Genomic DNA, 72089 nt, shown 5'->3' with positions numbered 1-72089 from the left:
AGGCACTGACTCTCCAAGTGGGGAGAGTGTTAGTAAAGCGTCTGGAATGTTGCACCTGAGTACCACGGGACGAAACCTGAGACACATTTGAACACATTTCCCGATCACACGGTGGATCATACTCTGGGTGCCACATGCATGTTTTAGCTGAAGGAAGAATCCCTTAAAGCTGGAGAGTTGAGACCCATGGAATGGGTACCATGCAATATGACTTCAAAGGGTCTGCATTTGCTCACCGATCCTCACCAATCCTATCACTGCTACGTTTATGCTGCTGTACACACACTTGATTCTCTTTCGGAGACATAGAAATCCATATGTTTTAAGATTCTTACTAGTCAGGTATATTCTTAGGCGTTTAATATGTGATGTTGAGTCCACTTCGTTGAGCAAGGAGTAGCTCTTGTCTATTACATATTTGGCTTATGGAACGGTATCTGTGCTAATTTCAATCTCTGGTTTTATGCAGCACCCCAACTCACCTTTCCCCTTAAGCAAGCATAAGTTGGTTTTCTACATTTGAGACCCTGTTCTGTTTTGTAATTCAGTTCCTGTGTAGCCAAGTTTACATTCCGTGTATTAGTGATATCTTATGATGTTTCTTTTTCTGTGTGACTTATTTCACTTAAATCATCATACCTGAATCCACTCATTAATCTGCTACGGGCCTGATGACATAGATTTCATTGCTGAGAGATATTGCATTGTACGTAAGTACCACAACTTCTTTATCCATTTTTCGCTTTATGCAAAATTGAACTTGTACCGTAACCGAGGTTCTTGTAAACAGAGCCGTCCCAAACTTGGGCATGGCTGTGTCTTTTTGATTTTAATTTCCCTAAGCTATAAGACCATAAGTGGAATTGCCCTAGGCTCTGTTGCTTTGTTTTTTAGATGTTTCAGGAAACACCATACACTTCTCCAGAGTGGCTGTTGGCAATTTACATCCCGCCCATCACCATAACAAGGCTCCCATTTCTCCATGGCCTGTCCTGCTTTTCTGGATTTTACACTTTTTTCAGATGGCCCTTTTGACAGAGGGGCAGTGAGACTTCATTTTAGTGCAGATTCCATTTGCAAGCTTGCTTGGTTGGCCAAAAAGTGCGTATGCGTTTTTTCCTGAATATATTCAGGAAAAAAAAAATACGCCCTTTTTGGCCAAGTGCATCATTGTGGACGTTCTGCCTCTTTTCCTATGCTTTACATGCCATTCCAGTCTACCTCCTGAAATCAGTTTCCTGCAATTCTGCCCCACTTTCAAGTCCTCTTGGCAGCCTTACTTCAATATATTTTTGGACGATAGCTGTCATTTATAACTCTGCAGGTTTGTGAATTACAGTGCCCCTGAGCTCCTTTCTTCAACTCGCTTTCTTGTGAGCTGGCTGCAACACCGCAGGATTGCTTCAGGCCCTAGTGTTGTTCCGGCATGGCACTCTGAGCCTTTGGTATATTCCTCTTCCTGGTGGGAAATGAGAGTTAAATTTGCCGGTCCAGACACCTCCAGCTAGTCTCTCATGGGTTCTCCCTATTCCTGTTCATTTTCCGCAGAAATTACAAACTGGGCCAAACAGGAGGTTAAAGGCACTGACTCTCCAAGTGGAGAGAGTGGTAGTAAAGCGTCTGGAATTTTGCACCCAAGTACCAGGGGACAAAAACTGAGACACATTTCAAAACGTTTCCCGATCACACGGTGGATCATACTCTGGGTTCCACATGCATGTTTTAGCTGAAGGAAGAATCCCTTAAACCTGGAGAGTTGAGACCCATGGAATGTGTAATATGCAATATGACTTCAAAGGGTCTGCATTTGCTCACCGAACCTCACCAATCCTATCACTGCTGCGTTTATGCCACTGTACACACGCTTGATTCTCTTTTGGAGACATATGAATCCATAGGGTTTATGACTCTTACTAGTCAGGTATATTCTTAGGCGTTTAATATGGGGTGTTGAGTCCACTTCGTTGAGCAAGGAGTATCTCTTGTCTATTATATATTTGGCTTATGGAACGGTATCTGTGCTAATTTCAATCTCTGGTTTTATGCAGCACCCCAACTCACCTTTCCCCTTAAGCAAGCATAAGTTGGTTTTCTACGTTTGAGACCCTGTTCTGTTTTGTAATTCAGTTCCTTTGTAGCCATGTTTACATTCCGTGTAGTAGTGATATCTTATGATGTTTCTTTTACTGTGTGAATTATTTCACTTAGAAAAATCGTACCTGAATCCACTCATTATGCTGCTACGGGCCTGATGACATAGATTTCATTGCTGAGTGATATTGCATTGTACGTAAGTACCACAACTTCTTTATCCATTTTTCGCTTTCTGCGATATTGAACTTGTACCGTAAACGAGGTTCTTGTAAACAGAGCCGTCCTAAACTTTGGTGTGGCTGTGTCTTTTTGATTTTAATTTCCCTAAGCTATAGGCCATAATTGGTAGTGCCCTAGGCTCTTTTGCTTTGTTTCTTGGATGTTTCAGGAAACACCACACACTTGTCCAGAGTGGCTGTTGGCAATTTACATCCCGCCCATCAGCATAACAAGGATCCCAGTTCTCCATGGCCTGTCCTGCCTTTCTGGATTTTACACTTTTTTCAGATGTCCCTTTTGACCGGGGGGCAGTGAGACTTCATTGTAGTGCAGATTTCCTTTGCAAGCTTGCTTGGTTGGCCAAAAAGGGCGTATGCGTTTTTTCCTGAATATATTCAGGAAAAAACGCATACGCCCTTTTTGGCCAAGTGCATCATTGTGGACGTTCTGCCTCTTTTCCTATGATTTACATGCAATTCCAGTCTACCTCCTGAAATCGGTTTCCTGCAATTCTGCCCCGCTTTGAAGTCCTCTTGGCAGCCTTACTTCAATATATTTTTGGACGATAGCTGTCATTTATAACTCTGCAAGTTTGTGAATTACAGTGCCCATGAGCTCCTTTCTTCACCTCGCTTTCTTGTGAGCTGGCCGCAACACTGCAGGATTGCTTCAGGCCCTAGTGTGGTTCTGGCATGGCGCACTGAGCCTTTGGTTAATTCCTCTTTCTGCTGGGAAATTAGAGTTAAATTTGCCTGTCCAGACACCTCCAGCTAGTCTCTCATTAGTTCTCCCTATTCCTGTTCATCTTACACAGAAATTGCAAACTGGGCCAAACAGGAGGTTAAAGGCACTGACTCTCCAAGTTGGGAGAGTGTTAATAAACCGTCTGGAATATTGCGCCCGAGTACCAGGGGACGAGAACTGAGACATATTGGAACACGTCTCCCGATCACACGGTTGATCATACTCTGCGTTACACATGCATGTTTTAGCTGAAGGAAGAATCCCTTAAACCTGGAGAGTTGAGACCCTTGGAATGGGTACCATGCAATATGACTTCAAAGGGTCTTCATTTGCTCACCGAACCTCTCCAATACTATCACTGCTGCGTTTATGCCCCTGTACACACGTTTGATTGTCTTTCGGAGACTAAGCAATCCATAGCTTTTAAGATACTTACTAGTCAGGTACATTCTTAGGCGTTTAATATGGGGTGTTGAGTCCATTTTGTTGAGCAAGGAGTAGCTCTTGTCTATTCCATATTTGGCTTAAGGAACTTTATCTGTGCTCATTTCAACCTCTGGTTTTATGCAGTACCCCAACTCACCTTTCCCCTTAAGCAAGCATAAGTTGGTTTTCTACATTTGAGACCCTGTTCTGTTTTGTAATTCAGTTCCTGTGTAGCCAAGTTTACATTCCGTGTATTAGTGATATCTTACGATGTTTCTTTTTCTGTGTGACTTATTTCACTTAAATCATCGTACCTGAATCCACTCATTAATCTGCTACGGGCCTGATGACATAGATTTCATTGCTGAGAGATATTGCATTGTACGTAAGTACCACAACTTCTTTATCCATTTTTCACTTTATGCAAAATTGAACTTGTACTGTAACCGAGGTTCTTGTAAACAGAGCCGTCCCAAACTTGGGCGTGGCTGTGTCTTTTTGATTTTAATTTCCCTAAGCTATAGGACCATAAGTGGAAGTGCCCTAGGCTGTGTTGTTTTGTTTTTTAGATGTTTCAGGAAACACCATACACTTCTCCAGAGTGGCTGTTGGCAATTTACATCCCGCCCATCACCATAACAAGGCTCCCATTTCTCCATGGCCTGTCCTGCTTTTCTGGATTTTACACTTTTTTCAGATGGCCCTTTTGACAGAGGGGCAGTGAGACTTCATTTTAGTGCAGATTCCATTTGCAAGCTTGCTTGGTTGGCCAAAAAGTGCGTATGCGTTTTTTCCTGAATATATTCAGGAAGAAACGCATATGCCCTTTTTGGCCAAGTGCATCATTGTGGACGTTCTGCCTCTTTTCCTATGCTTTACATGCCATTCCAGTCTACCTCCTGAAATCGGTTTCCTGCAATTCTGCCCCGCTTTCAAGTCCTCTTGGCAGCCTTACTTCAATATATTTTTGGACGATAGCTGTCATTTATAACTCTGCAGGTTTGTGAATTACAGTGCCCCTGAGCTCCTTTCTTCAACTCGCTTTCTTGTGAGCTGGCTGCAACACCGCAGGATTGCTTCAGGCCCTAGTGTTGTTCCGGCATGGCACTCTGAGCCTTTGGTATATTCCTCTTCCTGGTGGGAAATGAGAGTTAAATTTGCCGGTCCAGACACCTCCAGCTAGTCTCTCATGGGTTCTCCCTATTCCTGTTCATTTTCCGCAGAAATTACAAACTGGGCCAAACAGGAGGTTAAAGGCACTGACTCTCCAAGTGGAGAGAGTGTTAGTAAAGCGTCTGGAATTTTGCACCCAAGTACCAGGGGACAAAAACTGAGACACATTTCAAAACGTTTCCCGATCACACGGTGGATCATACTCTGGGTTCCACATGCATGTTTTAGCTGAAGGAAGAATCCCTTAAACCTGGAGAGTTGAGACCCATGGAATGTGTAATATGCAATATGACTTCAAAGGGTCTGCATTTGCTCACCGAACCTCACCAATCCTATCACTGCTGCGTTTATGCCACTGTACACACGCTTGATTCTCTTTTGGAGACATATGAATCCATAGGGTTTATGACTCTTACTAGTCAGGTATATTCTTAGGCGTTTAATATGGGGTGTTGAGTCCACTTCGTTGAGCAAGGAGGATCTCTTGTCTATTATATATTTGGCTTATGGAACGGTATCTGTGCTAATTTCAATCTCTGGTTTTATGCAGCACCCCAACTCACCTTTCCCCTTAAGCAAGCATAAGTTGGTTTTCTACTTTTGAGACCCTGTTCTGTTTTGTAATTCAGTTCCTTTGTAGCCATGTTTACATTCCGTGTAGTAGTGATATCTTATGATGTTTCTTTTACTGTGTGAATTATTTCACTTAGAAAAATCGTACCTGAATCCACTCATTATGCTGCTACGGGCCTGATGACATAGATTTCATTGCTGAGTGATATTGCATTGTACGTAAGTACCACAACTTCTTTATCCATTTTTCGCTTTCTGCGATATTGAACTTGTACCGTAAACGAGGTTCTTGTAAACAGAGCCGTCCCAAACTTTGGTGTGGCTGTGTCTTTTTGATTTTAATTTCCCTAAGCTATAGGCCATAATTGGTAGTGCCCTAGGCTCTTTTGCTTTGTTTCTTGGATGTTTCAGGAAACACCACACACTTGTCCAGAGTGGCTGTTGGCAATTTACATCCCGCCCATCAGCATAACAAGGATCCCAGTTCTCCATGGCCTGTCCTGCCTTTCTGGATTTTACACTTTTTTCAGATGTCCCTTTTGACCGGGGGGCAGTGAGACTTCATTGTAGTGCAGATTTCCTTTGCAAGCTTGCTTGGTTGGCCAAAAAGGGCGTATGCGTTTTTTCCTGAATATATTCAGGAAAAAACGCATACGCCCTTTTTGGCCAAGTGCATCATTGTGGACGTTCTGCCTCTTTTCCTATGCTTTACATGCAATTCCAGTCTACCTCCTGAAATCGGTTTCCTGCAATTCTGCCCCGCTTTGAAGTCCTCTTGGCAGCCTTACTTCAATATATTTTTGGACGATAGCTGTCATTTATAACTCTGCAAGTTTGTGAATTACAGTGCCCATGAGCTCCTTTCTTCACCTCGCTTTCTTGTGAGCTGGCCGCAACACTGCAGGATTGCTTCAGGCCCTAGTGTGGTTCTGGCACGGCGCGCTGAGCCTTTGGTTAATTCCTCTTTCTGCTGGGAAATTAGAGTTAAATTTGCCTGTCCAGACACCTCCAGCTAGTCTCTCATTAGTTCTCCCTATTCCTGTTCATCTTACACAGAAATTGCAAACTGGGCCAAACAGGAGGTTAAAGGCACTGACTCTCCAAGTTGGGAGAGTGTTAATAAACCGTCTGGAATATTGCGCCCGAGTACCAGGGGACAAGAACTGAGACATATTGGAACACGTCTCCCGATCACACGGTTGATCATACTCTGCGTTACACATGCATGTTTTAGCTGAAGGAAGAATCCCTTAAACCTGGAGAGTTGAGACCCTTGGAATGGGTACCATGCAATATGACTTCAAAGGGTCTTCATTTGCTCACCGAACCTCTCCAATACTATCACTGCTGCGTTTATGCCCCTGTACACACGTTTGATTCTCTTTCGGAGACTTAGCAATCCATAGCTTTTAAGATACTTACTAGTCAGGTTCATTCTTAGGCGTTTAATATGGGGTGTTGAGTCCATTTTGTTGAGCAAGGAGTAGCTCTTGTCTATTCCATATTTGGCTTAAGGAACTTTATCTGTGCTCATTTCAATCTCTGGTTTTATGCAGTACCCCAACTCACCTTTCCCCTTAAGCAAGCATAAGTTGGTTTTCTACATTTGAGACCCTGTTCTGTTTTGTAATTCAGTTCCTGTGTAGCCAAGTTTACATTCCGTGTATTAGTGATATCTTATGATGTTTCTTTTTCTGTGTGACTTATTTCACTTAGAATCATCGTACCTGAATCCACTCATTATGCTGCTACGGGCCTGATGACATAGATTTCATTGCTGAGTGATATTGCATTGTACGTAAGTACCACAACTTCTTTATCCATTTTTCGCTTTCTGCGATATTGAACTTGTACTGTAAACGAGGTTCTTGTAAACAGAGCCGTCCCAAACTTTGGGGTGGCTGTGTCTTTTTGATTTTAATTTCCCTAAGCTATAGGACCATAAGTGGAAGTGCCCTAGGCTCTGTTGCTTTGTTTTTTGGATTTTTCAGGAAACACCATGCACTTCTCCAGAGTGGCTGTTGGCAATTTACATCCCGCCCATCAGCATAACAAGGCTTCCAGTTCTCCATGGCCTGTCCTGCCTTTCTGGATTTTACACTTTTTTCAGATGGCCCTTTTGACCGGGGGGCAGTGAGACTTCATTGTAGTGCAGATTTCCTTTGCAAGCTTGCTTGGTTGTCCAAAAAGGGCGTATGCGTTTTTTTTCCTGAATATATTCAGGAAAAAACGCATACGCCCTTTTTGGCCAAGTGCATCATTGTGGGCGTTCTGCCTCTTTTCCTATGCTTTACATGCAATTCCAGTCTACCTCCTGAAATCGGTTTCCTGCAATTCTGCCCCGCTTTCAAGTCCTCTTGGCAGCCTTACTTCAATATATTTTTGGACGATAGCTGTCATTTATAACTCTGCAGGTTTGTGAATTACAGTGCCCCTGAGCTCCGTTCTTCAACTCGCTTTCTTGTGAGCTGGCCGCAACACCGCAGGATTGCTTCAGGCCCTAGTGTGGTTCCGGCATGGCACGCTGAGCCTTTGGTTAATTCCTCTTCCTTGTGGGAAATGAGAGTTAAATTTGCCCGTCCAGACACCTCCAGCTAGTCTCTCATTGGTTCTCCGTATTCCTGTTCATCTTACGCAGAAATTGCAAACTGGGCCAAACAGGAGGTTAAAGGCACTGACTCTCCAAGTGGGGAGAGTGTTAGTAAAGCGTCTGGAATGTTGCACCGAAGTACCAGGGGATGAAAACTGAGACACATTTGAATACGTTTCCCGATCACATGGTGGATCATACTCTGGGTTCCACATGCGTGTTTTAGCTGAAGGAAGAATCCCTTAAACCTGGAGAGTTGAGACCCATGAAATGGGTACCATGCAATATGACTTCAAAGGGTCTGCATTTGCTCACCGATCCTCACCAATCCTATCACTGCTACGTTTATGCTGCTGTACACACACTTGATTCTCTTTCGGAGACATAGAAATCCATATGTTTTAAGATTCTTACTAGTCAGGTATATTCTTAGGCGTTTAATATGTGATGTTGAGTCCACTTCGTTGAGCAAGGAGTAGCTCTTGTCTATTACATATTTGGCTTATGGAACGGTATCTGTGCTAATTTCAATCTCTGGTTTTATGCAGCACCCCAACTCACCTTTCCCCTTAAGCAAGCATAAGTTGGTTTTCTACATTTGAGACCCTGTTCTGTTTTGTAATTCAGTTCCTGTGTAGCCAAGTTTACATTCCGTGTATTAGTGATATCTTATGATGTTTCTTTTTCTGTGTGACTTATTTCACTTAAATCATCGTACCTGAATCCACTCATTAATCTGCTACGGGCCTGATGACATAGATTTCATTGCTGAGAGATATTGCATTGTACGTAAGTTCCACAACTTCTTTATCCATTTTTCGCTTTATGCAAAATTGAACTTGTACCGTAACCGAGGTTCTTGTAAACAGAGCCGTCCCAAACTTGGGCGTGGCTGTGTCTTTTTGATTTTAATTTCCCTAAGCTATAGGACCATAAGTGGAAGTGCCCTAGGCTCTGTTGCTTTGTTTTTTAGATGTTTCAGGAAACACCATACACTTCTCCAGAGTGGCTGTTGGCAATTTACATCCCGCCCATCACCATAACAAGGCTCCCATTTCTCCATGGCCTGTCCTGCTTTTCTGGATTTTACACTTTTTTCAGATGGCCCTTTTGACAGAGGGGCAGTGAGACTTCATTTTAGTGCAGATTCCATTTGCAAGCTTGCTTGGTTGGCCAAAAAGTGCGTATGCGTTTTTTCCTGAATATATTCAGGAATAAACTCATACACACTTTTTGGCCAAGTGCATCATTGTGGACGTTCTGCCTCTTTTCCTATGCTTTACATGCCATTCCAGTCTACCTCCTGAAATCGGTTTCCTGCAATTCTGCCCCGCTTTCAAGTCCTCTTGGCAGCCTTACTTCAATATATTTTTGGACGATAGCTGTCATTTATAACTCTGCAGGTTTGTGAATTACAGTGCCCCTGAGCTCCTTTCTTCAACTCGCTTTCTTGTGAGCTGGCTGCAACACCGCAGGATTGCTTCAGGCCCTAGTGTTGTTCCGGCATGGCACTCTGAGCCTTTGGTATATTCCTCTTCCTGGTGGGAAATGAGAGTTAAATTTGCCGGTCCAGACACCTCCAGCTAGTCTCTCATGGGTTCTCCCTATTCCTGTTCATTTTCCGCAGAAATTACAAACTGGGCCAAACAGGAGGTTAAAGGCACTGACTCTCCAAGTGGAGAGAGTGTTAGTAAAGCGTCTGGAATTTTGCACCCAAGTACCAGGGGACAAAAACTGAGACACATTTCAAAACGTTTCCCGATCACACGGTGGATCATACTCTGGGTTCCACATGCATGTTTTAGCTGAAGGAAGAATCCCTTAAACCTGGAGAGTTGAGACCCATGGAATGTGTAATATGCAATATGACTTCAAAGGGTCTGCATTTGCTCACCGAACCTCACCAATCCTATCACTGCTGCGTTTATGCCACTGTACACACGCTTGATTCTCTTTTGGAGACATATGAATCCATAGGGTTTATGACTCTTACTAGTCAGGTATATTCTTAGGCGTTTAATATGGGGTGTTGAGTCCACTTCGTTGAGCAAGGAGTATCTCTTGTCTATTATATATTTGGCTTATGGAACGGTATCTGTGCTAATTTCAATCTCTGGTTTTATGCAGCACCCCAACTCACCTTTCCCCTTAAGCAAGCATAAGTTGGTTTTCTACGTTTGAGACCCTGTTCTGTTTTGTAATTCAGTTCCTGTGTAGCCATGTTTACATTCCGTGTAGTAGTGATATCTTATGATGTTTCTTTTACTGTGTGAATTATTTCACTTAGAAAAATCGTACCTGAATCCACTCATTATGCTGCTACGGGCCTGATGACATAGATTTCATTGCTGAGTGATATTGCATTGTACGTAAGTACCACAACTTCTTTATCCATTTTTCGCTTTCTGCGATATTGAACTTGTACCGTAAACGAGGTTCTTGTAAACAGAGCCGTCCCAGACTTTGGTGTGGCTGTGTCTTTTTGATTTTAATTTCCCTAAGCTATAGGCCATAATTGGTAGTGCCCTAGCCTCTTTTGCTTTGTTTCTTGGATGTTTCAGGAAACACCACACACTTGTCCAGAGTGGCTGTTGGCAATTTACATCCCGCCCATCAGCATAACAAGGCTCCCAGTTCTCCATGGCCTGTCCTGCCTTTCTGGATTTTACACTTTTTTCAGATGTCCCTTTTGACCGGGGGGCAGTGAGACTTCATTGTAGTGCAGATTTCCTTTGCAAGCTTGCTTGGTTGGCCAAAAAGGGCGTATGCGTTTTTTCCTGAATATATTCAGGAAAAAACGCATACGCCCTTTTTGGCCAAGTGCATCATTGTGGACGTTCTGCCTCTTTTCCTATGCTTTACATGCAATTCCAGTCTACCTCCTGAAATCGGTTTCCTGCAATTCTGCCCCGCTTTCAAGTCCTCTTGGCAGCCTTACTTCAATATATTTTTGGACGATAGCTGTCATTTATAACTCTGCAGGTTTGTGAATGACAGTGCCCCTGAGCTTCTTTCTTCACCTCGCTTTCTTGTGAGCTGGCCGCAACACTGCAGGATTGCTTCAGGCCCTAGTGTGGTTCTGGCACGGCGCGCTGAGCCTTTGGTTAATTCCTCTTTCTGCTGGGAAATGAGAGTTAAATTTGCCTGTCCAGACACCTCCAGCTAGTCTCTCATTAGTTCTCCCTATTCCTGTTCATCTTACACAGAAATTGCAAACTGGGCCAAACAGGAGGTTAAAGGCACTGACTCTCCAAGTTGGGAGAGTGTTAATAAACCGTCTGGAATGTTGCGCCCGAGTACCAGGGGACGAGAACTGAGACATATTGGAACACGTCTCCCGATCACACGGTTGATCATACTCTGCGTTACACATGCATGTTTTAGCTGAAGGAAGAATCCCTTAAACCTGGAGAGTTGAGACCCTTGGAATGGGTACCATGCAATATGACTTCAAAGGGTCTTCATTTGCTCACCGAACCTCTCCAATACTATCACTGCTGCGTTTATGCCCCTGTACACACGTTTGATTCTCTTTCGGAGACTTAGCAATCCATAGCTTTTAAGATACTTACTAGTCAGGTACATTCTTAGGCGTTTAATATGGGGTGTTGAGTCCATTTTGTTGAGCAAGGAGTAGCTCTTGTCTATTCCATATTTGGCTTAAGGAACTTTATCTGTGCTCATTTCAATCTCTGGTTTTATGCAGTACCCCAACTCACCTTTCCCCTTAAGCAAGCATAAGTTGGTTTTCTACAATTGAGGCCCTGTTCTGTTTTGTAATTCAGTTCCTGTGTAGCCAAGTTTACATTCCGTGTATTAGTGATATCTTATGATGTTTCTTTTTCTGTGTGACTTATTTCACTTAGAATCATCGTACCTGAATCCACTCATTATGCTGCTACGGGCCTGATGACATAGATTTCATTGCTGAGTGATATTGCATTGTACGTAAGTACCACAACTTCTTTATCCATTTTTCGCTTTCTGCGATATTGAACTTGTACTGTAAACGAGGTTCTTGTAAACAGAGCCGTCCCAAACTTTGGGGTGGCTGTGTCTTTTTGATTTTAATTTCCCTAAGCTATAGGACCATAAGTGGAAGTGCCCTAGGCTCTGTTGCTTTGTTTTTTGGATTTTTCAGGAAACACCATGCACTTCTCCAGAGTGGGTGTTGGCAATTTACATCCCGCCCATCAGCATAACAAGGCTTCCAGTTCTCCATGGCCTGTCCTGCCTTTCTGGATTTTACACTTTTTTCAGATGGCCCTTTTGACCGGGGGGCAGTGAGACTTCATTGTAGTGCAGATTTCCTTTGCAAGCTTGCTTGGTTGTCCAAAAAGGGCGTATGCGTTTTTTTTCCTGAATATATTCAGGAAAAAACGCATACGCCCTTTTTGGCCAAGTGCATCATTGTGGGCGTTCTGCCTCTTTTCCTATGCTTTACATGCAATTCCAGTCTACCTCCTGAAATCGGTTTCCTGCAATTCTGCCCCGCTTTCAAGTCCTCTTGGCAGCCTTACTTCAATATATTTTTGGACGATAGCTGTCATTTATAACTCTGCAGGTTTGTGAATTACAGTGCCCCTGAGCTCCGTTCTTCAACTCGCTTTCTTGTGAGCTGGCCGCAACACCGCAGGATTCCTTCAGGCCCTAGTGTGGTTCCGGCATGGCACGCTGAGACTTTGGTTAATTCCTCTTCCTTGTGGGAAATGAGAGTTAAATTTGCCCGTCCAGACACCTCCAGCTAGTCTCTCATTGGTTCTCCGTGTTCCTGTTCATCTTACGCAGAAATTGCAAACTGGGCCAAACAGGAGGTTAAAGGCACTGACTCTCCAAGTGGGGAGAGTGTTAGTAAAGCGTCTGGAATGTTGCACCGAAGTACCAGGGGATGAAAACTGAGACACATTTGAACACGTTTCCCGATCACATGGTGGATCATACTCTGGGTTCCACATGCGTGTTTTAGCTGAAGGAAGAATCCCTTAAACCTGGAGAGTTGAGACCCATGAAATGGGTACCATGCAATATGACTTCAAAGGGTCTGCATTTGCTCACCGAACCTCACCAATCCTGTCACTGTTGCGTTTATGCCACTGTACACATGCTTGATTCTCTTTCGGAGACATATAAATACATAGGTTTTAAGATTCTTTCTAGTCAGGTATATTCTTAGGCGTTTAATATGGGGTGTTGAGTCCACTTTGTTGAGCAAGGAGTAGCTCTTGTCTATTACATATTTGGCTTATGGAACGGTATCTGTGCTAATTTCAATCTCTGATTTTATGCAGCACCCCAACTCACCTTTCCCCTTAAGCAAGCATAAGTTGGTTTTCTACATTTGAGACCCTGTTCTGTTTTGTAATTCAGTTCCTGTGTAGCCAAGTTTACATTCCGTGTATTAGTGATATCTTATGATGTTTCTTTTTTTGTGTGACTTATTTCACTTAGAATCATCGTACCTGAATCCACTCATTATGCTGCTACGGGCCTGATGACATTGATTTCATTGCTTAGTGATATTGCATTGTACGTAAGTCCCACAACTTCTTTATCCATTTTTCACTTTGTGCAATATTGAACTTGTACCGTAAATGAGGTTCTTGTTAACAGAGCCGTCCCAAACTTTGGGGTGGCTGTGTCTTTTTGATTTTAATTTCCCTAAGCTATAGGACCATAAGTAGAAGTGCCCTAGGCTCTGTTGCTTTGTTTTATAGATGTTTCAGGAAACACCATACACTTCTCCAGAGTGGCTGTTGGCAGTTTACATCCCACCGATCAGCATAACAAGGCTCCCAGTTCTCCATGGCCTGTCCTGCCTTTCTGGATTTTACAATATTTTCAGATGACCCTTTTGACCAGGGGGCAGTGAGACTTCATTGTACTGCAGATTTCCTTTGCAAGCTTGCTTGGTTGGCCAAAAAGGGCGTATGCGTTTTTTCCTGAATATATTCAGGAAAAAACGCATACGCCCTTTCTGGCCAAATGCATCATTGTGGACGTTCTGCCTCTTTTCCTATGCTTTACATGCAATTCCAGTCTACCTCCTGAAATCGGTTTCTTGCAATTCTGCCCCGCTTTCAAGTCCTCTTTGCAGCCTTACTTCAATATGTTTTTGGACGATAGCTGTCATTTATAACTCTACAGGTTTGTGAATTACAGTGCCCCTGAGCTCCTTTCTTCAACTCGTTTTCTTGTGAGCTGGCCGCAACACTGCAGGATTGCTTCAGGCCCTAGTGTGGTTCCGGCATGGCACGCTGAGCCTTTGGTTAATTCCTCTTCCTGGTGGGAAATGAGAGTTAAATTTTCCCGTCCAGGCACCTCCAGATAGTCTCTCAGGGGTTCTCCGTTTTCCTGTTCATTTTCCGCAGAAATTGCAAACTGGGCCAAACAGGAGGTTAAAGGCACTGACTCTCCAAGTGGGGAGAGTGTTAGTAAAGCGTCTGGAATGTTGCGCCCGAGTACCAGGGGACGAAAACTGAGACACATTTGAACACGTTTCCCGATCACACGGTGGATCATACTCTGGGTTCCACATGCATGTTTTAGTTGAAGGAAGAATCCCTTAAACCTGGAGAGTTGAGACCCATGGAATGGGTGCCATGCAATATGACTTCAAAGGGTCTGCATTTTCTCACCGAACCTCACCAATCCTATCACTGCTGCGTTTATGCCGCTGTACACATGCTTGATTCTCCTTCGGAGACATATCAATCCATAGGTTTTAAGATTCTTACTAGTCAGGTATATTCTTAGGCGTTTAATATGGGGTGTTGAGTCCACTTCTTTGAGCAAGGAGTAGCTCTTGTTATTACATATTTGGCTTATGGAACGGTATCTGTGCTAATTTCAATCTCTGGTTTCATGCAGCACCCCAACTCACCTTTCCCCTTAAGCAAGCATAAGTTGGTTTTCTACATTTGAGACCCTGTTCTGTTTTGTAATTCAGTTCCTGTGTAGCCAAGTTTACATTCCGTGTAGTAGTGATATCTTATGATGTTTCTTTTTCTGTGTGACTTATTTCACTTAGAATCATCGTACCTGAATCCACTCATTAATCTGCTACGGGCCTGATGACATAGATTTCATTGCTGAGAGATATTGCATTGTACGTAAGTACCACAACTTCTTTATCCATTTTTCGCTTTATGCAAAATTGAACTTGTACCGTAACCGAGGTTCTTGTAAACAGAGCCGTCCCAAACTTGGGCGTGGCTGTGTCTTTTTGATTTTAATTTCCCTAAGCTATAGGACCATAAGTGGAAGTGCCCTAGGCTCTGTTGCTTTGTTTTTTAGATGTTTCAGGAAACACCATACACTTCTCCAGAGTGGCTGTTGGCAATTTACATCCCGCCCATCACCATAACAAGGCTCCCATTTCTCCATGGCCTGTCCTGCTTTTCTGGATTTTACACTTTTTTCAGATGGCCCTTTTGACAGAGGGGCAGTGAGACTTCATTTTAGTGCAGATTCCATTTGCAAGCTTGCTTGGTTGGCCAAAAAGTGCGTATGCGTTTTTTCCTGAATATATTCAGGAAAAAACGCATACGCCCTTTTTGGCCAAGTGCATCATTGTGGACGTTCTGCCTCTTTTCCTATGCTTTACATGCCATTCCAGTCTACCTCCTGAAATCGGTTTCCTGCAATTCTGCCCCGCTTTCAAGTCCTCTTGGCAGCCTTACTTCAATATATTTTTGGACGATAGCTGTCATTTATAACTCTGCAGGTTTGTGAATTACAGTGCCCCTGAGCTCCTTTCTTCAACTCGCTTTCTTGTGAGCTGGCTGCAACACCGCAGGATTGCTTCAGGCCCTAGTGTTGTTCCGGCATGGCACTCTGAGCCTTTGGTATATTCCTCTTCCTGGTGGGAAATGAGAGTTAAATTTGCCGGTCCAGACACCTCCAGCTAGTCTCTCATGGGTTCTCCCTATTCCTGTTCATTTTCCGCAGAAATTACAAACTGGGCCAAACAGGAGGTTAAAGGCACTGACTCTCCAAGTGGAGAGAGTGTTAGTAAAGCGTCTGGAATTTTGCACCCAAGTACCAGGGGACAAAAACTGAGACACATTTCAAAACGTTTCCCGATCACACGGTGGATCATACTCTGGGTTCCACATGCATGTTTTAGCTGAAGGAAGAATCCCTTAAACCTGGAGAGTTGAGACCCATGGAATGTGTAATATGCAATATGACTTCAAAGGGTCTGCATTTGCTCACCGAACCTCACCAATCCTATCACTGCTGCGTTTATGCCACTGTACACACGCTTGATTCTCTTTTGGAGACATATGAATCCATAGGGTTTATGACTCTTACTAGTCAGGTATATTCTTAGGCGTTTAATATGGGGTGTTGAGTCCACTTCGTTGAGCAAGGAGTATCTCTTGTCTATTATATATTTGGCTTATGGAACGGTATCTGTGCTAATTTCAATCTCTGGTTTTATGCAGCACCCCAACTCACCTTTCCCCTTAAGCAAGCATAAGTTGGTTTTCTACGTTTGAGACCCTGTTCTGTTTTGTAATTCAGTTCCTGTGTAGCCATGTTTACATTCCGTGTAGTAGTGATATCTTATGATGTTTCTTTTACTGTGTGAATTATTTCACTTAGAATAATCGTACCTGAATCCACTCATTATGCTGCTACGGGCCTGATGACATAGATTTCATTGCTGAGTGATATTGCATTGTACGTAAGTACCACAACTTCTTTATCCATTTTTCGCTTTCTGCAATATTGAACTTGTACCGTAAACGAGGTTCTTGTAAACAGAGCCGTCCCAAACTTTGGTGTGGCTGTGTCTTTTTGATTTTAATTTCCCTAAGCTATAGGCCATAATTGGTAGTGCCCTAGCCTCTTTTGCTTTGTTTCTTGGATGTTTCAGGAAACACCACACACTTGTCCAGAGTGGCTGTTGGCAATTTACATCCCGCCCATCAGCATAACAAGGCTCCCAGTTCTCCATGGCCTGTCCTGCCTTTCTGGATTTTACACTTTTTTCAGATGTCCCTTTTGACCGGGGGGCAGTGAGACTTCATTGTAGTGCAGATTTCCTTTGCAAGCTTGCTTGGTTGGCCAAAAAGGGCGTATGCGTTTTTTTCTGAATATATTCAGGAAAAAACGCATACGCCCTTTTTGGCCAAGTGCATCATTGTGGACGTTCTGCCTCTTTTCCTATGCTTTACATGCAATTCCAGTCTACCTCCTGAAATCGGTTTCCTGCATTTCTGCCCCGCTTTCAAGTCCTCTTGGCAGCCTTACTTCAATATATTTTTGGACGATAGCTGTCATTTATAACTCTGCAAGTTTGTGAATTACAGTGACCATGAGCTCCTTTCTTCACCTCGCTTTCTTGTGAGCTGGCCGCAACACTGCAGGATTGCTTCAGGCCCTAGTGTGGTTCTGGCACGGCGCGCTGAGCCTTTGGTTAATTCCTCTTTCTGCTGGGAAATGAGAGTTAAATTTGCCTGTCCAGACACCTCCAGCTAGTCTCTCATTAGTTCTCCCTATTCCTGTTCATCTTACACAGAAATTGCAAACTGGGCCAAACAGGAGGTTAAAGGCACTGACTCTCCAAGTTGGGAGAGTGTTAATAAACCGTCTGGAATGTTGCGCCCGAGTACCAGGGGACGAGAACTGAGACATATTGGAACACGTCTCCCGATCACACGGTTGATCATACTCTGCGTTACACATGCATGTTTTAGCTGAAGGAAGAATCCCTTAAACCTGGAGAGTTGAGACCCTTGGAATGGGTACCATGCAATATGACTTCAAAGGGTCTTCATTTGCTCACTGAACCTCTCCAATACTATCACTGCTGCGTTTATGCCCCTGTACACACGTTTGATTCTCTTTCGGAGACTTAGCAATCCATAGCTTTTAAGATACTTACTAGTCAGGTACATTCTTAGGCGTTTAATATGGGGTGTTGAGTCCATTTTGTTGAGCAAGGAGTAGCTCTTGTCTATTCCATATTTGGCTTAAGGAACTTTATCTGTGCTCATTTCAATCTCTGGTTTTATGCAGTACCCCAACTCACCTTTCCCCTTAAGCAAGCATAAGTTGGTTTTCTACAATTGAGGCCCTGTTCTGTTTTGTAATTCAGTTCCTGTGTAGCCAAGTTTACATTCCGTGTATTAGTGATATCTTATGATGTTTCTTTTTCTGTGTGACTTATTTCACTTAGAATCATCGTACCTGAATCCACTCATTATGCTGCTACGGGCCTGATGACATAGATTTCATTGCTGAGTGATATTGCATTGTACGTAAGTACCACAACTTCTTTATCCATTTTTCGCTTTCTGCGATATTGAACTTGTACTGTAAACGAGGTTCTTGTAAACAGAGCCGTCCCAAACTTTGGGGTGGCTGTGTCTTTTTGATTTTAATTTCCCTAAGCTATAGGACCATAAGTGGAAGTGCCCTAGGCTCTGTTGCTTTGTTTTTTGGATTTTTCAGGAAACACCATGCACTTCTCCAGAGTGGGTGTTGGCAATTTACATCCCGCCCATCAGCATAACAAGGCTCCCAGTTCTCCATGGCCTGTCCTGCCTTTCTGGATTTTACACTTTTTTCAGATGGCCCTTTTGACCGGGGGGCAGTGAGACTTCATTGTAGTGCAAATTTCCTTTGCAAGCTTGCTTGGTTGTCCAAAAAGGGCGTATGCGTTTTTTTTCCTGAATATATTCAGGAAAAAACGCATATGCCCTTTTTGGCCAAGTGCATCATTGTGGGCGTTCTGCCTCTTTTCCTATGCTTTACATGCAATTCCAGTCTACCTCCTGAAATCGGTTTCCTGCAATTCTGCCCCGCTTTCAAGTCCTCTTGGCAGCCTTACTTCAATATATTTTTGGACGATAGCTGTCATTTATAACTCTGCAGGTTTGTGAATTACAGTGCCCCTGAGCTCCGTTCTTCAACTCGCTTTCTTGTGAGCTGGCCACAACACCGCAGGATTGCTTCAGGCCCTAGTGTGGTTCCGGCATGGCACGCTGAGCCTTTGGTTAATTCCTCTTCCTTGTGGGAAATGAGAGTTAAATTTGCCCGTCCAGACACCTCCAGCTAGTCTCTCATTGGTTCTCCGTATTCCTGTTCATCTTACGCAGAAATTGCAAACTGGGCCAAACAGGAGGTTAAAGGCACTGACTCTCCAAGTGGGGAGAGTGTTAGTAAAGCGTCTGGAATGTTGCACCGAAGTACCAGGGGATGAAAACTGAGACACATTTGAACACGTTTCCCGATCACATGGTGGATCATACTCTGGGTTCCACATGCGTGTTTTAGCTGAAGGAAGAATCCCTTAAACCTGGAGAGTTGAGACCCATGAAATGGGTACCATGCAATATGACTTCAAAGGGTCTGCATTTGCTCACCGAACCTCACCAATCCTGTCACTGCTGCGTTTATGCCACTGTACACATGCTTGATTCTCTTTCAGAGACATATAAATACATAGGTTTTAAGATTCTTACTAGTCAGGTATATTCTTAGGCGTTTAATATGGGGTGTTGAGTCCACTTTGTTGAGCAAGGAGTAGCTCTTGTCTATTACATATTTGGCTTATGGAACGGTATCTGTGCTAATTTCAATCTCTGATTTTATGCAGCACCCCAACTCACCTTTCCCCTTAAGCAAGCATAAGTTGGTTTTCTACATTTGAGACCCTGTTCTGTTTTGTAATTCAGTTCCTGTGTAGCCTAGTTTACATTCCGTGTATTAGTGATATCTTATGATGTTTCTTTTTTTGTGTGACTTATTTCACTTAGAATCATCGTACCTGAATCCACTCATGATGCTGCTACGGGCCTGATGACATTGATTTCATTGCTTAGTGATATTGCATTGTACGTAAGTCCCACAACTTCTTTATCCATTTTTCACTTTGTGCAATATTGAACTTGTACCGTAAATGAGGTTCTTGTTAACAGAGCCGTTCCAAACTTTGGGGTGGCTGTGTCTTTTTGATTTTAATTTCCCTAAGCTATAGGACCATAAGTAGAAGTGCCCTAGGCTCTGTTGCTTTGTTTTTTAGATGTTTAAGGAAACACCATACACTTCTCCAGAGTGGTTGTTGGCAGTTTACATCCCACCGATCAGCATAACAAGGCTCCCAGTTCTCCATGGCCTGTCCTGCCTTTCTGGATTTTACAATTTTTTCAGATGGCCCTTTTGACCAGGGGGCAGTGAGACTTCATTGTACTGCAGATTTCCTTTGCAAGCTTGCTTGGTTGGCCAAAAAGTGCGTATGCGTTTTTTCCTGAATATATTCAGGAAAAAACGCATACGCCCTATCTGGCCAAATGCATCATTGTGGACGTTCTACCTCTTTTCCTATGCTTTACATGCAATTCCAGTCTACCACCTGAAATCGGTTTCTTGCAATTCTGCCCCGCTTTCAAGTCCTCTTTGCAGCCTTACTTCAATATATTTTTGGACGATAGCTGTCATTTATAACTCTACAGGTTTGTGAATTACAGTGCCCCTGAGCTCCTTTCTTCAACTCGTTTTCTTGTGAGCTGGCCGCAACACTGCATGATTGCTTCAGGCCCTAGTGTGGTTCCGGCATGGCACGCTGAGCCTTTGGTTAATTCCTCTTCCTGGTGGGAAATGAGAGTTAAATTTTCCCGTCCAGGCACCTTCAGATAGTCTCTCAGGGGTTCTCCGTTTTCCTGTTCATTTTCCGCAGAAATTGCAAACTGGGCCAAACAGGAGGTTAAAGGCACTGACTCTCCAAGTGGGGAGAGTGTTAGTAAAGCGTCTGGAATGTTGCGCCCGAGTACCAGGGGACGAAAACTGAGACACATTTGAACACGTTTCCCGATCACACGGTGGATCATACTCTGGGTTCCACATGCATGTTTTAGTTGAAGGAAGAATCCCTTAAACCTGGAGAGTTGAGACCCATGGAATGGGTGCCATGCAATAAGACTTCAAAGGGTCTGCATTTTCTCACCGAACCTCACCAATCCTATCACTGCTGCGTTTATGCCGCTGTACACATGCTTGATTCTCTTTCGGAGACATATCAATCCATAGGTTTTAAGATTCTTACTAGTCAGGTATATTCTTAGGCGTTTAATATGGGGTGTTGAGTCCACTTCTTTGAGCAAGGAGTAGCTCTTGTTATTACATATTTGGCTTATGGAACGGTATCTGTGCTAATTTCAATCTCTGGTTTCATGCAGCACCCCAACTCACCTTTCCCCTTAAGCAAGCATAAGTTGGTTTTCTACATTTGAGACCCTGTTCTGTTTTGTAATTCAGTTCCTGTGTAGCCAAGTTTACATTCCGTGTAGTAGTGATATCTTATGATGTTTCTTTTTCTGTGTGACTTATTTCACTTAGAATCATCGTACCTGAATCCACTCATTATGCTGCTACGGGCCTGATGACATAGATTTCATTGCTGAGTGATATTGCATGGTACGTAAGTACCACAACTTCTTTATCCATTTTTCGCTTTCTGTGATATTGAACTTGTACCGTAAATGAGGTTCTTGTAAACAGAGCCATCCCAAACTTTGGCATGGCTGTGTCTTTTTGATTTTAATTTCCCTAAGCTATAGGACCATAAGTGGAACTGCCAGAGGCTCTGTTGCGTTGTTTTTTAGATGTTTCAGGAAACACCATACACTTCTCCAGAGTGATAGTTGGCAATTTACATCCCGCCCTTCAGCATAACAAGGCTCCCAGTTCTCCATGGCCTGTCCTGCCTTTCTGGATTTTATACATTTTTCAGACGGCCCTTTTGACCGGGGAGCAGTGAGACTTCATTTTAGTGCAGATTCCCTTTGCAAGCTTGCTTGGTTGGCCAAAAAGGGCGTATTCGTTTTTTCCTGAATATAATCAGGAAAAAATGCATACGCGCTTTTTGGCCAAGTGCATCATTGTGGACGTTCTGTCTCTTTTCCTATGCTTTACATGCAATTCCAGTCTACCTCCTGAAATCGGTTTCCTGCAATTCTGCCCCGCTTTCAAGTCCTCTTGGCAGCCTTACTTCAATATATTTTTGGACGATAGCTGTCATTTATAACTCTGCAGGTTTGTGAATTACAGTGCCCCTGAGCTCCTTTCTTCAACTCGCTTTCTTGTGAGCTGGCTGCAACACCGCAGGATTGCTTCAGGCCCTAGTGTTGTTCCGGCATGGCACTCTGAGCCTTTGGTATATTCCTCTTCCTGGTGGGAAATGAGAGTTAAATTTGCCGGTCCAGACACCTCCAGCTAGTCTCTCATGGGTTCTCCCTATTCCTGTTCATTTTCCGCAGAAATTACAAACTGGGCCAAACAGGAGGTTAAAGGCACTGACTCTCCAAGTGGAGAGAGTATTAGTAAAGCGTCTGAAATTTTGCACCCAAGTACCAGGGGACAAAAACTGAGACACATTTCAAAACGTTTCCCGATCACACGGTGGATCATACTCTGGGTTCCACATGCATGTTTTAGCTGAAGGAAGAATCCCTTAAACCTGGAGAGTTGAGACCCATGGAATGTGTAATATGCAATATGACTTCAAAGGGTCTGCATTTGCTCACCGAACCTCACCAATCCTATCACTGCTGCGTTTATGCCACTGTACACACGCTTGATTCTCTTTTGGAGACATATGAATCCATAGGGTTTATGACTCTTACTAGTCAGGTATATTCTTAGGCGTTTAATATGGGGTGTTGAGTCCACTTCGTTGAGCAAGGAGTATCTCTTGTCTATTATATATTTGGCTTATGGAACGGTATCTGTGCTAATTTCAATCTCTGGTTTTATGCAGCACCCCAACTCACCTTTCCCCTTAAGCAAGCATAAGTTGGTTTTCTACGTTTGAGACCCTGTTCTGTTTTGTAATTCAGTTCCTGTGTAGCCATGTTTACATTCCGTGTAGTAGTGATATCTTATGATGTTTCTTTTACTGTGTGAATTATTTCACTAAGAAAAATCGTACCTGAATCCACTCATTATGCTGCTACGGGCCTGATGACATAGATTTCATTGCTGAGTGATATTGCATTGTACGTAAGTACCACAACTTCTTTATCCATTTTTCGCTTTCTGCAATATTGAACTTGTACCGTAAACGAGGTTCTTGTAAACAGAGCCGTCCCAAACTTTGGTGTGGCTGTGTCTTTTTGATTTTAATTTCCCTAAGCTATAGGCCATAATTGGTAGTGCCCTAGGCTCTTTTGCTTTGTTTCTTGGATGTTTCAGGAAACACCACACACTTGTCCAGAGTGGCTGTTGGCAATTTACATCCCGCCCATCAGCATAACAAGGCTCCCAGTTCTCCATGGCCTGTCCTGCCTTTCTGGATTTTACACTTTTTTCAGATGTCCCTTTTGACCGGGGGGCAGTGAGACTTCATTGTAGTGCAGATTTCCTTTGCAAGCTTGCTTGGTTGGCCAAAAAGGGCGTATGCGTTTTTTCCTGAATATATTCAGGAAAAAACGCATACGCCCTTTTTGGCCAAGTGCATCATTGTGGACGTTCTGCCTCTTTTCCTATGCTTTACATGCAATTCCAGTCTACCTCCTGAAATCGGTTTCCTGCAATTCTGCCCCGCTTTCAAGTCCTCTTGGCAGCCTTACTTCAATATATTTTTGGACGATAGCTGTCATTTATAACTCTGCAAGTTTGTGAATTACAGTGCCCATGAGCTCCTTTCTTCACCTCGCTTTCTTGTGAGCTGGCCGCAACACTGCAGGATTGCTTCAGGACCTAGTGTGGTTCTGGCACGGCACGCTGAGCCTTTGGTTAATTCCTCTTTCTGCTGGGAAATGAGAGTTAAATTTGCCTGTCCAGACACCTCCAGCTAGTCTCTCATTAGTTCTCCCTATTCCTGTTCATCTTACACAGAAATTGCAAACTGGGCCAAACAGGAGGTTAAAGGCACTGACTCTCCAAGTTGGGAGAGTGTTAATAAACCGTCTGGAATGTTGCGCCCGAGTACCAGGGGACGAGAACTGAGACATATTGGAACACGTCTCCCGATCACACGGTTGATCATACTCTGCGTTACACATGCATGTTTTAGCTGAAGGAAGAATCCCTTAAACCTGGAGAGTTGAGACCCTTGGAATGGGTACCATGCAATATGACTTCAAAGGGTCTTCATTTGCTCACCGAACCTCTCCAATACTATCACTGCTGCGTTTATGCCCCTGTACACACGTTTGATTCTCTTTCGGAGACTTAGCAATCCATAGCTTTTAAGATACTTACTAGTCAGGTACATTCTTAGGCGTTTAATATGGGGTGTTGAGTCCATTTTGTTGAGCAAGGAGTAGCTCTTGTCTATTCCATATTTGGCTTAAGGAACTTTATCTGTGCTCATTTCAATCTCTGGTTTTATGCAGTACCCCAACTCACCTTTCCCCTTAAGCAAGCATAAGTTGGTTTTCTACATTTGAGACCCTGTTCTGTTTTGTAATTCAGTTCCTGTGTAGCCAAGTTTACATTCCGTGTATTAGTGATATCTTATGATGTTTCTTTTTCTGTGTGACTTATTTCACTTAGAATCATCGTACCTGAATCCACTCATTATGCTGCTACGGGCCTGATGACATAGATTTCATTGCTGAGTGATATTGCATTGTACGTAAGTACCACAACTTCTTTATCCATTTTTCGCTTTCTGCGATATTGAACTTGTACTGTAAACGAGGTTCTTGTAAACAGAGCCGTCCCAAACTTTGGGGTGGCTGTGTCTTTTTGATTTTAATTTCCCTAAGCTATAGGACCATAAGTGGAAGTGCCCTAGGCTCTGTTGCTTTGTTTTTTGGATTTTTCAGGAAACACCATACACTTCTCCAGAGTGGGTGTTGGCAATTTACATCCCGCCCATCAGCATAACAAGGCTTCCAGTTCTCCATGGCCTGTCCTGCCTTTCTGGATTTTACACTTTTTTCAGATGGCCCTTTTGACCGGGGGGCAGTGAGACTTCATTGTAGTGCAGATTTCCTTTGCAAGCTTGCTTGGTTGTCCAAAAAGGGCGTATGCGTTTTTTTTCCTGAATATATTCAGGAAAAAACGCATACGCTCTTTTTGGCCAAGTGCATCATTGTGGGCGTTCTGCCTCTTTTCCTATGCTTTACATGCAATTCCAGTCTACCTCCTGAAATCGGTTTCCTGCAATTCTGCCCCGCTTTCAAGTCCTCTTGGCAGCCTTACTTCAATATATTTTTGGACGATAGCTGTCATTTATAACTCTGCAGGTTTGTGAATTACAGTGCCCCTGAGCTCCGTTCTTCAACTCGCTTTCTTGTGAGCTGGCCGCAACACCGCAGGATTGCTTCAGGCCCTAGTGTGGTTCCGGCATGGCACGCTGAGCCTTTGGTTAATTCCTCTTCCTTGTGGGAAATGAGAGTTAAATTTGCCCGTCCAGACACCTCCAGCTAGTCTCTCATTGGTTCTCCGTATTCCTGTTCATCTTACGCAGAAATTGCAAACTGGGCCAAACAGGAGGTTAAAGGCACTGACTCTCCAAGTGGGGAGAGTGTTAGTAAAGCGTCTGGAATGTTGCACCGAAGTACCAGGGGATGAAAACTGAGACACATTTGAACACGTTTCCCGATCACATGGTGGATCATACTCTGGGTTCCACATGCGTGTTTTAGCTGAAGGAAGAATCCCTTAAACCTGGAGAGTTGAGACCCATGAAATGGGTACCATGCAATATGACTTCAAAGGGTCTGCATTTGCTCACCGAACCTCACCAATCCTGTCACTGCTGCGTTTATGCCACTGTACACATGCTTGATTCTCTTTCGGAGACATATAAATACATAGGTTTTAAGATTCTTACTAGTCAGGTATATTCTTAGGCGTTTACTATGGGGTGTTGAGTCCACTTTGTTGAGCAAGGAGTAGCTCTTGTCTATTACATATTTGGCTTATGGAACGGTATCTGTGCTAATTTCAATCTCTGATTTTATGCAGCACCCCAACTCACCTTTCCCCTTAAGCAAGCATAAGTTGGTTTTCTACATTTGAGACCCTGTTCTGTTTTGTAATTCAGTTCCTGTGTAGCCAAGTTTACATTCCGTGTATTAGTGATATCTTATGATGTTTCTTTTTTTGTGTGACTTATTTCACTTAGAATCATCGTACCTGAATCCACTCATGATGCTGCTACGGGCCTGATGACATTGATTTCATTGCTTAGTGATATTGCATTGTACGTAAGTCCCACAACTTCTTTATCCATTTTTCACTTTGTGCAATATTGAACTTGTACCGTAAATGAGGTTCTTGTTAACAGAGCCGTCCCAAACTTTGGGGTGGCTGTGTCTTTTGGATTTTAATTTCCCTAAGCTATAGGACCATAAGTGGAAGTGCCCTAGGCTCTGTTGCTTTGTTTTATAGATGTTTCAGGAAACACCATACACTTCTCCAGAGTAGCTGTTGGCAGTTTACATCCCACCGATCAGCATAACAAGGCTCCCAGTTTTCCATGGCCTGTCCTGCCTTTCTGGATTTTACAGTTTTTTCAGATGGCCCTTTTGACCAGGGGGCAGTGAGACTTCATTGTACTGCAGATTTCCTTTGCAAGCTTGCTTGGTTGGCCAAAAAGGGCGTATGCGTTTTTTCCTGAATATATTCAGGAAAAAACGCATACGCCCTTTCTGGCCAAATGCATCATTGTGGACGTTCTGCCTCTTTTCCTATGCTTTACATGCAATTCCAGTCTACCACCTGAAATCCGTTTCTTGCAATTCTGCCCCGCTTTCAAGTCCTCTTTGCAGCCTTACTTCAATATATTTTTGGACGATAGCTGTCATTTATAACTCTACAGGTTTGTGAATTACAGTGCCCCTGAGCTCCTTTCTTCAACTCGTTTTCTTGTGAGCTGGCCGCAACACCGCAGGATTGCTTCAGGCCCTAGTGTGGTTCCGGCATGGCACGCTGAGCCTTTGGTTAATTCCTCTTCCTGGTGGGAAATGAGAGTTAAATTTTCCCGTCCAGGCACCTCCAGATAGTCTCTCAGGGGTTCTCCGTTTTCCTGTTCATTTTCCGCAGAAATTGCAAACTGGGCCAAACAGGAGGTTAAAGGCACTGACTCTCCAAGTGGGGAGAGTGTTAGTAAAGCGTCTGGAATGTTGCGCCCGAGTACCTGGGGACGAAAACTGAGACACATTTGAACACGTTTCCCGATCACACGGTGGATCATACTCTGGGTTCCACATGCATGTTTTAGTTGAAGGAAGAATCCCTTAAACCTGGAGAGTTGAGACCCATGGAATGGGTACCATGCAATATGACTTCAAAGGGTCTGCATTTTCTCACCGAACCTCACCAATACTATCACTGCTGCGTTTATGCCGCTGTACACATGCTTGATTCTCCTTCGGAGACATATCAATCCATAGGTTTTAAGATTCTTACTAGTCAGGTATATTCTTAGGCGTTTAATATGGGGTGTTGAGTCCACTTCTTTGAGCAAGGAGTAGCTCTTGTTATTACATATTTGGCTTATGGAACGGTATCTGTGCTAATTTCAATCTCTGGTTTCATGCAGCACCCCAACTCACCTTTCCCCTTAAGCAAGCATAAGTTGGTTTTCTACATTTGAGACCCTGTTCTGTTTTGTAATTCAGTTCCTGTGTAGCCAAGTTTACATTCCGTGTAGTAGTGATATCTTATGATGTTTCTTTTTCTGTGTGACTTATTTCACTTAGAATCATCGTACCTGAATCCACTCATTATGCTGCTACGGGCCTGATGACATAGATTTCATTGCTGAGTGATATTGCATGGTACGTAAGTACCACAACTTCTTTATCCATTTTTCACTTTCTGTGATATTCAACTTGTACCGTAAATGAGGTTCTTGTAAACAGAGCCGTCCCAAACTTTGGCATGGATGTGTCTTCTTGATTTTAATTTCCCTAAGCTATAGGACCATAAGTGAAACTGCCCTAGGCTCTGTTGCGTTGTTTTTTAGATGTTTCAGGAAACACCATACACTTCTCCAGAGTGATAGTTGGCAATTTACATCCCGCCCTTCAGCATAACAAGGCTCCCAGTTCTCCATGGCCTGTCCTGCCTTTCTGGATTTTATACATTTTTCAGACGGCCCTTTTGACCGGGGAGCAGTGAGACTTCATTTTAGTGCAGATTCCCTTTGCAAGCTTGCTTGGTTGGCCAAAAAGGGCGTATTCATTTTTTCCTGAATATAATCAGGAAAAAACGCATACGCGCTTTTTGGCCAAGTGCATCATTGTGGACGTTCTGTCTCTTTTCCTATGCTTTACATGCAATTCCAGTCTACCTCCTGAAATCGGTTTCCTGCAATTCTGCCCCGCTTTCAAGTCCTCTTGGCAGCCTTACTTCAATATATTTTTGGACGATAGCTGTCATTTATAACTCTGCAGGTTTGTGAATTACAGTGCCCCTGAGCTCCTTTCTTCAACTCGCTTTCTTGTGAGCTGGCCGCAACACCGCAGGATTGCTTCAGGCCCTAGTGTGCTTGTGGCATGGCACGCTGAGCCTTTGGTTAATTCCTCTTCCTGGTGGGAAATGAGAGTTATATTTGCCCGTCCAGACACCTCCAGCTAGTCTCTCATGGGTTCTCCCTATTCCTGTTCATTTTCCGCAGAAATTGCAAACTGGACCAAACAGGAGGTTAAAGGCACTGACTCTTCTAGTGGGGAAAGTGTTAGTAAAGCATCTGTAATGTTGCCCCCGAGTATCACGGGACGAAAACTGAGACACATTTGAACACATTTCCCGATCACACGGTGGATCATACTCTGGGTGCCACATGCATGTTTTAGCTGAAGGAAGAATCCCTTAAAGCTGGAGAGTTGAGACCCATGGAATGGGTACCATGCAATATGACTTCAAAGGGTCTGCATTTGCTCACCGATCCTCACCAATCCTATCACTGCTACATTTATGCTGCTGTACACACACTTGATTCTCTTTCGGAGACATAGAAATCCATATGTTTTAAGATTCTTACTAGTCAGGTATATTCTTAGGCGTTTAATATGTGATGTTGAGTCCACTTCGTTGAGCAAGGAGTAGCTCTTGTCTATTACATATTTGGCTTATGGAACGGTATCTGTGCTAATTTCAATCTCTGGTTTTATGCAGCACCCCAACTCACCTTTCCCCTTAAGCAAGCATAAGTTGGTTTTCTACATTTGAGACCCTGTTCTGTTTTGTAATTCAGTTCCTGTGTAGCCAAGTTTACATTCCGTGTAGTAGTGATATCTTATGATGTTTCTTTTTCTGTGTGACTTATTTCACTTAAATCATCGTACCTGAATCCACTCATTATGCTGCTACGGGCCTGATGACATAGATTTCATTGCTGAGTGATATTGCATTGTACGTAAGTACCACAACTTCTTTATCCATTTTTCGCTTTATGCAAAATTGAACTTGTACCGTAAACGAGGTTTTTGTAAACAGAGCCATCCCAAACTTTGGGGTGGCTGTGTCTTTTTGATTTTAATTTCCCTAAGCTATAGGACCATCAGTGGAAGTGCCCAAAGCTCTGTTTCTTTTTTTTTTGGATGTTTCAGGAAACACCATACACTTCTGCAGAGTGGCTGTAGGCAATTTACATCCCGCCCATCTGCATAACAAGGCTCCCAGTTCTCCATGGCCTGTCCTGCCTTTCTGGATTTTACATTTTTTTCAGATGGCCCTTTTGACAGGGGGGCAGTGAGACGTCATTGTAGTGCAGATTTCCTTTGCAAGCTTGCTTGGTTGGCCAAAAAGTGCGTATGCGATTTTTCCTGAATATATTCAGGAAAAAACGCATACGCCCTTTTTGGCCAAGTGCATCATTGTGGACGTTCTGCCTCTTTTCCTATGCTTTACATGCAATTCCAGTCTACCTCCTGAAATCGGTTTCCTGCAATTCTGCCCCGCTTTCATGTCCTCTTGGCAGCCTTACTTCAATATATTTTTGGACGATAGCTGTCATTTATAACTCTGTAAGATGGTGAATTACAGTGCCCCTGAGCTCCTTTCTTCAACTCGCTTTCTTGTGAGCTGGCTGCAACACCGCAGGATTGCTTCAGGCCCTAGTGTGGTTCCGGCATGGCACGCTGAGCCTTTGGTGAATTCCTCTTCTTGGTGCGAAATGAGAGTTAAATTTGCCCGTCCAGAAACCTCCAGCTAGTCTCTCATTGGTTCTCCCTATTCCTGTTCATTTTCTGCAGAAATTGCAAACTGGGCCAAACAGGAGGTTAAAGGCACTGACTCTCCAAGTGAGGAGAGTGTTAGTAAAGCATCTGGAATGTTGCACCCGAGTACCAGGGGATGAAAACTGAGACACATGTGAACACCTTTCCCGATCACATGGTGGATCATACTCTGGGTTCCACATACATGTTTTAGCTGAAGGAAGAATCCCTTAAACCTGGAGAGTTGAGACCCATGGAATGGGTACCATGCAATATAACTTCAAAGGGTCTGCATTTGTTCACCGAACCTCACAAATCCTATCACTGCTGCGCTTATGCCTCTGTACACACGCTTGATTCCCTTTCGGAGACATATAAATCCATAGGTTTTAAGATTCTTGCTAGTCAGGTATATTATTAGGCGTTTAATATGTGGTGTTGAATCCACATCGTTGAGCAAGGAGTAGCTGTTGTGTATTACATATTTCCCTTATGGAACGGTATCTGTGCTAATTTCAATCTCTGGTTTTATGCACAACCCCAACTCACCTTTCCCCTTAAGCAAGCATAAGTTGGTTTTCTACATTTGAGACCCTGTTCTGTTTTGTAATTCAGTTCCTGTGTAGCCAAGTTTACATTCCGTGTCGTAGTGATATCTTATGATGTTTCTTTTTCTGTGTGACTTATTTCACTTAGAATCATCATACCTGAATCCACTCATTATGCTGCTATGGGCCTGATGACATAGATTTCATTGATGAGTGATATTGCATTGTATGTAAGTACCACAACTTCTTTATCCATTTTTCGCTTTCTGTGATATTGAACTTGTACCGTAAACGAGGTTCTTGTAAACAGAGCCGTCCCAAACTTTGGGGTGGCTGTGTCTTTTTGATTTTAATTTCCCTAAGCTATAGGACCATAAGAGGAAGTGCCCTAGGCTGTGTTGCTTTGTTTTTTAGATGTTTCAGGAAACACCATACACTTCTCCAGAGTGGCTGTTGGCAATTTACATCCCGCCCATAAGCATAACAAGGCTCCCAGTTCTCCATGGACTGTCCTGCCTTTCTGGATTTTACACTTTTCTCAAATGGCCCTTTTGACCGGGGGGCAGTGAGACTTCATTGTAATGCAGATTTCTTTTGCAAGCTTGCTTGGTTGGACAAAAAGGGCGTATGCGTCTTTTCCTGAATATATTCAGGAAAACATGCATACGCCCTTTTTGGCCAAGTGCATCATTGTGGACGTTCTGCTTCTTTTCCTATGCTTTAAATGCAATTCCAGTCTACCTCCTGAAATCGGTTTCCTGCAATTCTGCCCCGCTTTCAAGTCCTCTTGGCAGCCTTACTTCAATATATTTTTGGACGATAGCTGTCATTTATAACTCTGCAGGTTTGTGATATACAGTGCCCCGGAGCTCCTTTCTTCACCATACACTTCTCCAGGAAAAACCATACACTTCTCCAGAGTGGCTGTTGGCAATTTACATCCCGCCCGTCAGCATAACAAGGCTCCCAGTTCTCCATGGCCTGTCCTGCCTTTCTGGATTTTACACTTTTTTCAGATGGCCCATTTGACCGGGGTGCAGTGAGACTTCATTGTAGTGCACATTCCATTTGCAAGCTTGCTTGGTTGGCCAAAAAGGACGTATGCGTTTTTTTTTGAAAATATTCAGGAGAAAACGCATACGCCCTTTTTGGCCACGTGCATCATTGTGGACGTTCTGCCTCTTTTCCTATGCTTTACATGCAATTCCAGTCTACCTCCTGAAATCGGTTTCTTGCAATTCTGCCCCGCTTTCAAGTCCTCTTAGCAGCCTTACTTCAATATATTTTTGGACGATAGCTGTCATTTATAACTCTGCAGGTTTGTGATATACAGTGCCCCTGAGCTCCTTTCTTCAACTCGCTTTCTTATGAGCTGGCCGCAACACCGCAGGATTGCTTCAGGCCCTAGTGTGGTTCCGGCACGGCACGTTGAGCCTTTGGTTAATTCCTCTTCCTGGTGGGAAATGAGAGTTAAATTTGCCCGTCCAGACACCTTCAGCTAGTCTCTCATTGGTTCTCCCTATTCCTGTTCATTTTCCGCAGAAATTGCAAACTGGGCCAAACAGGAGGTTAAAGGCACTGACTCTCCAAGTGGGGAGAGTGTTAGTAAAGCGTCTGGAATGTTGCACCCGAGTACCAGGGGACGAAAACTGAGACACATTTGAACACGTTTCCCGATCACACGGTGGATCATACTCTGGGTTCCACATGCATGTTTTAGCTGAAGGAAGAATCCCTTAAACCTGGAGAGTTGAGACCCATGGAATGGGTACCATCCAATATGACTTCAAAGGGTCTGCATTTGCTCACCGAACCTCACCAATCCTACCACTGCTGCGCTTATGCCGCTGTACACATGCTTGATTCTCTTTCGGAGACATATAAATCCATAGGTTTTAAGATTCTTACTAGTGAGGTATATTCTTAGGCGTTTAATATGTGCTGTTGAATCCACTTCGTTGAGCAAGGAGTAGCTGTTGTGTATTACATATTTCGCTTATGGAACGGTATCTGTGCTAATTTCAATCTCTGGTTTTATGCAACACCCCAACTCACCTTTCCCCTTAAGCAAGCATAAGTTGGTTTTCTACATTTGAGACCCTGTTCTGTTTTGTAATTCAGTTCCTGTGTAGCCAAGTTTACATTCCGTGTAGTAGTGATATCTTATGATGTTTCTTTTTATGTGTGACTTATTTCACTTAGAATCATCGTACCTGAATCCACTCATTATGCTGCTACGGGCCTGATGACATAGATTTCATTGCTGAGTGATATTGCATTGTACGTAAGTACCACAACTTTTTTATCCATTTTTCGCTTTCTGTGATATTGAACTTGTACCGTAAATGAGGTTCTTGTAAACAGAGCCGTCCCAAACTTTGGGGTGGCTGTGTCTTTTTGATTTTAATTTCCTTAAACTATAGGACCATAATTGGAAGTGCCCTAGGCTCTGTTGCTTTGTTTTTTGGATGTTTCAGGAAACACCCTACACTTCTCCAGAGTGGCTGTTGGCAATTTACATCCCGCCTATCAGCATAACAAGGCTCCCAGTTCTCCATGGCCTGTCCTGCCTTTGTGGATTTTACACATTTTTCAGGTGGCCCTTTTGACCGGGGTGCAGTGAGACTTCATTGTAGTGCAGATTTCCTTTGCAAGCTTGCTTGGTTGGTCAAAAAGGGCGTATGCGTTTTTTCCTGAATATATTCAGGAGAAAACGCATACGCCCTTTTTGGCCACGTGCATCATTGTGGACGTTCTGCCTCTTTTCCTATGCTTTACATGCTATTCCAGTCTACGTCCTGAAATCGGTTTCCTGCAATTCTGCCCCGCTTTCAAGTCCTCTTGGCAGCCTTACTTCAATATATTTTTGGATGATAGCTGTCATTTATAACTCTGCAGGTTTGTGAATTACAGTGCCCCTGAGCTCCTTTCTTCAACTCGCTTTCTTGTGAGCTAGCCGCAACACCGCAGGATTGCTTCAGGCCCTAGTGTGGTTCCGGCACGGCATGCTGAGCCTTTGGTTAATTCCTCTTCCTGGTGGGAAATGAGAGTTAAATTTGCCCGTCCAGACACCTCCAGCTAGTCTCTCATTGGTTCTCCCTATTCCTGTTCATTTTCCGCAGAAATTGCAAACTGGGCCAAACAGGAGGTGAAAGGCACTGACTCTCCAAGTGGGAAGAGTGTTAGTAAAGCGTCTGGAATGTTGCACCCGAGTTCCAGGGGACGAAAACTGAGACACATTTGAACACGTTTCCCGATCACACGGTGGATCATACTCTGGGTTCCACATGAATGTTTTAGCTGAAGGAAGAATCCCTTAAATCTGGAGAGTTTAGACCCATGGAACGGGTACCATGCAATATGACTTCAAAGGGCCTGCATTTGCTCACCGATCCTCACCAATCCTATCACTGCTGCGTTTATGCTGCTGTACAGACGCTTGATTCTCTTTCGGAGACATAGAAATTCATAGGTTTTAAGATTCTTACTAATCAGGTATATTCTTAGGCGTTTAATATGGGGTGTTGAGTCCACTTCGTTGAGCAAAGAGTAGCTCTTGTCTATTACATATTTGGCTTATGGAATGGTATCTGTGCTAATTTCAATCTCTGGTTTTATGTAGCACCCCAACTCACCTTTCCCCTTGAGCAAGCATAAGTTGGTTTTCTACATTTTAGACCCTTTTCTGTTTTGTAATTCAGTTCCTGTGTAGCCAAGTTTACATTCCGTGTAGTAGTGATATCTTATGATGTTTCTTTTTCTGTGTGACTTATTTCACTTAGAATCATCGTACCTGAATCCACTCATTATGCTGCTACTGGCCTGATGACATAGATTTCATTGCTGAGTGATATTGCATTGTACGTAAGTACCACAATTTCTATATCCATTTTTCGCTTTCTGTGATATTGAACTTGTACCGTAAACGAGGTTCTTGTAAACAGAGCCGTCCCAAGCTTTGGGGTGGCTGTGTCTTTTTGATTTTAATTTCCCTAAACTATAGGACCATAAGTGGACGTGCCCTAGGCTCTGTTGCTTTGTTTTTTAGATGTTTCAGGAAACACCATACACTTTTCCAGAGTGGCTGTTGGCAATTTACATCCTGCCCATCGGCATAACAAGGCTCCCAGTTCTCCATGGCCTGTCCTGCCTTTCTGGATTTTACACTTTTTTCAGATGGCCCTTTTGACCGGGGAGCAGTGAGACTTCATTGTAGTGCACATTTCTTTTGCAAGCTTGCTTGGTTGGCCAAAAAGGGCATATGCGTTTTTTCCTGAATATATTCAGGAAAAAACGCATATGCCCTTTTTGGCCAAGTGCATCATTGTGGACGTTCTGCCTCTTTTCCTATGCTTTACATGTAATTCCAGTCTACCTCCTGAAATCGGTTTCCTGCAATTCTGCCCCGCTTTCAAGTCCTCTTGGCAGCCTTACTTCAATATATTTTTGGACGATAGCTGTCATTTATAACTCTGCAGGTTTGTGAATTACAGTGGCCCTGAGCTCCTTTCTTCAACTCGCTTTCTTGTGAGCTGGAAGCAACACAGCAGGATTGCTTCAGTCCCTAGTGTGGTTCCGGCATGGCACACTGAGCCTTTGGTTAATTCCTCTTCCTGGTGGGAAATGAGAGTTAAATTTGCCCGTCCAGACACCTCCAGCTAGTGTCTCATAGGTTCTCCCTATTCCTGTTCATCTTACGCAGATATTGCAAACTGGGCCAAACAGGAGGTTAAAGGCACTGACTCTCGAAGTGGGGATAGTGTTAGTAAAGCGTCTGGAATGTTGCACCCGAGTACCAGGGGACAAAAACTGAGACACATTTGAACACGTTTCCCGATCACACGGTGTATCATACTCTGGGTTCCACATGCATGTTTTAGCTGAAGAAAGAATCCCTTAAACCTGGAGAGTTGAGACCCATGGAATGGGTACCATGCAATATGACTTCAAAGGGTCTGCATTTGCTCACCGAACCTCACCAATCCTATCACTGCTGCGTTTATGCCGCTGTACACACGCTTGATTCGCTTTCGGAGACATATCAATCCATAGGTTTTAAGATTCTTACTAGTCACGTATATTCTTAGGCGTTTAATATGGGGTGTTGAGTCCACTTCGTTGAGCAAGGAGTAGCTCTTGTCTGTTATATTTTTGGCTTATGGAACGGTATCTGTGCTAATTTCAATCTCTGGTTTTATGCAGCACCCCAACTCACCTTTCCCCTTAAGCAAGCATAAGTTTGTGTTCTACATTTGAGACCCTGTTCTGTTTTGTAATTCAGTTCCTGTGTAGCCAAGTTTACATTCCGTGTATTAGTGATATCTTATGATGTTTCTTTTTCTGTGTGACTTATTTCACTTAGAATCATCGTACCTGAATCCACTCATTATGCTGCTATGGACCTCATGACATAGATTTCATTGCTGAGTGATATTGCATTGTACGTAAGTAGCACAACTTCTTTATCCATTTTTCGCTTTCTGTGATATTGAACTTGCACCGTAAACGAGGTTCTTGTAAACAGAGCCATCCCAAATTTTGGGGTGGCTGTGTCTTTTTGATTTTAATTTCCCTAAGCTATAGGACCATAAGTGGAAGTTCCCTAGGTTCTGTTGCTTTGTATTGTAGATGTTTCAGGAAACACCATACACTTCTCCAGAGTGGCTGTTGGCAATTTTCATCCCGCCCTTCAGCATAACAAGGCTCCCAGTTCTCCACGGCCTGTCTTGCCTTTCTGTATTTTACACTTTTTTCAAATGTCCCTTTTGACTTGGGGGCAGTGAGACTTCATTGTAGAGCAGATTTCCTTTGCAAGCTTGCTTGGCTGGCCAAAAAGCGCGTATGCGTTTTTTCCTGAATATATTCAGGAAAAAACGCATACGCCCTTTTTGGCCAAGTGCATCATTGTGGACGTTCTGCCTCTTTTCCTATGCTTTACATGCAATTCCAGTCTACCTCCTGAAATCGGTTTCCTGCAATTCTGCCCCGCTTTCAAGTCCTCTTGGCAGCCTTACTTCAATATATTTTTGGACGATAGCTGTTATTTATAACTCTGCAGGTTTGTGAATTACAGTGCCCCTGAGCTCCTTTCTTCAACTCGCTTTCTTGTGAGCTGCCCGCAACACCGCAGGATTGCTTCAGGCCCTAGTGTGGTTCCGGCACGGCACACTGAGCCTTTGGTTAAATCCTCTTCCTGGTGGGAAATGAGAGTTAAATTTGCCCGTCCAGACACCTCCAGCTAGTCTCTCATTGGTTCTCCCTATTCCTGTTCATTTTCCACAGAAATTGCAAACTGGGCCAAACAGGAGGTTAAAGGCACTGACTCTCCAAGTGGGGAGAGTGTTAGTAAAGCATCTGGAATGTTGCACCCGAGTACCAGGGGACGAAAACTGAGACACATTTGAACACGTTTCCCGATCACACGGTGGATCATACTCTGGGTTCCACATGCATGTTGTAGCTGAAGGAAGAATCCCTTAAACCTGGAGAGTTGAGGCCCATGGAATGGGTACCATGCAATATGACTTCAAAGGGTCTGCATTTGCTCACCGAACCTCACCAATCCTATCACTGCTGCATTTATTCCGCTATATACACGCTTGATTCTCTTTCCGAGACATATAAATCCATAGGTTTTAAGATTCTTACTAATCAGGTATATTCTTAGGCGTTTAATATGGGGTGTTGAGTCCACTTCGTTGAGCAAGGAGTAGCCCTTGTCTATTTCATATGTGGCTTATGGAACGGTATCTGTGCTAATTTCAATCTCTGGTTTTATGCAGCACCCCAACTCACCTTTCCCCTTAAACAAGCATAAGTTGGTTTTCTACATTTGAGACCATGTTCTGTTCTGTAATTCAGTTCCTGTTTAGCCAAGTTTACATTCCGTGTAGTAGTGATATCTTATGATGTTTCTTTTTCTGTGTGACTTATTTCACTTAGAATCATCGTACCTGAATCTACTCATTATGCTGCTATGGGCCTGATGACATTGATATCATTGCTGAGTGATATTGCATTGTACGTCTGTACCAAAACTTCTTTATCCATTTTTCGCTTTCTGTGATATTGAACTTGTACTGTAAACGAGGTTCTTGTAAACAGAGCCATCCCAAACTTTGGGGTGGCTGTGTCTTTTTGATTTTAATTTCCCTAAGCTATAGGACCATAAGTGGAAGTGCCCTAGGCTCTGTTGCTCTGTTTTTTGGATGTTTGAGGAAACACCATACACTTCTCCAGAGTGGCTATTGGCAACTTACATCCCGCCCATCAGCATAACAAGGCTCCCTGTTCTCCATGGCCTGTCCTGCCTTTCTGGATTTTACACTTTTTTCAGATGGCCATTTTGACCGGGGGGCAGTGAGACTTCATTGTAGTGCAGATTTCCTTTGCAAGCTTGCTTGGTTGGCCAAAAAGGGCGTATGCGTTTTTTCCTGAATATATTCAGGAAAAAACGCATACGCCCTTTTTGGCCAAGTGCATCATTGTGGACGTTCTGCCTCTTTTCCTATGCTTTACATGCAATTCCATTCTACCTCCTGAAATCGGTTTTCTGCAATTCTGCCCCGCTTTCAAGTACTCTTGGCAGCCTTACTTCAATATATTTTTGGACGATAGCTGTCATTTATAACTCTGCAGGTTTGTGAATGATAGTGCCCCTGAGCTCCTTTCTTCAACTCGCTTTCTTGTGAGCTGGCCGCAACACGGCAGGATTGCTTCAGACCTAGTTTGGTTCCGGAACGGAATGCTGAGCCTTTGGTTAAATCCTCTTCCTGGTGGGAAATGAGAGTTAAATTTGCCCGTCCAGACACCTCCAGCTAGTCTCTCATTGGTTCTCCCAATTCCTGTTCATTTTCCGCAGAAATTGCAAACTGGGCCAAACAGGAGGTTAAAGGCACTGAGTCTCCAATTGGGGAGAGTGTTAGTAAACTGTCTGGAATGTTGCACCTGAGTCCCAGGGGACGAAAACTGAGACACAGTTGAACACGTTTCCCGATCACATGGTGCGTGATAATCTGTGTTCCACATGCATGTTTTATCTGAAAGAAGAATCCCTTAAACCTGGAGAGTTGAGACCCATGGAATGGGTACCATGCAATATGTCTTCAAAGAGTCTGCATTTGCTCACCGAACCTCACCAATCCTATCACTGCTGCGTTTATGCCGCTGTACACACGCTTGATTCTCTTTTGGAGACATATAAATCCATAGGTTTTAAGATTCTTACTAGTCAGGTATATTCTTAGGCGTTTAATATGCGGTGTTGAGTCCACTTCGTTGAGCAAGGAGTAGCTCTTGTTATTACATATTTGGCTTATGGAACGGTATCTGTGCTAATTTTAATATCTGGTTTTATGCAGCACCCCAACTCACCTTTCCCCTTAAGCAAGCATAAGTTGGTGTTCTACATTTGAGACCCTGTTCTGTTTTGTAGTTCAGTTCCTGTGTAGCCAAGTTTACATTCCGTGTAGTAGTGATATCTTATGATGTTTCTTTTTCTGTGTGACTTATTTCACTTAGAATCATCGTACCTGAATCCACTCATTATGCTGCTATGGGCCTGATGACATAGATTTCATTGCTGAGGGATATTGCATTGTACGTAAGTACCACAACTTCTTTATCCATTTTTCGCTTTCTGTGATATTGAACTTGTACCGTAAAGGAGGTTCTTGTAAACAGAGCCGTCCCAAACTTTGGGGTGGCTGTGTATTTTTGATTTTAATTTCCCTAAGCTATAGGACCATAAGTGGAAGTGCCCTAGGCTCTGTTGCTTTGTTTTTTGGATGTTTCAGGAAACACCATACACTTCTCCAGAGTGGCTGTTGGCAATTTACATCCCTCCCATCAGCATAACAATGCTCCCAGTTTTCCATGGCCTGTCCTGCCTTTCTGGATTTTACACTTTTTTCAGATGGCCCTTGTGACCGGGGGGCAGTCAGACTTCATTGTAGTGCAGATTTCCTTTGCAAGCTTGCTTGGTTAGCCAAAAAGTGCGTATGCGTTTTTTCCTGAATATATTCAGGAATAAACTCATACACACTTTTTGGCCAAGTGCATCATTGTAGACGTTCTGCCTCTTTTCCTATGCTTTACATTCAATTCCAGTCTACCTCTTGAAATCGGTTTCCTGCAATTCTGCCCCGCTTTCAAGTCTTCTTGGCAGCCTTACTTCAATATATTTTTGGACGATAGCTGTCATTTATAACTCTGCAGGTTTGTGAATGACAGTACCCCTGAGCTCCTTTCTTCAACGCGCTTTCTTGTGAGCTGGCCACAACACCGCAGGATTGCTTCAGACCCTAGTGTGGTTCCGTCACGGCACGCTGAGCCTTTGGTTAATTCTTCTTCCTGGTGGGAAATGAGAGTTAAATATGCCCGTCCAGACACCTCCAGCTAGTCTCTCTTTAGTTCTCCCTATTCCTGTTCATTTTCCGCAGAAATTGCAAACTGGGCAAAACAGGAGGTTAAAGGCACTGACTCTCCAAGTGGGGAGAGTGTTAGTAAAGCGTCTGGAATGTTGCACCCGAGTACCAGGGGACGAAAACTGAGACACATTTGAACACGTTTCCAGATCACACTGTGGATCATACTCTGGGTTCTACATGCATGTTTTAGCTGAAGGAAGAATCCCTTAAACCTGCAGAGTTGAGACCCATGGAATGGGTACCATGCAATATGACTTCAAAGGGTCTTCATTTGCTCACCGAACCTCACCAATCCTATCACTGCTGCGTTTATGCCACTGTACACACACTTGATTCTCTTTTGGAGACATATAAATCCATAGGTTTTAAGATTCTTACAAGTCAGGTATATTCTTAGGCGTTTAATATGGGGAGTTGAGTCCACTTCGTTGAGCAAGGAGTAGCTCTTGTCTATTACATATTTGGCTTATGGAACGGTATCTGTGCTAATTTCAATCTCTGGTTTTATGCAGCATCCCAACTCACCTTTCCCCTTAAACAAGCATAAGATGGTTTTCTACATTTGAGACCCTCTTCTGTTTTGTAATTCAGTTCCTGTGTAGCCAAGTTTACATTCCGTGTAGTAGTGATATCTTATGATGTTTCTTTTTCTGTGTGACTTATTTCACTTAGAATCATCGTACCTGAATCCACTCATTATGCTGCTACGGGCCTGATGACATAGATTTCATTGCTGAGTGATATTGTATTGTACGTAAGTACCGCAACTTCTTTATCCATTTTTCGCTATCTGCGATATTGAACTTGTCCCGTAAACGAGGTTCTTGTAAACAGAGCCGTCCCAAACTTTGGGGTGGCTGTGTCTTTTTGATTTTAATTTCCCTAAGTTATAGGACCATAAGTGGAAGTGCCCCAGACTCTGTTGCTTTGTTTTTTAGATGTTTCAGGAAACACCATACACTTCTCCACAGTGGCTGTTGGCAATTTACATCCCGCCCATCAGCATAACAAGGCTCCCAGTTCTCCATGGCCTGTCCTGCCTTTCTGGATTTTACACTTTTTTCAGATGGCCCATTTGACCGGGGGGCAGTGAGACTTCATTGTAGTGCAGATTCCATTTGGAAGCTTGCTTGGTTGGCCAAAAAGGGCGTATGCGTTTTTTCCTGAATATATTCAGGAGAAAACGCATACACCCTTTTTGGCCATGTGCATCATTGTGGACGTTCTGCCTCTTTTCCTATGCTTTACATGCAATTCCAGTCTTCCTCCTGAAATCGGTCTCCTGCAATTCTGCCCCGCTTTCAAGTCCTCTTGGCAGCCTTACTTCAATATATTTTTGTACGATTGCTGTCATTTATAACTCTGCAGGTTTGTGAATGACAGTGCCCCTGAGCTCCTTTCTTCAACTCGCTTTCTTGTGAGCTGGCACACCACCGCAGGATTGCTTCAGGCCCTAGTGTGGTTCCGGCACGGCACGCTGAGACTTTGGTTAATTCTTCTTCCTGGTGGGAAATGAGAGTTAAATATGCCGGTCCACACACCTCCAGCTAGTCTCTCTTTAGTTCTCCCTATTCCTGTTCATTTTCTGCAGAAATTTCAAACTGGGCCAAACAGGAGGTTAAAGGCACTGACTCTCCAAGTGGGGAGAGTGTTAGTAAAGCGTCTGGAATGTTGCACCCGAGTACCAGGGGACAAAAACTGAGACACATTTGAACACGTTTCCAGATCACACTGTGGATCATACTCTGGGTTCCACATGCATGTTTTAGCTGAAGGAAGAATCCCTTAAACCTGGAGAGTTGAGACCCATGGAATGGGTACCATGCAATATGACTTCTAAGGGTCTGCATTTGCTCACCGAACCTCACCAATCCTATCACTGCTGCGTTTATGCCACTGTACACACGCTTGATTCTCTTTCGGAGACATATCAATCCATAGGTTTTAAGATTCTTACTAGTCAGGTATATTCTTAGGCGTTTAATATGTGGTGTTGAGTCCACTTCGTTGAGCAAGGAGTAGCTCTTGTCTATTACATATTTGGCTTATGGAACGGTATCTGTGCTAATTTCAATCTCTGGTTTTATGCAGCACCCCAACTCACCTTTCCCTTTAATCACGCATAAGTTGGTGTTCTACATTTGAGACCCTGTTCTGTTTTGTAGTTCAGTTCCTGTGTAGCCAAGTTTACATTCCGTGTAGTAGTGATATCTTATGATGTTTCTTTTTCTGTGTGACTTATTTCACTTAGAATCATCGTACCTGAATCCACTCATTATGCTGCTATGGGCCTGATGACATAGATTTCATTGCTGAGGGATATTGCATTGTACGTAAGTACCACAAATTCTTTATCCATTTTTCGCTTTCTGCGATATTGAATTTGTACCGTAAACGAGGTTCTTGTAAACAGAGCCATCCAAAACATTGGGGTGGCTGTGTGTTTTTGATTTTAATATCCCTAAACTATAGGACCATAATTGGAAGTGCCCTAGGCTCTGTTGCTTTGTTTTTTGGATGTTTCAGGAAACACCATACACTTCTCCAGAGTGGCTGTTGGCAATTTACATCCCGCCCATCAGCATAACAAGGCTCCCAGTTCTCCATGGCCTGTCCTGCCTTTCTGGATTTTACACTTTTTTCAGATGGCCCTTTTGACAGGGCGGCAGTGAGACTTCATTGTAGTGCAGATTTCCTTGCAAGCTTGCTTGGTTGGCCAAAAAGAGCGTATGCGTTTTTTCCTGAATATATTCAGGAAAAAACGCATACGCCCTTTTTGGCCAAGTGCATCATTGTGGACGTTCTGCCTCTTTTCCTATGCTTTACATTCAATTCCAGTCTACCTCCTGAAATCGGTTTCCTGCAATTCTGCCCCGCTTTCAAGTCCTCTTGGCAGCCTTACTTCAATATATTTTTGGACGATACCTGTCATTTATAACTCTGCAGGTTTGTGAATGACAGTGCCCCTGAGCTCCTTTCTTCAACTCGCTTTCTTGTGAGCTGGCCGCAACACCGCAGGATTGCTTCAGGCCCTAGTGTAGTTCTGGCACGGCACGCTGAGCCTTGGTTAATTCCTCTTCCTGGTGGGAAATGAGAGTTAAATTTGCCCGTCGAGACACCTCCAGCTAGTCTCTCATTGGTTCTCCCTATTCCTGTTCATTTTTCGAAGAAACTGCAAACTGGGCCAAACAGGAGGTTAAAGGCACTGACTCTCCAAGTGGGGAGAGTGTTAGTAAAGCGTCTGGAATGTTGCACCCGAGTACCAGGGGGCGAAAACTTAGACACATTTGAATACGTTTCCCAATCACATGGTGGATCATACTCTGGGTTCCACATGCATGTTTTAGCTGAAGGAAGAATCCCTTAAACCTGGAGAGATGAGACCCATGGAATGGGTACCATGCAATATGACTTCAAAGGGTCTGCATTTGCTCACCGAACCTCACCAATCCTATCACTGCTGCGTTTATTCCACTGTACACACGCTTGATTCTCTTTCGGAGATATATCAATCCATAGGTTTTAAGATTCTTACTAGTCAGGTATATTGTTAGGCGTTTAATATGGGGTGTTGAGTCCCCTTCGTTGAACAAGGAGTAGCTCTTTTATATTACATATTTGGCTTATGGAACGGTATCTGTGCTCTTTTGAATCTCTGGTTTTATGCAGCACCCCAACTCACCTTTCCCCTTATGCAAGCATTAGTTGGTTTTCTGCATTTGAGACCCTTTTCTGTTTTGTAATTCAGTTCCTGTGTACCCAAGTTTACATTCCGTATAGTAGTGATATCTTATGAGGTTTCTTTTTCTGTGTGACTTATTTCACTTAGAATCATCGTACCTGAATCCACTCATTATGCTGCTATGGGCCTGATGACATAGATTTCATTGCTGAGTGATATTGCATTGTACGTAAGTACCACAACTTCTTTATCCATTTTTTGCTTTCTGTGATATTGAACTTCTACCGTAAATGAGGTTCTTGTAAACAGAGATGTCCCAAACATTGGGGTGGCTGTGTCTATTTGATTTTAATTTCCCTATAGCTATAGGACCATAAGTGGAAGTGCCCTAGGCTCTGTTGCTTTGTTTTTCAGATGTTTCAGGGAACACCATACACTTCTCCAGAGTGGTTGTTGGCAATTTACATCCCGCCCATCAGCATAACAAGGCTCCCAGTTCTCCATGGCCTGTGCTGCCTTTCTGGAGTTTACACTTTTTCAGATGGCCCTTTTGACCGGGGGGCAGTGAGACTTCATTGTAGTGCAGATTTCCTTTGCAAGCTTTCTTTGTTGGCCAAAAAGTGCATATGCGTTTTCTCCTGAATATATTCAGGAAAAAACGCATACGCCCTTTTTGGCCAAGTGCATCATTGTGGACGTTCTGCCTCTTTTCCTATGCGCTACATGCAATTCCTGTCTATCTCCTGAAATCGGTTTCCTGCAATTCTGCCCCGCTTTCAAGTCCTCTTGGCAGCCTTACTTCAATATATTTTTGGACGATAGCTGTCATTTATAACTCTGCAGGTTTGTGAATTACAGTGCCCGTGAGCTCCTTTCTTCAACTCGCTTTCTCGTGAGCTGGCCGCAACACCGCATGATGGCTTCAGGCCGTAGTGTGGTTCCGGCATGGCACGCTGAGCCTTTGGTTAATTCCTCTTCCTGGTGGGAAATGAGAGTTAAAATTGCCCATCCAGACAGCTCCAGCTAGTCTCTCATGGGTTCTCCCTATTCCTGTTCATTTTCCGCAGAAAATGCAAACTGGGCCAAACAGGATGTTAAAGGCATTGGCTCTCTAAGTGGGGAGAGTGTTAGTAAAGCGTCTGTAAGGTTGCACCCAAGTACCAGGGGACGAAATGTGAGACACATTTAAACACATTTCCCGATCACACAGTGGATCATACTCTGGGTTCCACATGCATGTTTTAGCTGAAGGAAGAATCCCTTAATCCTGGAGAGTTGAGATTCATGGAATGGGTACCATGCAATATGACTTCAAAGGGTCTGCATTTGCTCACCGAACCTCACCAATCCTATCACTGCTGCGTTTATGCCACTGTACACACACTTGATTCTCTTTCGGAGACATATAAATCCATAGGTTTTAAGATTCTTACTAGTCAGGTATATAAATAGGCGTTTAATATGGGGTGTTGAGTCCACTTCGTTGAGCAAGGAGTAGCTATTGTCTATTACATATTTGGCTTATGGAATGGTATATGTGCTACTTTCAAGCTCTGGTTTTATGCAGCACCCGAACTCACCTTTCACCTTAAGCAAGCATAAGTTGGTTTTGTGCATTTGAGACCCTTTTGTGTTTTGTACTTCAGTTCCTGTGCAACCAAGTTTACATTCCGTGTATTAGTGATATCTTATGATGTTTCTATTTCTGTGTGACTTATTTCACTTAGAATCATCGTACCTGAATCCACTCATTATGCTGCTACGGGCCTGATGACATAGATTTCATTGCTGAGTGATATTGCATTGTACGTAAGTATCACAACTTCTTTATCCATTTTTCGCTTTCTGTGATATTGAACTTGTACCGTACACGAGGTTCCTGTAAACAGAGCCGTCCCAAACTTTGGGGTGGCTGTGTCTTTTTGATTTTAAATTCCCTAAGCTATAGGACCATAAGTGGAAGTGCCCTAGGCTCTGTTGCTTTGTTTTTTAGATGTTTCAGGAAACACCATACACTTCTCCAGAGTGGCTGTTGGCAATTTACATCCCGCCCATCAGCATAACAAGGCTCCCAGTTCTCCATGGCCTGTCCTGCCTTTCTGGATTTTACACTTTTTTCAGATGGCCCTTTTGACCGGGTGGCAGTGAGACTTCATTGTAGCGCAGATTTCCTTTGCAATCTTGCTTGGTTGGCAAAAAAGGGCGTATGCGTTTTTTCCTGAATATATTCAGGAAAAAACGCATACGCCCTTTTTGGCCAAGTGCATCATTGTGGACGTTCTGGCTCTTTTCCTATGCTTTACATGCAATTCCAGTCTACCTCCTGAAATTGGTTTCCTGCAATTCTGCCCCACTTTCAAGTCCTCTTGGCAGCCTTACTTCAATAAATTTTTGGACGATAGCTCTCATTTATAACTCTGCAGGTTTGTGAATGACAGTGCCCCTGAGCTCCTTTCTTCAACTCGCTTTCTTGTGAGCTGGCCGCAACACTGCAGGATTGCTTCAGGCCCTAGTGTGGTTCCGGCATGGCACGCTGAGCCTTTGGTGAATTCCTCTTCTTGGTGCGAAATGAGAGTTAAATTTGCCCGTCCAGACACCTCCAGCTAGTCTCTCATTGGTTCTCCCTATTCCTGTTTATTTTCTGCAGAAATTGCAAACTGGGCCAAACAGGAGTTTAAAGGCACTGACTCTCCAAGTGAGGAGAGTGTTGGTAAAGCGTCTGGAATGTTGCACCCGAGTACCAGGGGACGAAAACTGAGACACATTTGAACACGTTTCCAGATCACACGGTGGATCATACTCTGGGTTCCACATACATGTTTTAGCTGAAGGAAGAATCCCTTAAACCTGGAGAGTTGAGACCCATGGAATGGGTACCATGCAATATGACTTCAAAGGGTCTGCATTTGCTCACCGAACCTCACCAATCCTATCACTGCTGCGTTTATGCTGCTGTACACACGCTTGATTCTCTTTTGGAGACATATAAATCCATAGGTTTTAAGATTCTTACTAGTCAGGTATATTCTTAGGCGTTTAATATGGGGAGTTGAGTCCACGTCGTTGAGCAAGGAGTAGCTCTTGTCTATTACATATTTGGCTTTTTGAACGGTATCTGTGCTAATTTCAATCTCTGTTTTATGCAGCACCCCAACTCACCTTTCCCCTTAAGCAAAAATAAGTTGGTTTTCTACATTTGAGACCCTGTTCTGTTTTGTAATTCAGTTCCTGTGTAGCCAAGTTTACATTCCGTGCATTAGTGATATCTTATGATGTTTCTGTTTCTGTGTGACTTATTTCACTTAGAATCATCGTACCTGAATCCACTCATTATGCTGCTATGGGCCTGATGACATAGATTTCATTGCTGAGTGATATTGCATTGTAAGTAAGTACCACAACTTCTTTATCGACTTTTCACTTTCTGCGATATTGAACTTGTCCTGTTAACGAGGTTCTTGTAAACAGAGCCATCCCAAACTTTGGGGTGGCTGTGTCTTTTTGATTTTAATTTCCCTAAGCTATAGGACCATAAGTGGAAGTGCCCTAGGCTCTGTTGCTTTGTTTTTTAGATGTTTCAGGAAACACCATACACTTCTCCAGAGTGGCTGCTGGCAATTTACATGCCGCCCATCAGCATAACAAGGCTCCCAGTTCTCCATGGCCTGTGCTACCTTTCTGGATTTTACACTTTTTTCAGATGGCCCTTTTGACCGGGGGGAATTGAGACTTCATTGTAGTGCAGATTTCCTTTGCAAGCAAGTTTGGTTGGCAAAAAAGTGCATATGCATTTTTTTCTGAATATATTCAGGAATAAACGCATACGCCCTTTTTGGCCAAGTGCATCATTGTGGACGTTCTGCCTCTTTTCCTATGCTTTACATGCAATTCCAGTCTACCTCCTGAAATCGGTTTCCTGCAATTCTGCCCCGCTTTCAAGTCCTCTTGGCAGCCTTACTTCAATATATTTTTGGACAATAGCTGTCATTTATAACTCTGCAGGTTTGTGAATGACAGTGCCCCTGAGCTACTTTCTTAAACTCGCTCTCTTGTGAGCTGGCCGCAACACCGCACGATTGCGTCAGGCCCTAGTGTGGTTCCCGCACGGCACGCTGAGCCTTTGGTTAATTCCTCTTCCTGGTGGGAAATGAGAGTTAAATTTGCCCGTCCAGACACCTCCAGCTAGTCTCCCATTGGTTCTCCCTATTCCTGTTCATTTTCCGCAGAAATTGCAAACTGGGCCAAACAGGAGGTTAAAGGCACTGACTCTCCAAGTGGGGAGAGTGTTAGTAAAGCCTCTGGAATGTTGCACCCGAGTACCACGGGAGAAACCTGAGACACATTTGAACACGTTTCCCGATCACACGGTGTATCATACTCTGGGTTCCACATGCATGTTTTAGCTGAAGGAAGAATCCCTTAAACCTGGAGAATTGAGACCCATGGAATGGGAACCATGCAATATGCCTTCAAAGGGTCTGCATTTGCTCACCGAACCTCACCAATCCTATCACTGCTGCGTTTATGCCGCTGTACACACTCTTGATTCTCTTTCGGAGACATATAAATCCATAGGTTTTAAGATTCTTACTAGTCAGGTATATTCTTAGGCGTTTAATATGGGGTGTTGAGTCCACTTCGTTGAGCAAGGAGTAGCTCTTGTCTATTATATATTTGGCTTATGGAATGGTATCTGTGCTAATTTCAATCTCTGGTTTTATGCAGCACCCCAACTCACCTTTCCCCTTAAGCAAGCATAAGTTGGTTTTCTACATTTGAGACCCTGTTCTGTTTTGTAATTCAGTTCCTGTGTAGCCAAGTTTACATTCCGTGTATTAGTGATATCTTATGATGTTTCTTTTTCTGTGTGACTTATTTCACTTAGAATCATCGTACCTGAATCCACTCATTATGCTGCTATGGGCCTGATGACATAGATTTCATTGCTGAGTGATATTGTATTGTACGTAAGTACCACAACTTCTTTATCCATTTTTCGCTTTCTGTGATATTGAACTTGTACCGTAAATGAGGTTCTTGTAAACAGAGCCGTCCCAAATTTTGGGGTAGCTGTGTCTTTTTGATTTTAATTTCCCTAAGCTATAGGACCATAAGTGGAAGTGCCCTAGGCTCTGTTGCTTTGTTTTTTAGATGTTTCAGGAAACACCATACACTTCTCCAGAGTGGCTGTTGGCAATTTTCATCCCTCCCATCAGCATAACAATGCTCCAAGTTCTCCATGGCCTGTCCTGCCTTTCTGGATTTTACACTTTTTTCAGATGGCGCTTTTGACCGGGGGGCAGTGAGACTTCATTGTAGTGCAGATTTCCTTTGCAAGCTTGCTTGGTTGGCCAAAAAGGGCGTATGCATTTTCTCCTGAATATATTCAGGAAAAAACGCATACGCCCTTTTTGGCCAAGTGCATCATTGTGGACGTTCTGCCTCTTTTCCTATGCTTTACATGCCATTCCAGTCTACCTCCTGAAATCGGTTTCCTGCAATTCTGCCCCCCTTTCAAGTCCTCTTGGCAGCCTTACTTCAATATATTTTTGGACGATAGCTGTCATTTATAACTCTGCAGTTTTGTGAATTACAGTGCCCCTGAGCTCCTTTCTTCAACTCGCTTTCTTGTGAGCTGGCCGCAACACTGCGGGATTGCTTCAGGCCCTAGTGTGTTTCCGGCCTGGCACACTGAGCCTTTGGTTAATTCCTCTTCCTGGTGGGAAATGAGAGTTAAATCTGCCCGTCCAGACACCTCCAGCTAGTCTCTCATTGGTTCTCCCTATTCCTGTTCATCTTCCACAGAAATTGCAAACTGGGCCAAACAGGAGGTAAAAGGCACTGACTCTCCAAGTGGGGAGAGTGTTAGTAAAGCGTCTGGAATGTTGCACCCGAGTACCAAGGGATGAAAACTGAGATACATTTGAACACATTTCCCCGATCACATGGTGGATCATACTCTGGGTTCCACATGCATGTTTTAGCTGAAGGAAGAATCCCTTAAACCTGGAGAGTTGAGACCCATGGAATGGGTACCATGCAATATGACTTCAAAGGGTCTGCATTTGCTCACTGAACCTCACCAATCCTATCACTGCTGCGTTTATGCCACTGTACACACGCTTGATTCTCTTTTGGAGACATATAAATCCATATGTTTTAAGATTCTTACTAGTCAGGTATATTCTTAGGCGTTTAATATGGGGTGTTGAGTCCACTTCGTTGAGCAAGGAGTAGCACTTGTCTATTACATATTTGGCTTATGGAACGGTATCTGTGCTAATTTCTATCTCTGGTTTTATGCAGCACCCCAACTCACCTTTCCCCTTAAGCAAGCATAAGTTGGTTTTCTGCATTTGAGACCCTGTTCTGTTTTGTAATTCAGTTTCTGTGTAGCCAAGTTTACATTCCGTGTATTAGTGATATCTTATGATGTTTCTTTTTCTCTGTGACTTATTTCACTTAGAATCATCGTACCTGAATCCACTCATTATGCTGCTACGGGCCTGATGACATAGATTTCATTGCTGAGTGATATTGCATTATACGTAAGTACCCACAACTTCTTTATCCATTTTTCGCTTTCTGTGATATTGAACTTGTACTGTACACGAGGTTCTTGTAAACAGAGCCGTCCCAAACTTTGGGGTGGCTGTGTCTTTTTGATTTTAATTTCCCTAAGCTATAGGACCATAAGTTGAAGTGCCCTAGGCTCTGTTGCTTTGTTTTTTAGATGTTTCAGGAAACACCATACAGTTCTCCAGAGTGGCTATTGGCAATTTACATCCCTCCCATCAGCATAACAATGCTCCAGTTCTCCATGGCCTGTCCTGCCTTTCTGGATTTTACACTTTTTTCCGATGGCGCTTTTGACCGGGGTGCAGTGAGACTTCATTGTAGTGCAGATTTCCTTTGCAAGCTTGCTTGGTTTGCCAAAAAGGGCGTATGCATTTTCTCCTGAATATATTCAGGAAAAAACGCATACGCCCTTTTTGGCCAAGTGCATCATTGTGGACGTTCTGCCTTTTTTCCTATGCTTTACATGCAATTCCAGTCTACCTCCTGAAATCGGTTTCCTGCAATTCTGCCCCGCTTTCAAGTCCTCTTGGCAGCCTTACTTCAATATATTTTTGGATGATAGCTGTCATTTATAACTCTGCATGTTTGTGAATTACAGTGCCCCTGAGCTACTTTCTTAAACTCGCTCTCTTGTGAGCTGGCCAAAACACCGCAGGATTGCTTCAGGCCGTAGTGTGGTTCTGGCATGGAACGCTGAGCCTTTGTTTAATTCCTGTTCCTGGTGGGAAATGAGAGTTAAATTTGCCCGTCCAGACACCTCCAGCTAGTCTCCCATTGGTTCTCCCTATTCCTGTTCATTTTCCGCAGAAATTGCAAACTGGGCCAAACAGGAGGTTAAAGGCACTGACTCTCCAAGTGGGGAGAGTGTTAGTAAAGCCTCTGGAATGTTGCACCCGAGTACCACGGGAGAAACCTGAGACACATTTGAACACGTTTCCCGATCACACGGTGTATCATACTCTGGGTTCCACATGCATGTTTTAGCTGAAGGCAGAATCCCTTAAACCTGGAGAGTTGAGACCCATGGAATGGGTACCATGAAATATGACTTCAAAGGGTCTGCATTTGCTCACCGAACCTCACCAATCCTATCACTGCTGCGTTTATGCCGCTGTACACACTCTTGATTCTCTTTCGGAGACATATAAATCCATAGGTTTTAAGATTCTTACTAGTCAGGTATATTCTTAGGCGTTTAATATGGGGTGTTGAGTCCACTTCGTTGAGCAAGGAGTAGCTCTTGTCTATTATATATTTGGCTTATGGAACGGTATCTGTGCTAATTTCAATCTCTGGTTTTATGCAGCACCCCAACTCACCTTTCCCCTTAAGCAAGCATAAGTTGGTTTTCTGCATTTGAGACCCTGTTCTGTTTTGTAATTCAGTTTCTGTGTAGCCAAGTTTACATTCCGTGTATTAGTGATATCTTATGATGTTTCTTTTTCTCTGTGACTTATTTCACTTAGAATCATCGTACCTGAATACACTCATTATGCTGCTACGGGCCTGATGACATAGATTTCATTGCTGAGTGATATTGCATTCTACGTAAGTACCACAACTTCTTTATCCATTTTTCGCTTTCTGTGATATTGAACTTGTACTGTACACGAGGTTCTTGTAAACAGAGCCGTCCCAAACTTTGGGGTGGCTGTGTCTTTTTGATTTTAATTTCCCTAAGCTATAGGACCATAAGTGGAAGTGCCCTAGGCTCTGTTGCTTTGTTTTTTAGATGTTTCAGGAAACACCATACACTTCTCCAGAGTGGCTGTTGGCAATTTACATCCCGCCCATCTGCATAACAAGGCTCCCAGTTCTCCATGGCCTGTCCTGCCTTTCTGGATTTTACACTTTTTTCAGATGGCCCTTTTGACCAGGGGGCAGTGAGACTTCATTGTAGTGCAGATTTCCTTTGCAAGCTTGCTTGGTTGGCCAGAAAGGGCGTATGCATTTTCTCCTGAATATATTCAGGAAAAAACGCATACGCCCTTTTTGGCCAAGTGCATCATTGTGGACGTTCTGCCTCTTTTCCTATGCTTTACATGCAATTCCAGTCTACCTCCTGAAATCGGTTTCCTGCAATTCTGCCTTGCTGTCAGTGCCTCTTCATAGCCTTACCTCAATATACTTTTGAAAAATAATTGGCCTTTATAACTCTGCAGTTTTTTGAATTGCAGTGGCCCTTAGCTCCATTTTTCAGCTCTTATTTTTGTGATCTTTCCTCATATCTGCAGGATTTCTTAAGGCCCTATTCTTCTTCTGGGGCGCCTTGCTGTGCCTTTGGTTAATTCTTCTTCCTATGTGATATTAGAGTGACATGTGGCCATTGAAACCGCTACAGCTATTTTCTCACTGGTTCCCCCCTATTCCCATTCATCCTCCGCACTAACTGCAGACTGTGCGATACCGGAACTTAAAGGCATTGACTCTCCATGTGGGGATGTTGTTAGTAAAGTTGCTGGAATGTTGATCCGGAGCCCCAGGAGAGGAAAATGAGGTGCATTTTAGAAACCTTTCCCATTCATATGGTATACCATCTGCTGGATTTCCCATGCATGGTTTAGCTGTAGGAAGATTCCCTTCAACCTGGAGTGTTGGGACCCTTGGAATGAGTAGCATGAAGTATTGCATTAAACTTTCGGCAGTTGCTCACCAAAGCTCACCAATCCTCTCAGCCCCAAGTGTCCAGCCTTATGTCTTATCCAGCTGTGGGTTTATATGTGGTCATTCCAGGTTGCATCACAGCCCCTGAGCGAATTTTGTAAGAATTTTTCTCTCTTTCATTGTTTCTGCGTTTTGGTTTTAAAATTTATTTCTATAATGGGGTTTAGCTCATTTTCACTGCTGTGTTTGTGCCGCTCTGCACACACTTGATTCCCTTATGGAGATATATCAATACATGGGTTTTAAGATTCTTATTACTCAGATATATTTCTCTGCGGTGTATAGGGTGTGTTGAGGCCAGTTCATTGAGCAAGGTGTAGATCTTGTCTAATACCTATTTGGTTTATTGAACGGTATCTGTGCTAATTTCAAACTCTGGTTTTATGCATCACCCCACCTCTCCTTTCCCCTTAAGCTGACATAAGTGTGTTTTCTAAATGTGAGACACTGTTCCGTTTTGTAATTCATTTTTTGTGCAGCCATATTTATCCTCCCTCTATAAGTGATATCTTATGATATGTTTCTTTTTCTGTTTGACTTATTTCAAGTAGTATTATCGGACCTAAATCCACTCTTTATCCTTCTACTAGCCTTATTACATTGATTTCATGGTGAAGAGATATTCCATTGTACATAAGTACCACATTTTCTTTATCCATTGTTCTCTTTCCTGGGATATTTAAGGTGTACTGAAGTTGAGGTTCTTGTAAACAGAGTAGCCCTAAACTGTGGTGTGCTTGTGTCTTGTTGATTTTTAGACTTCCCTAGATATACTCCCGTGATTGGAAGTGCCCTATGCTCTGTAGCTCTGTTTTTTAGATGATTTAGGAACCACCATACACTTCTCCGGAGTGGCTCTCGGCAGTTCACACACTGTCCATCAGCGTATAAAGGCTCCCTGTTCTCCATGGCCTGTCCTGCATTTCTGGTTTTTACAATTTTTTCGGATGGCCCTTTTGACCGGTGGGAAATGAGACTTCTTTGTTGTGCACATTTGCATTGCTTGCTTGCTTGGTTGCCCATAAAGTGTGTATGTGTTTTTTCCTGGATATATTCAGGAAAAAACGCATACTCCCTTTTGGGCCAACTGCATCATTGTCGAAATTCTGCCGCTTTTCATGTGCTTTAAAGACGAGTCCAATCTATCTCTTGAAATCTGTTTCTTGCAATTCTGTCTTGCATTCAGATCCTCTTCTTTGCCTTACCTCAACATATTTTTGGACGTTAGTTTTCATTTATAACTCTGCAGGTTTGTGAATTGCAGTGACCCTGAGCTCCATTTTTTAAGTTGCTCTTTTGTGAGCTGGCCTCAAAGCCGCAGGATTGCTTCAGGCCCTATTTTGGCTCCGGCGAGGCGGGCTGAGCCTTTTTTTAATTCTTATTCTTAATGGGAAATTAGAGTGACATGTGCCCGTCCAAACCCCTACAAGTATTCTCTCATTGGTTCCCCCTCTTCCCGTTCATCCTCCTCACAATTTGCAAAATGTGTGAAACAGAAGTTTAAATGTGCTGATTCTCTAAGTGGGGAGATTCTAAGTAACGTGGCTGGAATGATGAACAGGAGCACCAGGAGAGGATAAATGAGGTGCATTTTAGACACATCTCCCGATCACATGGTGTACAGTCCTCTGGGTTTTCCATGCATGTTTTAGCTGTAGGAAGATTCCTTGAACCTGCAGATTTGGGACCCATTGAATGGGTACCAGGTAGTATTACTTTAAAGGGTGTGCATTTCCTCACCCAACCTCACATTTCTCTTAGTGCGAACAGTTTCCAGCCTTATGTCTCATCCTGCTGTGGGTCTAGATGTGTTCAATCCATGTTGCATCACCGTCCCTGAGGAAAAGTTGTAAGAGGTTTTCTCTGTCTCTCTGTCGTTTATTTTTTTCAATTTATTACTATATTGGTTACAGCTGATTTTCAAAGCTCTGTTTCTTGCTGCTGTACATCCACTTGATTCACGTACAGAGAGACATCAATAAATTCTTTTTCAGATTCTTACCAGTCGTATATATTCCTTTCCGGTGACTTGAGTGTGCTGAGTGCAGTTCTTTTAGCTACCGTGTAGGCCTTGTTGATTATCAGTTTGGTATTTGGAATGGTATCTTTGCTAATTTCAACCTCCTGGATGATGCCTCACCCCTCCCCACCTTTCCCGTTTAGCAGCCTTACGCGTGTTTTCTACATATTTGACTATGTTTTTGTTTTGTAATTTATTTCATGTGTAGCCATTTTGGATTCCACCTTTAAGTGATATCTTATGATATGTGTCTTTTTCTTTTTGAATTATGTCACTTAGAATGATCATACGTAACTCCTCCGGAGTTGTTACAACTGGCCATATTTCATTGATTTCCAGGCTGAGTAATATTCCACTCTACATAAGTACCACATCTCTATCCATTTTTTCCCTCCAGAGACATTTAAGTTATATCCTAGTCGAGGATCTTTTAAACAGAGAGGCAGTAAACATTGGGGTGCCTGTGTCCTCTCGATTTTTGTTTTTCCCAAGATATACGCCCATGAGTGCAAGTGCCCTATGCTCTATAGCTCATTTTTTAGATGCTTTAGTAAACACAATACACTTCTCAGAATGGCCGTTGGCAATATACATTTCCACTATAAGCCTCACAGGGCTCCCTCTTCTCCTTGCCCTGTCCTGCATTTCTGGTGTTTACACTTTATGAGGATGGCTCTTCTGACTGATGCGAAGTGATATCTTTTGTAGTATTGATTTCCAGTGCCCACCTGTTTGGTTGGCTAAAAAAGTGTATGCCCTTTTCTTGAATATATACAGAAAAAAACGCATACAGCCTTTTTGGCCAACTGCAATGTTGGCAATGTTCAGCCCCTTTTCTTGTGCTTAATGGCGAGTCCTTTCTACCTCCTCAAATCCCTTTCCTGCCATTCTCCCTTGCTTACCAATCCTTTTCTCTGACTTTCCTCAAGACATTTTTCAGTGATAGATATTTTCAACTCTGCAGTTTCGTGAATTTTACTGCCCCTGAGTTCCATTGTTCAACTTGTGTTTATGGGAACTGGCCACAAAGCAGTGGGATTTCCTCAAGCCCTATACTGTTTCCATGGGCAACCCTAGCCTTTGGTCAATTCATCTTCCTGATTGGAAATTAGAGTGACATGTGCCTGTCTGAACACCTAGGACTTGTCTCTCATTGTTCCTCATCCTTCCGCTTCATCCTCTGGACAAATTCCAAACTGTACGCAACAGGATGTTGACAGTGCTGACATCTCCAAGTGGGGAGACTGTTAGTAAAGACGCTGGAGGGGTGAACCCAAGCACCAGGAGATGAGGAGATGAGATGCCTTTTCCAAACTCTTCCCGATCAGACGGTATACCATCCTCTGGGTGTGACAGACATGTTTTAGCAGTAGGAAGAGTCCCATTCATGTAAGGAGAACACCAGGGCTTTTTCAAAATCAGTGTCTCCCCGAAACCCAAACTGGGGAGTTTTTTAAGCTATGGCTACACATATGTTCATTAAGGGCCTTGGGAAGTAGGCAGAGTCCAAACTTTAGATGATTGAAGTCTTCAGGGTCAGAAGCACTCACCACCGGCTTCCCGTAGGTTACACTTTAACAGTCATTGATAGATGATGTCAATAAAAATATCTATTCTTTTTCCGATTATTTCCCCTTATAGGTTATTGCAAAATATTGAGTGTAGTTCCCTGTGCTATACAGTAGTTCCCTGTTGATGATCTATTTTATACATAGCAGTGTGTATGTGTTAATTCCAAACTGTTAATTTATCCCTCCTCCCACCTTTCCCCTTTGGTAATAATAAATTATAAGATTTTATACTTCTCAGAAATGGGGGAGCTGAAAGAGAGGTATCATTTTCAATAGAAAAGCATTTAAAACAAGATTGAAGCTTTAACCAAGATTATTAGATGTACATCCTTGGAAAGAAATCACTTCATTTCTCTAATATTGACCTGACAAATAAGACAAACCTTTTCACTGAACTTGCTTATAATAAAGTGATGGAAATATCAAATGGAAGTGTTAGAAACATCTTATTTTACCCGAGCCTTATAAACTGTTCTATGTTAACTACAGTTTGGCTCACACATCTGTTCATTGAAGTTACAATAGTCTCAATTTCTGTTACTGATCCTCCAGAGTGGACCCCAACAAGTGTCCCCCTGCCCAGTGTCATTGGGGCCAACAGATCGAGACTGAGTTTGGTTCACAAGCAAAGGAAACTTTATATTTTGATCAGAGAATGGAGAGGTGAGAGCATGCACTACCCCGTGGGCTGTGGGCTGGGCTGCTGTGTAGAGATCCTGTGAGAGTCAGTGGGAGGGAGGGGGCGGAGCTCTCGAGGGCCGGGTTGGCTGCAGCTCAGGCTCTATATCTCGGAGTCTGCACTGGGCCCCAGGAGCTGAGGTGTCGACCCAGCCATTCTGCACTAGGAAATCTGGTCTGAAGTGCCGGGTGTGGAACCTCTGCATGCAGAACCCTAGGAGCACGTGAAATTAGACAAAGCACAAAGGATAAAAAAGGTCAGACTTGACTTTATTGCCCAGATTCTATTTTTATCTCCCAGGGATTTTTAATGGGCTTTGCTGGGGACAAACCCCTCCTCTGCCTTTTGTCCCGTTCCTCATTCTTGGAGTGCTGAGGGTGCAGACCCTTCTTCTGTAACTGCTGAGTGCTGAGTTGGGAGCCCTCATACCAGGGGACGAGTGTCAGAACGTCTCCCCAGCAGCCTCCAGGTGCCGTTGATTGGCCCCAGGACCCCTGCCTCCCTGCTCGTCCGCCTGAGCACCAGCATTGGAAGTGTTATAGATTCTAATGACCTTTAAGGGTCCAGGAAAGAGATGTGCAGAGACGCTGTGGGGGCCGATTTCACCCCGCCCCACATTTATTTGGTCACCTTAGGCTGACCGTTTCTGCCAGCCCAGATGCTCTGACCAGTAGTCTGCTCTTTCTTCAATTAGGCCCCTGAATTAACGTAAAAACAGCACCAGGTGTCAGAGCCCTGCCCGCTCAACTCCCAGACAGTCCAGGGTCAGTGGTGATCAAGGACCATGATGGCCACTGAGTCAACAGCCTTTTGAAGTAAACAGGAGTCCAGCCGGTCTTATTGGCCACCATCATCACGGTGTCTGTAGGCTTTTCTATGGTGACAGTGTGATATACGGTTCCCCCGCCAAGATTATTAGCTCCCCTCCGGGTGCAGTAAGTCCTGCAAGCAGTAGTCTACTCCTTTGGGACACACTATTGTTGTTTTATGAGAGAAACTCCAGGTCAAGTGATGTTCACACGAGTCGTCATGGTGCCCTGTTGCCCCCGGTTATCTCTCTGGATGTTGGAGTTGGAGGGCCTCCTCACTCGAGGTCAGTGTGCCCACGGAGCGAACCCTGCAACTTCAGGGCATGGTTGGTGATTAGGATCACCACGTGGGGTCCTTTTCCCTTAGGAGGGAGGTGGCCTTTTGGGCTGCTGATTTCCAGGTTTTTAGATACCGCCAGTATCTTGGCCAGATGTGGCAGTGGGCCAAGCCCCTTGGTGACTGTAGTTTTTCCTACCTGGATGGCATTCTTGCGTTGTTCCATTTCAAGTGGTCCCAGTTTTTGCACTAATTCTCCAATGGCGATTCACCTTTCACCGGGAATGGAAAGGTCAAAGGGTTTAGCTCAATTAGGGAGTTCCAGGGCAAGGGTCTGAATTGACTGCTCTTTCCATTCTTGAAAGGCCACTTCTGGATTCTGTTCAAAAGGATCATCATCTTTTCCTTTCAGTGTTTCATATAGAGGCTCAGCTAGTAGACTGTAGTTAGGGATCCAGAAGCAGCAAACCCTGGCCTCCCCAGGAACCCCTAAGCTGTCTTCTAGTTTTAGAAAGGGGTAAGGCTGCAAATGGTTCTTCCCTTTCCTGGGATGGGCTTCTCTGACCTTGTGTGAGAATGAAGCCCAGGCAGGTCACCGCAGTCTGTGATATTTGAGCTTTTTCTTGGACAACTTCTATCCTTTATTGGCTTGGTAGTTCAGAGGCCTCCTTAGTAGGGCTGGTGATCAGAATGTCATCTGCATATTGAAGGAGGGTTTCCTTTTCCAGAGGTAGAACTTTTCGGTCTTTAGCTAAGCTTTCCCCAAAGATGGTGTGGGAATTTTTGAACCCTTGGGGCAAGATGGCCCGGAAGTATTGTTTTAGTTGTATGTTGAGTCCTGCCACTCACAAGCCAAAATTTCTTGTGACTCTGGGACTAATGGAATACAAAAGAAGGCATCATTGAAGACTAATACAGAATACCATGTCCTGGTGGTTGGTAGAATGACCAGCAGGGTGTAGGAATCAGGAGCAACTGGAGGTATGTCCTCGGTGGCTTCACTGACTGTCCTGACATCCTTTACCAGGTCCCCAGCAGCCCATGGGGCTCTCGTGGTCAGGCCAATCCCAGGATATGGAGCTCTCCTGGGCAGGTACCCAACCCCCAACCCAGCCCACAGGGCTCTCATGGTCAGGCCCCTCCCAGGATACAGAGCTACCCTTGCAGGTACCGTGGCAGGGCTGGGCACACAGGAACCGTGCACATAGCCCTCATTGAAGAGCACCCCCAGCTCACCTGTCGCTCAGAGCTGACACAGAGCACCTCAGAGCAGGACTTGAACTAACAAACAGCAGCTCCGACAGGTCTGTGACCCTGGGCATCACTGTGTGTGGCCTCCCTCCACCTGGTCTTCCAGAGACTTCCACTGCACCCAGGGCACCAGGCCTCTGTCTCCAACCACCATCCACCCCCTCCTCTCCCTGACTCCTGGGTTCCTCTCATTAGGAGAGGGTTTTCTTGAAGTTGTCTCCCACTCATGGGCCAGATAAAATGATTAGAAAACAAGCCAAAGCTGCAGCCCCTTGTCTATCCTGACTCTCAGGAGCCCACACCTGTTCCTTGGACCTGGCCGGTTCAGCAAGTTCCATTTTCTGCAACTGTGAGCCCCTGAGGGGTGATGATTGGCTGACCTGGGCAGCCTTACCGTGCCGGCCAGCCCTCCCCAGGTGTGCCTGGGTTGAGATCAATATAAATACCACTCCAGGCAGCAAGAGCCCCTGCAGCTGTGCCTGACGCCATTTTCTCTGCCCTGTCAGCAGTCTCGGGGCTGGGCTGGTGGGAGGGAGTGAGAGGCCACGGCTTTGTGGGTGGCCCAGTGTGAGTGGGGCTCTGCTGGACTTTCTGCAGCAGTTGCCAGGCTGCCACCTGCTAAAGAAGAGGATGTGTCACCCATACCTGCTGCTGGAATTTCTCCCTGGGCAGAGGTGAGGAAGGAAAAAAGCAGTGGGGGCAGGGACAGGACGGGTATCTCAGGCAGGGAAATGGAAATCTTCCAGAAGAGCACCCAGGGCCAGGACCATCCTGGCTGGCCTGCAGGCACCAAGTCAGCTGGCATGCTGTCACTCGTGTGGCTCCATGACCCTTCCCCTAGGCTTTCAAGTCCTTGTATATATTCAGGTGTTTTACCTGGGAAGGGTGGGAACAGTTCAGCAGCAACTGGCCTGGGGCTCAGCTCACGTTTACTCACAGATGCCTCGGCACGGTGCCCCAGCTTTGCAATGAGGACGCTTGTTGTGTGGGGGCTGCTGGCTGAATGGGAGACGATTCCCCACCACTGACCAACTTCAGAATTGTTTACAACTGGGGCAAGTGCCCTGATACGGTTTTCCTCTGAGGAACTGGTGGGTTCTGTTTTTTTGTTCTCTTTTTCGTTTTTGATTCAAGGTAGATTTTATTCCTCTTTTTTGTATTTACAGATATAAGCATGGAAATAATTTATTCATATAAATACATGTATGTGAAGGGAATAATTGTTTTTTCTGTTTTATTTTTTAAATTTTATTTCTTTTTAATTTTGAATTTTATTTTATATTTTTATACAGCAGGTTCTTATTGGTTATCTATTTTATACATATAAATGTTTACATGCCAATCCCAATCTCTCAACTCCTCCCACCACCACCCCCCCAAGAGCTTTCCCCCCTTGTTGTCCATACGATTGTTGTCTGCATCTGTTGCTCTATTTATGCCTTGCAAAACGGTTAATATGTACAGTTTTTCTAGGTTCCACATATATGCATGAATATACAAGATTTGTTTTTCTCTTTCTGACTTACTTCACTCTGTATGACAGTCTCTAGATCCATCGACGTCTCTACAAATGACCCAATTTCATTCCTTTCATGGCTTAGTAATATTCCATTTTATATATGTACCACATCTTTATGCATTCGTCTGTCTGTGGGCATTTAGGTTGCTTCCATTACCTCGATATTGTAAATAGTGATGCAATGAACATTGCGGTGAATGTCTCTTTTTGAGTTATGGTTTTGTCTGGGTATATGTCCAGTACTGGGATTGCTGTATCATATGGTAATTCTATTATTAGTTTCTTAAGAAACTCCATATTGTTCTCCATAGTGACTGTATCAATTTATATTCCCAACAATAGTGGAAGAGGCTTCCTTTTCTCCACACCCATTCCAGCATTTGTTGTTTGTAGATTTTCAGATGATGCCCATTCTAACAGGTGTGAGGTGATACCTCATTGTTGAGTCCATTTCGTTGAGCAAGGGGTAGGTCTTGTCTATTACATATTTGGCTTATGGAACGGTATCTGTGCTAATTTCAAACTCTGGTTTTATACAGCACCCCAACTCACCTTTCCCCTTAAGCAAGCATAAGTTGGTTTTCTAAACTTGAGACCCTGTTCTGTTTTGTAATTCAGTTCATGTGTAGCCAAGTTTACATTCCGTACATTAGTGATACCTTACGATGTTTCTTTTTCTGTTTGACTTATTTCACTTAGAATCATCGTGCCTCAATCCACTCATTATGCTGGTACAGGCCTGGTGACAAAGATTTCATTGCTGAGTGGTATTCTGTTGTCCGTAAGTACCGCAACTTCTTTATCAATTATTTGTTCTCTGGGATATTTAACTTGTACTGTAGAAGAGGTTCCTGTAAACAGAGCCGTCCCAAACTTTGGGGTGGCTGTGTCTTTTTGATTTTAATTTCCCTAAGCTATAGGACCATAAGTGGAAGTGCCCTAGGCTCTGTTGCTTTGTATTTTAGATGTTTCAGGAAACACCATACACTTCTCCAGAGTGGCTGTTGGCAATTTACATCCTGCCCATCAGCATAACGAGGCTCCTTTTTCCCCATGGCCTGTTTTGCCTTTCTGGATTTTACACTTTTCTCAGATGGCCCTTTAGACCGGGGGGAAGTGACACTTCATAGTAGTTCGGATTTCCATTGCAAGCTTGCTTGGTTTGCCAAAAAGGGCGTATGTGTTTTTTCCTGAATATATTCAGGAACAAACTCATACGCCCTTTTTTGCCAAGTGCATCATTGTCGATGTTCTGCCTCTTTTCCTATGCTTTAAATGCAAATCCAGTCTACCTCCTGAAATCGGTTTCCTGAAATTCTGCCCCGCTTTCAAGTCCTCTTCACAGCCTTACTTCAATATATTTTTGGACGTTATCTGTCATTTATAACTCTGCAGGTTTGTGAATTACAGGGCCCCTGAGCTCCTTTCTTCAACTCGCTTTCTTGTGAGCTGGCCGCAAACCTGCAAGACTGCTTCAGGCCCTAATCTGCTTCTGGCAGGGCACGCTGAGCCTTTGGTTAATTCCTCTTCCTGGTGGGAAATGAGTGTTAAATATGCCCGTCCAGACACCTACCTCACTCTCAACCCCTTGGTGATGTGGGTCCTCTGGTTTGTGGCCACCTTTGCTGGGTTCCTCACCTTTCGAGGATGTGGCCCCACTAGTGTGAGGACACTCCTGCCTGGTTCTCATCCACGTGGTTATGTGGACCCCCTGGTGAGAGTCTGTTCCTGGCTGTGTTCCTCACCCTTCTGTGAGGGAGACCCTCTGCTGATAGGTCACTCCTGCATGGCTGGCACACATTGCCTTGGTGAAGTCAGCCATGTGGTGGCAGTTGGAGCGTGCTGGGAATCTCCTCCCCCCGGTGATGAGGGCCCTCTTGGGTCAGGCCCTAACTGCTGGGCTCACCAACTTTTCTTAGTGAGCCCAGTGATGCTTTGGCACTCCTCTTAGGATCCCATCTCCATGGGGATGTGGGCCTTCTGCTCTGAGGTCCCAACGGCTGGGTTGTTCACATTTTCATGATGTGGGCTCTCTGGTGTTAGTTCACAGAGGCCTGGATCCCATAGCCTCTGTGCTCTTGGCCGCCTGCTGGGAGGTTCCAACTGCTGGATTCCTCACATTTTTAATTTTTTGGGCCCTCTGTTGTGAGGATCCTCCTGCCTGCCTCACTCCCAGCCCCTTCGTGATGTGTGTCGTCTGGTTTGAGGCCACATGTGCTGGGTTCCTCACCTTTCGATGATGTGGGACCAATGGTCTTAGGAGACTCCTGCCTGGTTCACATCCCCTTGGTGATGTGGGCCCTCTGTTGAGAGTCTGATCCTGGCTGGGTTCCTCACCCATCTGTGAGGTGGGCCGTCTGCTGTGAGGTCACTCCTGCCTGGCTTGCTCACCACGCCTTGTGGACATGAGCCCTCTGGTGGCACTTGGAGCCTGCTGGGAGCCTCCTCCCCTCGGTGATGAGGGCCCTCTGGCGTCAGGCCCTAACTGCTGGGCTCCCCACATTTTGTGATGTGCGCCCAGTGGTGCGAGGACACTCCAGCCAGGTTCACATACCCATTGGGATGTGGGCCTTCTGCTCTGAGGTCCCAACGCCTGGGTTGCTCACAGTTTCATGATGTGGGCTCTCTGCTGTTAGTTCACTCCTGTCTGCATCCCATAGCTTCTGTGCTCTCGGCCACCTGCTGGGAGGTTCCAACTGCTGGATTCCTCACCTTTCTTATTCTTTGGGCCCTCTGTTTTTAGGCTACTCCTACCTGCCTCACTCCCATCCCCTTTGTGATGTATGTCCTCTGATATGAGGCCGCATGTGCTGGGTTCCTCACTTTTCGATGATGTGGCCCCACTGGTGGGAGGACAGTCCTGACTGGTTCCCATCCCCTTGGTGTTGTGGGCCCTCTGGCGAGAGTCTCATCCTGCCTCGGTTCCTCACCCTTCTGTCAGATAGGCCCTCTGCTGTGAGGTCACTACTGCCTGGCTGGCGCATGCCACCTTGTAGACGTGGGCCCACTGTTGGCAGTTGGAACCTGCTGGGAGTCTCCTCCCCTCTGTTATGAGGGCCCCCTGGCGTCAGGCCCTAACTGCTGGGCTCCTAACATTTTCTGATATGTGCTAAGTGGTGCGAGGCCACTCCTGCCAGGTTCCCATCCCAATGGGGATGTGGGCCTTCTGTTCTGAGGTCCCAACGGCTGGGCTGCTCACAGGTTCATGATGTGGGCCCTCTGCTGTGAGTTCACTGCGGCCTGGATCCCATAGCCTCGGTGCTCTGGGCCGCTTGCTGGGAGGTTCCAACTGCTGGATTCCTCAACTTTTATATTCTATGGACCCTGTGTTGTGAGGCCAGTCCTGTCAGCCTAATTCTGAACCCCTTGGTGATGTGGTTCCTCTGGTTTGAGGACACATGTGTTGGGATCCTCACCTTTCGATGATGTTGTCCCACTGGTGTGGGGACACTCCTGCCTGGTTCCCATCCCCTTGGTGAAGTGGGCCCTCTGGTGTGAGGCTGATCCTGACTGGGTTCGTCACACTTCTCTGAGGTGGGCCCTCTGCTGTGAGGTCATTCGTGCCTGGTTGGCACACATCGCCTTGGTGACGTCAGCCCTCTGGTGGCAGTTGGAGCCTACTGGGAGTCTCCTTCCCTTGGTGATGAGGGCCCTCTGGCGTCAGGCCCTAAGTGCTGGTCTCCCAAAATTTTCTGATACGTTCTCAGTGGTGCGAGGACACTCCTACCAGATTTCCAACCCCATGGGGATGTGGGCCTCCTGCTCTGAGGTCCCAATGGCTGGGTTGCTCAGTTTCATGACATGAGCCCTCTTCTGTGAGTTCATGTGGGCTGGATCCCATAGCCTCGGTGCTCTGGGCCACCTGCTGGGAGGTTCCAACTGCTGGATTCCTCACTTTTTTATTCTATGTGCCCAGTGTTGTGAGGCTACTCCTGCCTGCCTCACTCCGAGGCCCTTGGTGATGTGGGTCCTCTGGTTTGAGGACACATGTGCTGAGTACCTCACCTTTCGATGATGTGGCCCCACTGGTGTGAAGACACTCCTGCCTGGTTCCCATACCCTTGGTGATGTGGGCCCTCTGGTGAGAGTCTGATGTTGGCTGGGGTAATCACCCTTCTGTGAGGTGGGACCTCTGCTGTGAGGTAACTGCTGCCTGGCTTGCTAACGTTGCCTTGGCAACGTGAGCCCTCAGGTGGCAGTTGGAGCCTGCTGGGAATCTCCTCCCCTCAGTTATGAGAGCTCTGGATAAAACACATATGCACTTTTTTGCCAAGTGCATTATTTTCCAAGTTCTGTCTCTTTTCCTATGCTTTAAGAGCGACTCCCGTGTACCTTCTGAAATCGGTTTCCTGCAATTCTGCCCTGCTTTCAAGTCCTCTTGGAAGCCTTACTTCAATATATTTTTGGACCATAGCTGTCATTTATAACTCTGCAGGTTTGTGAATGACAGTGCCCCTGAGCTCCTTTCTTCAACTCGCTTTCTTGTGAGCTGGCCGCAACACCGCAGGATTGCTTCAGGCCCTAGTGTGGTTCCGGCATGGTATGCTGAGCCTTTGGTTAATTCCACTTCCTGGTGGGAAATGAGAGTTAAATTTGCCCGTCCAGACACCTCCAGCTAGTCTCTCATTGGTTCTCCCTATTCCTGTTCATCTTCCACAGAAATTGCAAACTGGGCCAAACAGGAGGTTAAAGGCACTGACCCTCCAAGTGGCGAGAGTGTTAGTTAAGCGTCTGGAATATTGCACCCGAGTACCAGGGGATGAAAACTGAGACATATTTGAACACGTTTCCCGATCACACGGTATATCATACTCTGCGTTCCACATGCATGTTTTAGCCGAAGGAAGAATCCGTTAAACCTGCAGAGTTGAGAACCATGGAATGGGTACCATGCAATATGACTTCAAAGGGTCTGCATTTGCTCACCGAACCTCACCAATCCTATCAGTGCAGCGCTTATGCCGCTGTACACACGCTTGATTCTCTTTCGGAGACATATAAATCCATAGGTTTTAAGATTCTTACTACTCAGATATATTCTTAGGCGTTTAATATGGGGTGTTGAGTCCACTTCGTTGAGCAAGGAGTAGCTCTTGTCTATTACATATTTGGCTTATGGAACGGTATCTGTGCTAATTTCAATATCTGGTTTTATGCAGCACCCCAACTCACCTTTCCCCTTAAGCAAGCATAAGCTGGTTTTCTACATTTGAGACCCTGTTCTGTTTTGTATTTCAGTTCCTGTGTAGCCAAGTTTACATTCCGTTTATTAGTGATATCTTATGATGTTTCTTTTTCTGTGTGACTTATTTCACTTAGAATCATCGTACCTGAATCCACTCATTATGCTGCTACGGGCCTGATGACATAGATTTCACTGCTGAGTGATAGTGCATTGTACGTAAGTACCACAACTTCTTTATCCATTTTTAGCTTTCTGTGATATTGAACTTGTACCATAAACGAGGTTCTTGTTAACAGAGCCGTCCCAAAATTTGGGGTGGCTGTGTATTTTTGATTTTAATTTCCCTAAGCTATAGGACCATAAGTGGAAGTGCCCTAGGCTCTGTTGCTGTGTTTTTTGGATGTTTCAGGAAACACCATACACTTCTCCAGAGTGGCTGTTGGCAATTTACATCCCGCCCATCAGCATAAGAAGGCTTCCAGTTATCCATGGCCTGTCCTGCCTTTCTGGATTTTACACTTTTTTCAGATGGTCCTTTTGACCGTGGGGCAGTGAGACTTCATTGTAGTGCAGATTTCCTTTGCAAGCTTGCTTGGTTGGCCAAAAAGGGCGTATGCGTTTTCTCCTGAATATATTCAGGAGAAAACGCATACGCCCTTTTTGGCCAATTGCATCATTGTGGACGTTCTGCCTCTTTTCCTATGCTTTACATGCAATTCTAGTCTACCTCCTGAAATCGGTTTCCTGCAATTCTGCCCCACTTTCAAGTCCTCTTGGCAGCCTTACTTCAATATATTTATGGACGATAGCTGTCATTTATAACTCTGCAGGTTTGTGAATGACAGTGCCCCTGAGCTCCTTTCTTCAACTCGCTTTCTTGTGAGCTGGCCGCAACACCGCAGGATTGCTTCAGGCCCTAGTGTGGTTCCGGCATGGTATGCTGAGCCTTTGGTTAATTCCACTTCCTGGTGGGAAATGAGAGTTAAATTTGCCCGTCCAGACACCTCCAGCTAGTCTCTCATTGGTTCTCCCTATTCCTGTTCATCTTCCACAGAAATTGCAAACTGGGCCAAACAGGAGGTTAAAGGCACTGACCCTCCAAGTGGCGAGAGTGTTAGTTAAGCGTCTGGAATATTGCACCCGAGTACCAGGGGACGAAAACTGAGACATATTTGAACACGTTTCCCGATCACACGGTATATCATACTCTGCGTTCCACATGCATGTTTTAGCCGAAGGAAGAATCCCTTAAACCTGCAGAGTTGAGAACCATGGAATGGGTACCATGCAATATGACTTCAAAGGGTCTGCATTTGCTCACCGAACCTCACCAATCCTATCAGTGCAGCGCTTATGCCGCTGTACACACGCTTGATTCTCTTTCGGAGACATATAAATCCATAGGTTTTAAGATTCTTACTACTCAGATATATTCTTAGGCGTTTAATATGGGGTGTTGAGTCCACTTCGTTGAGCAAGGAGTAGCTCTTGTCTATTACATATTTGGCTTATGGAACGGTATCTGTGCTAATTTCAATATCTGGTTTTATGCAGCACCCCAACTCACCTTTCCCCTTAAGCAAGCATAAGCTGGTTTTCTACATTTGAGACCCTGTTCTGTTTTGTATTTCAGTTCCTGTGTAGCCAAGTTTACATTCCGTTTATTAGTGATATCTTATGATGTTTCTTTTTCTGTGTGACTTATTTCACTTAGAATCATCGTACCTGAATCCACTCATTATGCTGCTACGGGCCTGATGACATAGATTTCACTGCTGAGTGATAGTGCATTGTACGTAAGTACCACAACTTCTTTATCCATTTTTAGCTTTCTGTGATATTGAACTTGTACTGTAAACGAGGTTCTTGTAAACAGAGCCATCCCAAATTTTGGGGTGGCTGTGTCTTTTTGATTTTAATTTCCCTAAGCTATAGGACCATAAGTGGAAGTGCCCTAGGCTCTGTTTCTTTGTTTTTTAGATGTTTCAGGAAACACCATACACTTCTCCAGAGTGGCTGTTGGCAATTTACATCCCGCCCATCAGCATAACAAGGCTCCCAGTTCTCCATGGCCTGTCCTGCCGTTCAGGATTTTACACTTTTTTCAGATGGCCCTTTTGACCGGGGGGCAGTGAGACTTCATTGTAGTGCAGATTTCCTTTGCAAGCTTGCTTGGTTGGCCAAAAAGGGCGTATGCGTTTTTTCCTGAATATATTCAGGAAAAAACGCATACGCCCTTTTTGGCCAAGTGCGTCATTGTGGACGTTCTGCCTCTTTTCCTATGCTTTACATGCAATTCCAGTCTACCTCCTGAAATCGGTTTCCTGCAATTCTGCCCCGCTTTCAAGTCCTCTTGGCAGCCTTACTTCAATATATTTTTGGACGATAGCTGTCATTTATAACTCTGCAGGTTTGTGAATTACAGTGCCCCTGAGCTCCTTTCTTCCACGCGCTTTCTCGTTAGCTGGCCACAACACCGCAGGATTGCTTCAGGCCCTAGTGTGGTTCCGGCACGGCATGCTGAGCCTTTGGTTAATTCCTCTTTCTGGTGGGAAATGAGAGTTAAATTTGCCCGTCCAGACACCTCCAGCTAGTCTCTCATTGGTTCTCCCTATTCCTGTTCATTTTCCGCAGAAATTGCAAACTGGGCCAAACAGGAGGTTAAATGCACGGACTCTCCAAGTAGGTAGAGTTAGTAAAGCGTCTCGAATGTTGCACCGGAGTACAAGGGGACAAATACTGAGACACATTTGAACACGTTTCCCGATCACACGGTGGATCATACTCTGGGTTCCACATGCATGTTTTAGCTGAAGGAAGAATCCCTTAAACCTGCAGAGTTGAGACCCATGGAATGGGTACCATGCAATATGACTTCAAAGGGTCTGCATTTGCTCACCGATCCTCACCAATCCTATCAGTGCTGCGCTTATGCCGCTGTACACACGCTTGATTCTCTTTCGGAGACATATAAATCCATAGGTTTTAAGATTCTTACTACTCAGATATATTCTTAGGCGTTTAATATGGGGTGTTGAGTCCACTTCGTTGAGCAAGGAGTAGCTCTTGTCTATTACATATTTGGCTTATGGAACGGTATCTGTGCTAATTTCAATCTCTGGTTTTATGCAGCACCCCAACTCACCTTTCCCCTTAAGCAAGCATAAGCTGGTTTTCTACATTTGAGACCCTGTTCTGTTTTGTATTTCAGTTCCTGTGTAGCCAAGTTTACATTCCGTTTATTAGTGATATCTTATGATGTTTCTTTTTCTGTGTGACTTATTTCACTTAGAATCATCGTACCTGAATCCACTCATTATGCTGCTACGGGCCTGATTACATAGATTTCATTGCTGAATGATATTGCATTGTACGTAAGTACCACAACTTCTTTATCCATTTTTAGCTTTCTGTGATATTGAACTTGTACTGTAAACGAGGTTCTTGTAAACAGAGCCGGCCCAACCTTTGGGGTGGCTGTGTCTTTTTGATTTTAATTTCCCTAAGCTATAGGACCATAAGTGGAAGTGCCCTAGGCTCTGTTTCTTTGTTTTTTAGATGTTTCAGGAAACACCATACACTTCTCCAGAGTGGCTGTTGGCAATTTACATCCCGCCCATCAGCATAACAAGGCTCCCAGTTCGCCATGGCCTCTCCTGCCTTTCTGGATTTTACACTTTTTTCAGATGGCCCTTTTGACCGGGGGGCAGTGAGACTTCATTGTAGTGCAGATTTCCTTTGCAAGCTTGCTTGGTTGGCCAAAAAGGGCGTATGCGTTTTTTCCTGAATATATTCAGGAAAAAACGCATACGCCCTTTTTGGCCAAGTGCGTCATTGTGGACGTTCTGCCTCTTTTCCTATGCTTTACATGCAATTCCAGTCTACCTCCTGAAATCGGTTTCCTGCAATTCTGCCCCGCTTTCAAGTCCTCTTGGCAGCCTTACTTCAATATATTTTTGGACGATAGCTGTCATTTATAACTCTGCAGGTTTGTGAATTACAGTGCCCCTGAGCTCCTTTCTTCAACTCGCTTTCTCGTGAGCTGGCCGCAACACCGCAGGATTGCTTCAGGCCCTAGTGTGGTTCCGGCACGGCATGCTGAGCCTTTGGTTAATTCCTCTTTCTGGTGGGAAATGAGAGTTAAATTTGCCCGTCCAGACACCTCCAGCTAGTCTCTCATTGGTTCTCCCTATTCCTGTTCATTTTCCGCAGAAATTGCAAACTGTGCCAAACAGGAGGTTAAAGGCACGGACTCTCCAAGTAGGTAGAGTTAGTAAAGCGTCTCGAATGTTGCATCCGAGTACCAGGGGACAAAAACTGAGACACATTTGAACATGTTTCCCGATCACACGGTGGATCATACTCTGGGTTCCACATGCATGTTTTAGCTGAAGGAAGAATCCCTTAAACCTGCAGAGTTGAGACCCATGGAATGGGTACCATGCAATATGACTTCAAAGGGGCTGCATTTGCTCACCGAACCTCACCAATCCTATCACTGCTGCGTTTATGCCGCTGTACACATGCTTGATTCTCTTTCGGAGACATATCAATCCATAGGTTTTAAGATTCTTACTAGTCAGGTATATTCTTAGGCGTTTAATATGGGGTGTTGAGTCCACTTCTTTGAGCAAGGAGTAGCTCTTGTTATTACATATTTGGCTTATGGAACGGTATCTGTGCTAATTTCAATCTCTGGTTTTATGCAGCACCCCAACTCACCTTTCCCCTTAAGCAAGCATAAGTTGGTTTTCTACATTTGAGACCCTGTTCTGTTTTATAATTCAGCTCCTGTGTAGCCAATTTTACTTTCCGTGTATTAGTGATATCTTATGATGTTTCTTTTTCTGTGTGACTTATTTCACTTAGAATCATCGTACCTGAACCCACTCATTATGCTGCTACGGGCCTGATGACATAGATTTCATTGCTGAGTGATATTGCATTGTACGTAAGTACCACAACTTCTTTATCCATTTTTCGCTTTCTGTGATATTGAAGTTGTACTGTAAACGAGGTTCTTGTAAACAGAGCCGTCCCAAACTTTTGGGTGGCTGTGTCTTTTTGATTTTAATTTCCCTAAGCTATAGGACCATAAGTGGAAGTGCCCTAGGCTCTGTTGCTGTGTTTTTTAGATGTTTCAGGAAACACCATACATTTCTCCAGAGTTTCTGTTTGCAATTTACATCCTGCCCATCAGCATAAGAAGGCTTCCAGTTCTCCATGGCCTGTCCTGCCTTTCTGGATTTTACACTTTTTTCAGATGGCCCTTTTGACCGGGGGGCAGTGAGACTTCATTGTAGTGCAGATTTCCTTTGCAAGCTTGCTTGGTTGGCCAAAATGGGCGTATGCGTTTTCTCCGGAATATATTCAGGAGAAAACGCATACGCCCTTTTTGGCCAAGTGCATCATTGTGGACGTTCTGCCTCTTTTCCTATGCTTTACATGGAATTCCAGTCTACCTCCTGAAATTGGTTTCCTGCAATTCTGCCCCACATTCAAGTCCTCTTGGCAGACTTACTTCAATATATTTTTGGACGATAGCTGTCATTTATAACTCTGCAGTTTTGTGAATGACAGTGCCCCTGAGCTCCTTTCTTTAACTCGCTTTCTTGTGAGCTGGTCGCAACACCGCAGGATTGCTTCAGGCCCTAGTGTGGTTCCGGCACGGCATGCTGAGCCTTTGGTTAATTCCTCTTTCTGGTGGGAAATGAGAGTTAAATTTGCCCGTCCAGACACCTCCAGCTAGTCTCTCATTGGTTCTCCCTATTCCTGTTCATTTTCCGCAGAAATTGCAAACTGGGCCAAACAGGAGGTTAAAGGCACGGACTCTCCAAGTAGGTAGAGTTAGTAAAGCGTCTCGAATGTTGCACCCGAGTACCAGGGGACAAAAACTGAGACACATTTGAACACGTTTCCCGATCACAC

This window comes from Orcinus orca, chromosome 4 (genome assembly GCF_937001465.1).
Source record: "Orcinus orca chromosome 4, mOrcOrc1.1, whole genome shotgun sequence".
Classification (NCBI taxonomy): domain Eukaryota; kingdom Metazoa; phylum Chordata; class Mammalia; order Artiodactyla; family Delphinidae; genus Orcinus; species Orcinus orca.
This window is presented reverse-complemented; position numbering follows the sequence as displayed.